Genomic DNA, 72089 nt, shown 5'->3' on the forward strand with positions numbered 1-72089 from the left:
TATCAAATTATCAAGATATATGATGGACTCAGTCACGATTCTGAAGAACTTAATTTCAATATTAATTATAATATCATTAATCATTATCAATGAATATTTGTTTTAAATATATAATATTTGTTTAATTTAGCAAATGTAAGAAGAATCACATGAACACATTTATTTAATATCCGGATACCAAAATCAAAATATCCACTGATAGTTTTTTATTTTTGACAAGGAGGAAATAACGTATAATAGAAAGTAATCGTAATGTAAGATGATATAATTTAAATAAAAATGATGACAGTTGTTGACAGTAATTTAAATAAGTTTATTAATGTCATTAAACAATAGGCTTAATTGGAGCAATGTGGAATTTGGCGACAACAGCAAACAGTATGCTGAGGGTTTCCATTGTCACAAATGTTAGAATCTGGACAGTACAGGTTTTTGGGCAATTTTAATTTGCATGGAGCATCACAATCGTTGTTGGTTACACACTGTGTTTCAGCAAAGATACATGGAGTTTTTTGACCTAATACTGCACGTAAATAACTTGCCAAATTAAACACAATTTAATGCCAAATTAAGAAGGATTAAAAGTGTAATGAAACAACATTAGAACCTGGTGTTGAGATGAAAATAAAAGCCACAACCACAAATGCGCAAAGCTGAGACCTTGTTGCTGCCATCTTGCTTCCAGGTGTTAGGTGTTGTTGCAGAAATACCATATGCCTTTATATAACTTAATGCCTTATTTAAGTCTTAGAATCAAAATCTTTCGTTTCATATCAATATAATATCTTATAGTTAATGTGTTTTATTTTTAACAAATATAATTAATGCTTTCTTTTAAATCAGATCATTTTTCTTAACCTACATCATTGCCTTTGTTGAAAAATCCTCAATTTTGTAATTAATGTATTGTATTTTCAGCATCAAATTATTTAGCCAATAAATATCACTGATGAATTTTAATAATTTCATTTTTAATCTCTTAGTTTTGCATTTCAATCCTACATTCATTTATTAGATTAATGTTTTTGAAAATAAGGATTTCCTATTCTAAAAAGATAACGGGAATATTTTATTTTTATTTTTTTAATTTAAAAAAATTAAATCCAAAGTAAACCATATTTTAAAATTGAGAATGATTAAATTTAGTCATTTGTTTAATACTTTATTTACAAAAATGTAAAAAAAATCATTAAAAATGTAAAAAATTTATACTTTATTTACCGTCAGGATAATGCATTAAAGATGTATAAAAATGCATCTATAATGAATTATTCTGACTGTAAATTTATACTTTATTTATCATTAACTGCATTTTTGTACATCTTTAATGCATTATCTTGACTGTAAATTTATACTTTTTTTTATCATTAGTTGCATTTTTGTATATCTTTCATGCATTATTCTAACTAAAAATTTATACTTTATTTATCATTAGCTGTATTTTTGTACATCTTTAATGCATTATTCTGACTAATAAATTTATATTTTATTTATCATTAGCTGTATTTTTGTACATCTTTAATGCATTATTTTGACTGTAAATTTATACTTTATTTATCATTAGCTGCATTTTTTTACATCTTTAATGCATTATTTTGACTGTAAATTTATACTTTATTTATCATTAGTTGCATTTTTGTACATCTTTAATGCATTATTCTGACTATAAATTTATACTTTATTTATCATTAGCTGCATTTTTGTACATCTTTAATGCATTATTCTGACTGTAAATTTATACTTTATTTATCATTAGCTGCATTTTTGTACATCTTTAATACATTATTCTGACTGTAAATTTATACTTTATTTATCATTAGCTGCATTTTTGTACATCTTTAATACATTATTTTGACTGTAAATTTATACTTTATTTATCATTAGCTGCATTTTTGTACATCTTTAATGCATTATTTTGACTGTAAATTTATACTTTATTTATCATTAGCTGCATTTTTGTACATCTTTAATGCATTATTTTGACTGTAAATTTATACTTTATTTATCATTAGTTGCATTTTTGTACATCTTTAATGCATTATTCTGACTATAAATTTATACTTTACTTATCATTAACTCTCTCATTTAAAAACTATATTAGCTTTTAAGGTGAATATTTAATTATGATTGAAAACTATAAAAGAAAGTATTCAACATTGAATCATTCAATGATAAATATTTCAAAATAATTTTAAATACTCATAAATCAATTAAATTTGAATTTTTAATGAATTTTATATTTCTTCGTTTCTTAATTAATTAGTTTAGTTCAAATTTTATATTAATTTTTTTAAGCAAGTCAAATTAATTTACTTATTACATTAAACTATAATATTATTTAGAGTTAACAACTAAAAAATATATTTATTAACATTTGTTTTATATTTAATTGTATTATATCTATAATTTTGAAAACATGGTAAAAAAATGTAAATATGTATATAGTTTCTAATGGTAAGACTAGTAATTTATCTATCAAATTAAAATTGTAAATATGAAATAATTATAAAAAATACCATGTTTTAATTTTAGATTTTTTTAAAAAAGTAATAATTTGGTGGTTATAAAATTGCTAATTCTAATTTTTAAAATAAATATGAAAACAATATATAATAGATAATACGTTTATGTATTATGATGGACCAAATCATTCTCAATACAATGATTCATCATATATTTTTTACAATTAAGAATTTGTACTTATAATAAATTCGGTACTTAAATATTTTACTACAAATTATAATAAAATTATTATCTATAAAGTGTGAACACAAATTATTAAAACTTACCTTTATAATAAATGTATTTAATATATATATATATATATATATATATATATATTATACCTTATTATATTTGGTAATATACTGAATCATTCATTGTACATGAAGTTATAATTTTACTTATTAGTTTATTAGTGTAAAAATATTAGTATCATAGTCCCTACACTAATATTTTTTCAAAACAAAATATCTGTATTAGAGGTTTTTACTATTTATTTAATTTATTTATTATAGATTATATATTATTAATATATCATAAATACACTATATTATTTTTTTACACTAAAATTCAAAATTATGTATTATATTTTAAATTTTTGATAAAATTGATATTTATTTGTATTTATATTTATTAAAATAACTATAAATTTATATTGTAATATTTTAATTTATTCTTATTTTTAAAATACTATACTAAACTTTATCTTTATTGCAAAAGAAAAAACTATGTAGATAGTTACACATTTCACATAGTATTTATATATATTTTTAAAAATTAATATTTATTTAACTATTATGTTGGTTATATTTAGATAACAATATATTAATAGTATGTTCTTAGAAAATTTATATGTTTTTTTTATGTGTATTCATATATAAACTATAAATTTATTATGGTAATATAAGTGTGTGAATAATAATATTATTTATTTAAATTTTAATATTAAATATAAATATAAATATATATATATATATATATATAAATGATAAAAATGAAAAATATAGCTATAGGACAACACACGTTTATGTTAATAATGATAATAATGATGATGATGATAATAATAATAATAATGATAATAATAAGAAGATGAAAACATTGTTTATCAACCCAAACATTTCTTTCAGAAAAATATGAGTAACCATAAACCTGATTTTTCTACCGTAATTAAGATAAGTATTCTATCGATTACGAAACATCCATGAAACATTAGTCATAGTAAATGTAACACAAATCAAGGCAGAATCACATTCAAGCCAAACATTAGTAAGTTTCATCTTTTGAGCTTCCTCCATAGCATGTATAACTCCATAAAACTCAGCAACCATAGCAGTCTGAACTTCAAGAACCACAAAGAAAACACCAATAAACTCCTTCATACTTCCACGACAAATATCTCCACAAGTAGCAAAACCATGATACACCTAGTAGCCCTATCGGTGTTAATTTTAACCTAACATGGTGAATGAAACTCTCATCTAACAGGAAGAGGACGAATAACTTTACCACTACGAGTATTAATACAAAAAAAATTAATCACGTTGAAATCCAACATATCATTCTTCATTGAATCTTTAGACGAATTTCCCACTAGACAAGTTAAATATTTAATTACTGACATAGCCATAGAAACCTCAATCTTATCCTTAAATCTAACATAATTCCTCATACGTCATATCATCAAAATAGAAAAGATTATCACAGCAAATTTAATCAATTTAACAAAGGACTACCATCACTCTTAATAAAAGAAAGAAGATCATCCTTATTAGAAAAATGAGAAGTAAGAAAAATCTGTCGAACCCAACTCCAAATATGCAAAACATTAGAACATTAAAAAAAATGTTGAATAGATTCCTCATGCTTTTCACAAAGCGTACACATAGAACATATATGCAAACCTTTATTCTGAATATGATGATTGTAGGAAGCCGCCCATGAAAAACTTTCCAGAGTACTAGAGTTTTGGAAGGCAGAATAGATGAAGACCAAATGAATTTACCCCAACCACAGGGAACTCCTGGTTCCAAGAAAAAAAGTCATAGCCAATTTAAGAGTAAAACTACCAGACTCATTTAGAATCCAATTAGGAATATCCTGTTCCTCCCTAACCATGATATGATTAAAAAAATTAGACATATGCTGTAAAGATAAGGGAATATTCCAATCACAACCTGTCCAAAACCGAGAGACTGTATCTGGAATGCTAACGCCATCAGATAACCCTGTAATATTTGCTAAAGAAGTAGTAGAACACCATTTATCATTCCAAAAATTAATAAAAGAATCGGTACCAACAGTCCAAGAAGTATAATAAAGTATAGTAGAATAAGATTACTTAATTCTAGGCCAAAGAGATGGGGATCTATAAACCATTCTGAACTCGTATTTTGATTTAAGAACCCTGGCTTTCAAGAGAAAAGACCAAGGCATGTTGCTATAAACAAAGTTCCAAGCAAGCTTAAGAAGATATGTATTATTTTCATGACGAAGATTAATAATCTTCAAACTTCCATTCTCAAGAAGAGAACAAATCGTATCCCAATTCACGGTGACTATGCCTTTTTTCAGAATATCAACAGTCCAAATAAAATTTCGACACCACTGCTCAACTTGGTTAAGAAGTGAAATAGGCCATTTATACATATTAAAGTTATAAGTTAGAAATTCAATAATCACCGTATTGACCAACTGAATCCGACCCATCATGTTAAGAGATTTACCTTTCCAAGATGCTAGCTTCAATTTGACTTTATCAACCAAAGGTTGAAGAAATCGACACTTTGGAGCACCAACAAAGATATACACTCCTAAATAATTGAAAGGAAAACAACCATGACTACAAGAAAGAATACGTTGAATTTTGGTGACAAATCTTGTAGAATTATCCATGGTGAAAAAACTACTTTTATAGTTATTAACATATTGACCCAAAAAATCACCATATGTTTAAGAAAAATAATCAAATTTCTAAGAGACTTAATATCCCCCTACATAAAACAAATATATCATCAACATATAAAATATAATATGAGAGGGAGTGAGATAACCTCACGAACCAACCATACGTAAAATTTTCTTATCATTCACAAGATTAGAGATACCTCTACTAAGAACTTCCTCTATAAGACAGAAAAGGAAAGGAGACAAAGGATCACCTTGTCTGACACCTCTACTGCAAGGAAAAAAACCCACCAAACTACCATTTATTCTGATAGAAAGTATAACTGAATGAAGAATTGTACTAATCCAACCAACAAACGAGAGGTGAAAACCAAAGCGTGTCAAAACTAATAATAAGAACTTCCAACTCAGAGTATCAAAGGCTTTATGAATATCAACTTTGTAAGTCACGTTACCTCTTATAACCTTTTTAGAAAGCATGTTAATAGCTTCAGAAGCAATACCAATGCAATCTTGAATTTGTCTACCTTGCACAAACCCATATTGATTAGGAGAAATGATTCTAGCAGCCACAAGTGCAAGCCTATCCGCCAGTATCTTGAAAATAATATTAAAATTGAAATTAACAAAAACAGTTGGTTTGTAATCTTTAATGGAGTCAACACCCTGAATCTTAGGAATAAGAGATACCACATTGCAAACAACTGTCCCAGCAAGAATGATAGAAAATACCACCAAATCCATCACTATCAGGAGCATTATTACCATTAAGATTAAAAACAACAATCTTGATTTCCAAAAAATTAGGACATTTAATCAACATCATATTCTCCTCATAGGAAACTAGCTTAGGAATATGTACCGTACGGTCCTCGAGCGTTGACCAAAGTCAACATGGTGGGACCCCGAGAGAGGAAACCATTAGAAAGTACTGCAGGACAAGAAGGAGTTTTCTTTAAGGTCCACAGCCTTGGGCGTCGCCCAACCTCAGCATGATAAAGGCGTTTGGGACGTTTTGGCAGGCTAGGGAAGTGTCCCCTCCTGATACCCACGAGCAAGGACAACCGTGGAGGAGGCAGCATAGTAGGAGGGGGCACGGTAGAGGCGTGGAGGCCTCGGCATCCCAAACAGTAGCAAAAGATAAATAAAGGTGGTTCTCAAACCACACCCCCAGTACCAGAAGGGAAGGACTCGACTCACGAAGGATTTGTGCATGAGGTGTAGGGATGCGGCAGTACGCACCACCGCTGGAAAGCCACTGGGATAGAAACGACCCATGAGGAGGTCACATCCCAGAAGGTGATCTGCATGCATGGCACATGAGGAAGGAAGGGTACTCCCAGGGAGAGTGACTCAGAGAATGGGCGCATGAGTTGACACCCATGCAGTCACCCTCGTGCGAGTTGCACTTCGACAAGGCAATCCTACACACTGAGAAGACCCCAAGATTGGGAACGGTGTTGCTAAGGAGCGCCCATGGAATACGCAAGTCTTAGGCTAACACGTGGATAGGAACACTGGGAAGGTATATAAGGTTTTACGGTAAACAAAACAAGGTACGTTTTCATAGATTCGCATACCAGTTAACTCATTTGAGAGAATTCAATTACACATTTCTCTGGACATTTATCTTACGGTGTCTGCGATGAGAGGTGTTTGGTGTTTCCTGTCCAATAGCTGACTTGATCGTCGGAGTGCAAACGGCCGTGAGGGCGCCATTTGTCTCTCTGTTTCAGGTGCTCACGACGGAGGAAGGAGAACGCTAGAACAAAAGCGAAGGGGCTCCAGAAGTGCAGTTCGTAGATACACACGAAGGTGATCCAAGTCAACCGGCCGGAACAGAATATAAAAACCAATAAAATCCTCCATATTACTTGTATCTGGAACATTAGAAATAGACTCAGCATAAAGATTTTTATAAAAGACCAAAATATGATCCTCAATGAGTTTAGGATCCTCAGTAACCTCATTTCAATTTGTAGACGATGAATTTCTCATTTTGACCACATCATGGAAAAAAACCGTATTTCGATCTCCATCTTTGAACCATAACATCTTAGTCATTTCTTTCCAAAACAAATATTGACAGTGAAGAGCATGATCAAGCTCCTCCTTAACAATCTTTTCTTGACAAAGAAGCTCATCAAAACATAGCAACTTTATTAACAATAGGAGACACAATAGGAGATGTAGCCTTAGTTTTGCATTTGAATTCTATATTCATGTATTAGATTATTGTTTTTAAAAATAAGGATTTCCAATACCAAAAATGATTTTAAGATTTTTTTTTTAATTTAGAAAATAATTAAATCCAAAATAAACAATATTTTACAATTAAGAGTGATTAAATTTATGCATTAGTTTATTATAATTATGAATTTTAATTTTTAAATAATACTATGCAAAAATTATATTTTATTATTTAAAATAAAATATTGTTTGAAAACGTTTTCATAATAGTTTACTATTACATAAAACCGTCAAAACGAGTTTAAATATGTTATTTAACCTAGTTTCAATTTTCGAATTACATATTATATGAATAAAATATTTCAAACTTTCTTATGATAAATGAAGATAGAATTATCATACCTAACACACAATATTTGGTATCATTCATTCATAAAAATACAAAAATTACCTCAAAAAATTATCTTAATATAGGAAGTGAATTTGAGGAAATAAATATATAAATAAATAATATATTTAAAAAATTAAATTTTAATTTATAATATATATTACAAGAAAATCATGAAATAGAAATAAATTTTAGAGACCAAAAATAATTTGGTAGTTAAAACCTTGATTGCTAATAAGATACCAATTTAGAAACTATTTAGAAACCAAATATTTTTTTAGTTTCTAAAATGGTCTCTAATTTAGTTACTATTACAACTAATTATTTTGGTCTCTAAAAATTGATTTCTATTTCATGATTTTCGTGTAGTGATTTAAAGTAAAAGAAGAATTAAAGTATTTTTTAAAATGTTTATAAATAGATTTAAAATAATTCATTAATCACTTATTCTAAATTTATTATTTCAAATATCTAAGTATTCAATTTCTTCTAATATAATTGGTTGACCAATTATCTTAATAAAAAAATTACATAATAATACGATAAATTATATTTTTTGTTTAATAGTAAGTATTTCATTCAACAATTATTTTTTTTAATTATTTTTTTCTCACAAAAATTAGGTGAAAGATGACAAAACTCTATCATTTATATTGAAATTTTAAAATAAGAAAACTTGCTAATAGAAAACTAAGAATTTTGAAAGAAAAACCAAAAGGGAAAGAAGAAGAAGAAAGGTAACAAAGGGGATTATAGGAAGTATGACAAGTTCTAAAATACAAACGAAAAACACTTTTAGAAAATAAATTTTTGAAAAGTTATCAAGAATTCTTAAAGCAATTAATGTGTAAACTTATGCAACTTTAGTCATGCAAGAGAGTCTTAATATTGCGTACATTTCGATAACCTCTAAGAATCCTGAAGATAATTGGTTTGAGCAAGCTTTTGGATCTCAAATGTTATGCATTTTTTTTTTATTTCAAGTTAACATTTTTTAATATATTTTAGCTTAAAGAAAGTTGACACTATAAGAAAATTATTAAATAAAAATTAATCTTGAAAATAAAAAGTAATTAATTACTATTACTACAAGAAATAATGATGATAGAGTCCATAAAAGAGCGATACAAAGAATAAATGAGAGACGTTACAAGGGGTTAGTGAGGGTTTAGCCTCTCAATAGAATTGAAAGTTAATATTTTGGTGGCTATGCATTAGAGATGGCCTCCAATGTGACACAAATTTACAAGATAGTGTTGGTTAAGCCTACATAAAGAAAAATATATTATTTAACTATAACATAGGTTTGGAGAACACTAAAATGGATATAAAATTAAATAATTATTAAGAAATTAACTTTAAGTCTAACTAAACCTCATTAAACACATCACCCTCACGCCGAGGCTATCAAATCGTGTGTGGGACTATATATTGTGGATAGTTCGATAACGGATCGATAGCAGTTGGGCTGATAAGTCAAACAAACAATCGCTAGGATAGACTAGAAATGACTCTAATACTATATTAAGAAGTGGACTATAAGCCTAACTCAACATCATAAAACCAACTTTTAAGGTGAGGTTTGCACCCATTTATATACTATGAAATGTCCTAATCTCTAGTCGATGTGAAATCTCTAACAATAATTAAACTTAGCATCGCCGTTGGGGCGGCGACACTACGTGAGAAAGCAAATGTGTGTAAATTATCGCCATTGGGGACACTACCCAAGAAACAAATATTAGTGTCGCTTAGACCTACGCTAAATGTAATAAAAAAATTAACTTGCATCCACTTTGTGTCCCCATTCTAGACTCAATATTATTTTGTCACTTAATTTATTTCATTGCATCTACTCTGTGTCCCCATTTTAGACGCTAACTTATTATTATTATTTTAATACTTTTTAGTGTGAGTTAAAGGTCTCCATTGTGGACACAATATAGGAACTAATTGAAGGAAATAATAGGAGACAAAATGTTGTAGCAACTGATTGAACGTAATTGCAAAACTGTAAGACTGATTCTTATTCATTTTGATTTACTTCAATAATATATATAATAAAATTACAATTACTGGAAGCTATGAAATAGGAATACTAATAGGTTGTAAAATGACCATTAATGCAATAATAATGGTAAAATAGTTTAAAGGTAATAAAATCAGAATTAATAATAATAAAATCTGAATTAATAACCAACATCATCCTTTAATTCTGATTTGGAACAACCTTCCTGTCCCAACAGATCTCTTAACTTGATGAAAGCATTGATGACTAAGTGAAAATATCTGCGATCTGATCTGCAGTATTCCAATTTGATCATGTTCTTCCCAACTTGGTCTCGCAGGAAGTGATATCGAATATCAATGTGTTTAATTCTTTGATGAAAAACTGGATTCTTTGCAAGATTAATTGCAGAGACATGGTCAACATAAATCTTAATTGGAACATCTAGATTAAAACCAATTTGAGTCATGATATTGTTTTTCTCAATCGCCATCAATTCTTCATTCATAACCTATTGCCATTTAGGGTGTTGAATGACATCTGCAAGTCTCATGGGTTCTGATTCTGCAAGAAAAGCAAAGTGAACTAAATCTCCATCATCAAGATTTACTTCGCAATCTTGAAGGTGTACAGGTTATCGCTGCAGTCTTTTTGGTCGCTCCATCATAGTTGCAATTGGAGCTGCAACTTTAGGTAGAACTGCAGGTGCTTCAAGAGTGACTCCATCTTCCACATCATCGTTCAAAAGCTAAATATATCATTTTTTTCAAATCCATTTCAGTTGTTGCATTCCATTGCCATTCCTTATCTTCGACAAATATAACATCACGACTAACAATCGCCTTCTTTGTCATTGGATTGTACAGTTTGTATCCTCCATGCTTATATCCAATGATGGTCTTCACTGCCTTATCATCCAACTTCGATCTTGCTGTTTTGGGGACATAAGCATAAATAATTGACCCAAATAGCTTCAAGTGTTGCACATTGGGTTTGAATCCGCTCCATGGCTCAATCGGAGTTGTGTTAGCAACACTCCGAGTGGGTGATCTGTTTATCACTCACTCCGAGTGAGTGAGTTAATATTAAATATATATATATATATATATATGAATGATAAAAATAAAAAATATAAATATAAAATAACACACGTTTCTGTTGTTATTATTATTATTATTATTATTATTATTAATGATAATAATAATAATAATAAGAAAACATTGTTTATAACAATATACGTTATTCATAATTTAAAAATAAGGATTTCCTATAAAAAAAAGATAATAGGAATATTTTTTTTAATTTAGAAAATAATTAAATCCAAAACAAACCATATTTTACAATTAAGAGTGATTAAATGTATGCATTAGTTTATTATAATTATGAATTTTAATTTTTAAATAATACTATACAAATAATATGATTTAAAGTAACAGAAGAATTAAAGTATTTTTTAAAATGGTTATAAATAGATTTAAAATAATTCATTAATCACTTATTCTAAATTTTATTATTTCAAATATCTAAGTATTCAATTTTCATCTAATATAATTGGTTGACCGATCATCTTAATAAAAAAAATTACATAATAGTACAATAAATTATAACTTTTGATTTAATTTTTGATTTAATAGTAAGTATTTGATTCAACAATTAATTATCTTAATTCTTTTTTCTCACAAAAGTTAGGTGAAAGATGACAAAATTCTCTCATTTATATTGAAATTTTAAAATAAGAAAACTAGCTAATAGAAAACTAAGAATTTTGAAAGAAAAACCAAAAGGAAAAAAAAAAAAAGGCTAACAAAGGGGATTATAGGAAGTATGACAAGTTCTAAAATACAAAAGAAAAACACTTTTAGAAAATAAATTTTTGAAAAGTTATCAAGAATTCTTAAAGCAATTAATGAGTAAACTTATGCAACTTTAGTCATGCAAGAGAGTCTTAATATTGTGTACATTTCGATAACCTCTAAGAATCCTGAAGATAATTGGTTTGAGCAAGCTTTCTCAAATGTTATGCCATTTGTTTTTTTTTTATTATTTATTTCAATTTAACATTTTTTAATATATTTTAGTTTAAAGAAAGTTGATACTATAAAAAAAATTATTAAATAAAAATTAATCTTAAAAATAAAAATTAATTAATTACTATATTGATTTAGAGACTATTACAAATTAAAACTATTACATATAAAATAATTTATATTATTAATACAAATTTATATTATAATTTAAAATATAAAATAATTTATATTATTAAAAAAATTATATTAGAATTTAAAGTAGTTAATAGATAATTTATATAGAAACAAATTTATAATTTTTTATTAACAATGAAATTATTTTTATATTTAATTTATAAAATAATATTTAACTTAGTTAATATAATAACTAATTATTTTTTCTTTAAAATTAATTTTTATTTATGCAAAACTTATTTTATTCTTTATGTCCTATATTTTGTTTTTATCAAATAACTATTTAAATTATTAAAAATTTATAGTCAATATTACAAGACTTGTTCACTTGTCTTAGTTAGTCAATCAGACGCGTCTTAATTATTTACATACTAATCATCATACAAGTTAAAAATATTCAAAAGATTATTTTAAAAAGAAAATTTATAAAAGAAACATATAACTTAAAAAATTTAATGATAAAGAAACTCAAATTTTTTTATATAAAATTCTATCAAGTAATTAAAATATTGTAGTACAAATTACATATTGTAACTTTTCTTTTAATCAAGAATAACCAATGATTTTGTGATTGAATCTTGATTTAGCGATCGAAGTTCCGATGGAATACTACCCGTGACCTATGTAGCACAAATACGGATTCGGACACCGACACAGATATACGTATAATTTCTAAAATGTAGGATACGGACACACGAATCTATATATTATATAATTTTGAATTATATAAATTGAAAATAAATATTTATGTGCAAAAGTATGTTCCATATTCTTTTGGGAGCAGGAAAATATTTTTCATGACTGGTTCAAAAGAATTTGTTCTTATTTTTATAATCATAATAAAAATTTATACAATAAATTTGAGTTTTTAGAAAGTTATTGTATTTATACCTTTCAAAATTGTGTTAGAACCGTGCTAAAATTTTCAAAAATTCAACAAATATTTTTTTGAATTGAACACTTCACTGATAAGTATCCTACAAATGTCGTACGAGTGTCGACACATATACGTGTGTCCGACACGAATACGTCATTTAAGAAGAAGTGTCCGAGCATCATAGTAATTTGATTTGTATAAATATATTTTTGAAAAGTCTTTGATTAAATCTTGACATGAAGAAGCTTGGTAGTGATTACCAATGTTTAGGAATTGGATTTTACAAAGAGTCATACAAAGTTTTTTTTTTTTTCATTACACTAAATAAGATCCGTAAATTTTTATTTTTCTATATAAATTGGAAAATACGTATGTGGAATAAACTGAAATCTTTTAACTAGATGAGTTATATAAATCTTAAAAATAAAATTTTACCTAAGTCACAAAATATTGTGCTTTGGGACAGGAATTAACTTTTAAAGTAATTTTTCAGGTAAAACAAATTAAACTGGAAGATTTATTCATACATTTATATATAATATATATAAATGAGAAAACTTTAAACTAGAGAAAATATCAATAATAAAAATAACAAAATATAATTAACTGATATAAATAATAGACAACTATCAACCAATAAAAAATCATCTTTACATTTTTTTATGAGTAATTATCATAAAAATAACAGAACATAATTTAAAAACTTATATATACACTAATTATATAAAAAAAATATTCAATAAAAAATTATTTGAGTAATAATTTTATTGAATTTCGTAGAAATTATTTTTAAAAGCATATGAAAGATGTTTTTTTGGTTGAAACAATAACTACACAATATAGAAGCCTATTAAACTAAAATATAATTTAGAAAACTTTATCAAACCTTAATAGTAATACTATAATTAAAAATAGTAATAAATGTTTTTTTATTAAGAAGTAAAGATCTTATTGGTTTTTAAATTTAAATATTTACTCTAAAAAATTTAGGCTATTTATTATTTTATCTTTCATTAGTAGTGAAAATAATTAAATGCTCCTCATTCAATATTTTTATCTGAACATTTGTTATCAAACAGTAAAAAATCTATTTATGGTGGTTGGTAAAATATCATGAATTATGAGAGAATGGTCAAAGAATGATTCATTATTTGTACCGACACAGCTCTATGCATTTAGAAATGTACCGAAAATGAAAGGCAAGTTTTGTATGACATTTTATAGCTTCACAATCCCAAATTGGCTACCTAATTATTAATGTCAAAGTCAACATTTTTATGATGTTAAATGTGTCAAATTAATATTTATATCACATATAGTGTATAGTTTTTTTTTGTGAATGTGTTGGTTTAACCATGGTTATAGTTTTCAAAATATATTTAGATATATATTTTTTTATAAAAAAATTATCATGTTATACATCACTATAAAACTTGACATCTCAGCTAGTTGATATTTCAAATATCAATAATAATGTGTCATTGAAAAAAATATTATTAAAAAAAAATACAAATAAATATAAAAATCTAGGTCAATACTTATATAATAAAACTTAAAAAAAAAGATATTTAGGTAATTTATACTTACTAATAAAGAATTCTAAGAATAGACGAGATAGAAGTCTATTATACTAATGAAATTATAAAACTTAAGTTAACAAATTCGTCAACACAAACATTATCTTAAAAAATAAATAAATTTAATTTCATACAATAATGTCATATTTTCCAAAATATAATGTTATTAAAAGAAGCTAAGGGTCTTTTGGTAGTTCTCTAAAAAAAAGACAGTGATGAAAGTGTAATTTAGTGTTAAAAGTATAACAAACGACTTAACAATTGCTAAAAGATTTGAGTAATGATTCATAAGGGAGAATTATTTACCATCATGGAAGAAAGCAACATGTAACATGTGTAAGAGTGGATGCAATGGCGGCAAATCCAAATCCGCAAGTAAGAGAGTTAGATTTTGATTTTTAAATCTAAATAAATATTTAATTTAAAATTTAGTTAAATGGATTAAATTTAAAATCTAAAAAATAAATTTGAATTTAAATAAAATCAATAATATATATTTGATAATTATAGATTGAATTTAACAATTTGATTTTTTTTCACACACTTAATGCATCAATGCATTACATATTCTATTAACAATTTATCAATTCTTGATATTAGTACCTAATTAAAAATAATAGACAATAAATATAATTTGCATTTAAAAATGTAGAATATTGGTTGAGAAGAGTCAATCTAGGTTCAGGTCGAACAAAATCAACCTCAATCCATGTTGAGTCGAGTCGATTTGGTCGGGGTCAAAGTCGAGTCGAGTCAGTCCGGGTCAAATTCGAGCCGAGTTGGCCCAGACAAAAGTCAAGCAGAGTTGGTCCATGTCAAAGTCAAGCTGAGTAAACCCTGACCCAAGTCGAGCTGAGTGGCCTAAAGCCCAAGTCGAGTTGGCACAGGTCACGCCAAGTAGATTCGGGCCCGTGTTGAGTCGATTCAGTCCAGGCCCATGTCTAGCCAAGTAGACCCGAGCCCATGTTGAGTTGAGTCTGCCCGCGTCCCTATCAATCTGAGTTTGTTCGAGCCAATGTCGAGCCGAGTTGGCCCGGGCCGATGTCAAACCGAGTTTGCCCCGGCTGATGTCGAAACGAGTTTGCCTTAGCCGATGTCAAGCCGAGTCAGTCCAAGTCGACGTCGATCCGAGTCGGTATGGGCCAATGTCGATTTGAGTTGATCCGGGCCGATTTCGAGTCGAGTCAGCCCAAGCCCATGTTGAGCCGGATAGGTTCGGGTCGATGTCAAGTCTAATCGATCCGGGCTGATGTCGAGCTAAGATCAACGACTAGGGATCTTTTCGAGCCGAATCTGGCCGTTGTCGAGCTGAGTCAGTCCTAGTTGATGTAAAGTCGATTCGGTTCAGGCGGAAGTCGAGCCGAGTCGGATCGGGAACATGTCAAACCGAGCTAGTTCAGGCTGATGTCGAGCCGAGTTGGTCCGAGCCGATGTCGAGCTAAGTCGGTCTGTGCCGATGCCGAGCCGAGTCGGTCTAGGTTGATGTCGAGTCAAGTCGGCCTGGGGCCATAGAGAGCTGAGTTGGCCCGGGCCCATGTCGAGCCGAGTCGGCCCCGCCCGATGTCGAGTTGGGTCGGCCCGGGCCCATGTCGAGTCCACTTGGTCAGGTTAGTGTTGAGCCGAGTCGACCTGGGCGCATGTAGAGTCGAGTCAGTCCAGGCCGATGTCGAACTTAGTCAATCCGGGCCCATGTAGAGTTGAGTCGGCTTAAGTCCATGTTGAGCCGAGTCAGTCGGGCCCATGTCGATGTGAGCTGACCTGAACCCATGTCAAGTTGAATCGGCCTAAACCCATGTAGAGCCAAGTTGGTCTAGGCCTATGTCGAGTGGTGTCGGCCTGAGCCCAGGTCGACCCGATTCGACCCAGGTCCAAGTCTAGTCGAGTCAGCTTGGGTCTAGGTCTAGCCGAGTGGTCAAATCCGTCCAGATCCAGGTCGACAGCTTAGACCCAGATTTAGTCAGATTAGTCCGTTCCAAATCGAAATTGATTTAATCTAATTGACAAAATAGATTTAATCTAAATTTAATCCACTTTAAATAGATTTTTTATCTAAATAAATTTAATGTAATTAAAATAGATATAAATTTTAATTCTAATCCATTTATTTTGGATTTGGATTAAATCTTTGATTGGATTTTGAAGAATCCAATGCATTACTCCTAGGTATCAGCATTAAAAAGGATAAAAATTGTATTTATCATATGTTAGGTAAAGCATCAATTGTGGAAAATTGGTCAAACTAAGAATGACTCTGGTTAAGGCATCACCACCACGGCAACACAGTTCAAAGCATTTAGAAAATATGTGAAATGTGGACCATTCAAAAAAGAAAAGAGGTGAGATGTACACGAACATAATGGTTCAAAATTTTACCAAATTGAAAAAGATAGTCACAGTTTTACACTGCGGCAAAATACACGAACCAAAATGCTAGTGAGGTGGATGGAAAACGATTTTCACATTACTTGGTTTGGGTTACCATTGGTATAAATATACATTGTAATGCTTCCTGATTTACCCACCATTCTCCACAACAAATCCAAAACCATTCCCAAGAACTGGTGCACCCATGGCTTCTCAATTTGCCTTCACTCTCAGTCACAGGCTTCCTTCATCATGTGCCACACCTGCAGCTAAATCTTTTAACTCTGTTTGTTCTTACATTCGATCATCATACGGTATTTTCAGGGGTACGTCATGTGTCTATCTTTTCTTTTAATCCTGCGATTTGTTTTAATTTGATTTTCTTCATTTCCACTAGTTAAAGTTCAACTGGTATAACCTCCAAAATTATGCATGGTTCCTAATAGACCACATAATTATTTATACAGAAGTCAACCTTTATAATATGATGTGAAGTTTGTCGAAGTAGGTTTTACACTATATGCATGATGAAGAAACACATGACACTGATCGTTCACTCTCTTTTTTTTTCATTGTGCGTGAAGTCAAAGCTATCTATCACCCAACTTTGGATGAACTAGGCTTGAAAGAGAAGAGCTACAATAAAAATAGTAAATACAAGCTGATGAAAAGAAAATGTGATCAGGAAAAACTAAATTAAGAAAATGGATGAACATTTATTATTTTTTTATTAAATGAGTTTTCTGTGATTCTTATTATAAATTATATTCTGCGATACTGTTGTTAGAGTAGTGAAACAAACCTTTAATTCAAATGCATACTATAGAACATCTCTTTGAATTTCCAATAGGTACTCGTCCTCCCCTCCTATTCACAGAAAGCAAACATACCAAGACTAGTGGAGTTCAACCAATATGCTCTCGGACTCTAGGTGATGTTACCAATATCATCACATAATTATATAATCATTGAGTTGAAATAAGTTGACTTGGTAACTGTTTATTCTATACTGTATAAAAAATTAATAAAGTTATTCTATTTTGCAGAAATTGTTGCTGAAGTGTCTCAGGACAATATCTTGAAGGATGGTAATATAGACAAGGAAGGTCTTAATCTGGTATGTTTCTCCATTTGATTTGCTTCTATCACATTTTTGACATCTGATATTGATTTGTAGCCTTGAATATTTTGGTAACAAAGGAGATACAGAAGAAAATAAATGTGGTAAAATTAATATTGGATTCAAAGGAAGATGGAGCAATTACAATATCAGCATATGACACTGCATGGGTTGCTCTAGTGAAAAATGTTGAGGACACCAATTCTCCTCAGTTCCCTTCCTGTATTGAATGGATTGCAAATAACCAGCTGCACGACGGTTCCTGGGGAGACGCTGAACTATTCATTGCCCATGATCGTATTCTTAACACGTTAGCTTGTGTGCTTGCATTAAGATCATGGAACATGCACCCTCAAAAGTGTGAGAAAGGTAATTTTACATTCATGAACTTAATTATTGCTTTCAAAAAGTTCCTTTCTGCCGACGTTTATTTTCTCATCCTCAATCATGTCTTTTGTATATATCACTTCAAACTATTTCACTTTTAACTTAGAAAGAATAAAAAGGTGAGAGAAATTTGTACAAAAAATGCCAAAGAAATAGTTTAATATATATTCTGATTGCCACATTAATTTAATATATATGGATTCATGTGCAACAGGAATGAAGTTTTTTAAAGAGAATCTGTACAAGCTTCAGGATGAAAATCCCGAACATATGCCAATCGGGTTCGAAATTACTTTCCCTTCTCTTCTGGATTTAGCTAGAAGTTTGGATGTTGAAGTGCCAGATGAGTCTCCTATCTTGAAAAACATCATTGCGATGAGAGACGTGAAGCTTAAGAAGTATAAATGAATTCTTCTGACCTTGGATGCAATATTGATGTTTTCTTGTGCATTTTTTTATTCTAGTTTTGTTTTTAGTGGAATCTAATATTTTAGTTGCATACATGTGTGTGCGTGTGGGATAGAATACCAAGAGAGATTCTGCACAAAGAGCCTACAACACTGCTCCATAGTTTGGAGGGAATGCAAAATTTAGACTGGAAACAGCTACTGAAGTTGCAGTGCCAAGACGGGTCATTCTTATTCTCTCCATCCTCCACAGCTTATGCTCTCATACAAACTAAGGATGAAAGTGCTCACAAATACCTGGATAAAACACTCCAGAAGTTCAATGGGGGAGGTAAAATTTTCTTCTTTAGTGCTAATTTTCTTACACTCTATATACGAATACTGTCAGTCAAAATAATTATGAAAAGAAAATTTATCTAACACAGTATTTTCCAATTGAGTTGGTGTGATGACTTATAACTAAATTGAATTAACTTTAAAGACAAATAAATAATTTATTTCCCTTTTTCACACATGCATGAACACACGGAACACTTGTTTATATATATATAAAACTCAAATCAAATATTTTTTTTTGTTTGGTGTAAATATATATAACCACATTTTTGGAATAATATTATAAATATTATTTAGATGTTTACTTCTTTTTTTCCTCTAAGTAAAAATATCAACAAGAAATATAACAATTCAAAGTTATATTATTTATTAAAAAATAGAGAAATATTTTCATTAAGATATCTTTATTAGTTAGATTGAGAAGAAAAAGAAGAGAAAAATTAGCGAGTTAAATCGAATAATTCTGTTAGATAATATGGATTTGTTTTACATTCAGTTCCTAATGTCTACCCGGTGGATTTGTTTGAACGCACATGGATCTTCGATAGACTTGATCGTCTTGGAATTTCAAGATATTTTCAGTCAGAGATCAAAGACTGCGTCGCATATGTTTCAAGGTATGTGAGATGTTATGAATACAAGTATAAGAAATTAAAATTAAATGGTATTTTTAAATCGTGATATATTAAATATTCTGCTATAGTAATAATATTTAATTACTTATTTTTATTTAGAATAAATAGGATAAATGTGTGAGGGAGAAAAAGGAGCTTGTTTTCTGCAAGTTAATCATAACACAACTTTTCAGATATTGGACTGAGAAGGGTATTTGCTGGGCAAGGAATTCAGAGGTTCAAGATATAGATGACACAGCAATGGGATTCAGACTTCTAAGGTTGCATGGGCACCAAGTTTCAGCCAGTGAGTTATTTGTATATACAAAACCTAACATATCGCTTAGTTCCTTCATGCTTTCCACCTATCTTTCTTATTGCTTAGAGACAGATATTATTTTCCCAACTAAAGTGCTTTAATTTTGATGCAAATTTTGGTAGGTGTGTTTAAGAACTTTGAGAAAAATGGGGAATTTTTCTGCTTTTCTGGGCAGTCAAACCAAGCTGTTACAGGAATGTTCAATCTCTATCGAGCATCTCAAGTGCTATTTCAAGGAGAGAAGATTCTTGAGGATGCCAAGAACTTCTCAGCCAAATTTTTAAGTGAGAAACGTGAAGCAAATGAGCTCCTAGATAAATGGATCATAACAAAAGATTTACCTGGCGAGGTTTGTTCCAATACCATGTAACTTACCTAAACCTTTAAAAAAATGAAAATCTATACTAGGTATTTTATGTGCATGTGTAGATAATACACGGACAAAAACAACACAAATATTTATAAATTTACGTGGTTAGAAGTATTTATTTTATGATCATAATATTGATAAATTTATTAGACATGTGGATTATGTAATTTGACTTTTTTTTCTTACAGGTGGGTTATGCTTTGGACATGCCCTGGTATGCTAGCTTGCCAAGAGTGGAGACAAGATTTTACCTTGAACAATATGGAGGTAGCAGTGACGTTTGGATTGGCAAGACCCTTTATAGGTACCAATAATTAAATATAAAACATGCATAGTTCATCAAAAAATAAATATAACTATCAGTTTTGTTAGATCCTGGTCAAAGTGCAGTTTTCATTTGTCAACAGTAAAGTATTCAGTCCCACTATCACTTTCAACAAATATAATCTTTAAGGGACATGTTCATATATATTCTTATATCTTCAGTTTGAGTATACATGAAAATTATGTAACTAATATTATCTTTTTTTTCTATATATTGTTTATCGTTTCTACTTTTCCATTTCTCTTTTCAGCCTATTTTTTTCACTTATTATAATTTTTTCATATAAATGAAAATTTTCTTACTTTATAACCCAACCTTTTAATATAGACATGGATAGTTTATAATAAAATAATATACTGTCTTTAACAAGTCATCTAGATTTGAGTCCTTGACATTCCTATTTTTTAAAGTCAAAAGTAGAATTGAAACACAATATTAATTCTATGTTTCAAACTGGTGTATTTTTATTGGTATAAAAGTGATAAAATGATTAACGAACACACTTCTTGTTCTTCTTTAACAGGATGCCCTTCGTGAACAATGATGTCTATCTCGAGCTTGCAAAATTGGACTACAGCATCTGTCAAGCAGTGCACTGTGCAGAATGGGAAAAAATCCAAAGGTGAGTGTATAATCAACCAGAAAACACTCCATTACATTGTATTCTACTAATTAATTTGACAAATTGAGACAACAGCCAAATGAATTCCAATATTTTCAATGACATTGTATATTAGGTGGTACTCGGAAGCAGGACTAGAGAGATTTGGATTGAGCAAACAAAGTCTACTATTTGCTTACTTTATAGCAGCAGCTAGCATATTTGAGCCTGAGAGGTCTCGAGAGAGACTTGCATGGGCTAAAACTGCAACATTGCTCGAGACACTTGGGTCCTACATAAAAGATGAACAAACTAGGAGTGGTTTTGTAGATTTGTTCAACAAAAGCATTAACGGACGAAACTTATCCAACAAGTAACTAAACCTCTGAATCGTTGTCTGTCCTATATATTATCCAATTATTGTGCATGCCTATCTGCTATGTGTTTGATTAACTTCGAGTTCCTTATTGCGCAAAACTTTGTGCTTGTTAGAAGATAAACATATGTTAAAATAATAGTACTGACATAACAAAACCTGTGTTGAATGTGTGCTGCAGGAAGTTGAACAAGAACAAGAGAGAGGAAGAACTCCTGGAGATTTTGCTGACAAACCTTGATTACCTTGGGTTCGAAATGCTTCGGAGTCATGGTTGTGAATTGTCCCATTATTTGAATCAAGCAGTGAGTGGAAACCCTTCGGAACTTTCTATGCACTTCTGAGAAACATTCAAAAAGTTTCATTACAAAATGTGTGAAAATAAATTTGTTGGTTTCATTGTTTTTAAACGAATATTAGAAAATGAAAACAAAGTTTAACATCATCATTACTATAATAAAATGGAATATAAAACAGAAAACATTTTTTTAGATTAACAAATTATTTAAAATTTCTTGCTAAAACTTTAAGATGTTTTATGAAATGGTCAGTGGCAGGGTTGGCTATCAAGTTGGCAGAATGAAGGGAACAGCTTGGAAAGAGAAGGTGAGCTGATTGTGCAAATCATAAATGTAATGGCTGGCTATTGGTCAGAAGAACTACTGCTGAATCCACAGTACCAGAGGTTGCTCCAAACCACTAATAGAGTCTGTCATGGACTCCGTAATTATCAAAGCAGCAAGGTTAGTAACAAAAGTTACAAATCACTTTTATATATTTGAATAATCCTATGCTTAGATTAAGTTCCAGATCCGAATTTTCCAACTTCTGTGATCATTGTCAGGCACATGATAGTGGCAGCCACAAGAGGACAACCTACATGACTACCCCTCAAATAGAATCTGACATGCAAGAACTTGTGCAATTGGTGCTCCAAAATTCCTCAGATGGGGTGCACACCAATGTGAAGAATTCATTCCTCACAGTGGCCAAGGGCTTCTACTACCGAGCATACTGTGATCCAGAGACCATAAACTCTCATATTGAAAAAGTTCTCTTTGAAAGAGTGATGTAAATCAGTAAAAATGTATATAACAAGTGTCACGTTCATAATGTAATTTTCCCTTTTAGCTCCGGTAGAATGAGTGTGCTGAAACGGCTATCTTGTTGTTTCTATACCTGAGAATGCAATGAAATCAAAGGGAAAAAGAATCTAATGTGAAAAAATTTACCAGGTGCTGAATTTTCTATTTGATTTTGACACAACAAACGTCATAATTATCTGAACTCTAACAGTAACATCTAACGAATATATGGCTTTAAAAATGTTTGATGAATATAATAAGAGGATTCCATATCCAAAATTCATGTTCAATTTAAAAGAAATAATCAAGAAAATGTTACCAAAAACCGTCCCAGATTCAATACTAAACACTGTCTCAATCAAATTTGATTTTATTTCATTCCACTTTCCCCTTTTTTTTCTTTCTTTCAGGCCATAATGTCCTATTTTCTAAGCAGCTTGATAAAGTCTAGCTACTTGTTTTGACTTTTTATTTGGTGTGATTCTATATAGATATCAGTATATATAAAAATTATTTATTAATAATAAAAACTACTTTATATATTAATAATTTTATTAGTTTTTAAAAATAATTAGTTAATATAATCAGTAATTATTTTTTATATTTTTCTAAAATTAGTTTTTAAATAATGATTTTTTCATATATCACAAGTCTTCTTCTTGAAATTTTTTTATTAAAGAATTAAAAATATTTGACAATTCTCAAATTGGTTTGATTTTTACATTTAACTACGAATTTATATATATCCATTAAAAATGGTCACATGCATTTAAGCATATAGGTTGATCTGAATTACTAATACTTTATTAATAATAATTATATAATTAAAGAAAAACTTAAATTAAAACTAGAATTACATATTTTTTTACTACACGTTTTGTAAAAAATATTTTTAGTTTGTAATCAAATTTTTTAATCATTAAAAAAAATATATTTTCGGGACAACAAAGACATTAATTACAAATAGTGACAAATTATGTGAAGAAAATATAATTTGTAATAAATTTTGTTTTATAAATTATTGCAACAAATTTTTTTACGAGTACATGTCATCTCTAAATACTACATCACATAAAGTCGTCACAAAATTGTATTAGTGGTAAAATTTTGTAATATCAAATGTTTATTTCTAAAATTATTTTATAAACATTGTCATAAAATATGTGAAGAGAATACATGACAATTTTTTTAACGACATAATCAAGTATTGTCATAACGCAACCTAGTTCACACAAGAGAGCATTATGGTTGGCGGTGGCGGTCAGGGTTCTGCAAACGACTCCTCGTCGTTCTTCTTCACGAATATCCCTTAGGGTGCCGGTGAAAAGGACATGATTAAGGTCTTCCAAAAATGGGCAAGGGTGAAGGACTTTTTTATCTCACGAAGACCAAACAAATGGGGAAGGAGGTTCGGGTTTGTGAGCTTTTTTGGAGTACAAGACGAAGGGCGCCTGGAGAGAGAGCTGGACCAGATATACATTGGAAGCAGGAAGTTGTACGTGAATATCCCAAAATATAGGAGACAGCAGTATGGTCGTAGAACGGAGGAACGGAGGGCACCGAGGGAGTTGCCAAGAGAGAGCCAGAAGCCAGAAGGGAAGCGGTATCTAAAGGAAGATGAGAAGGTATGGAAACATGGAGATAAAGGGACCTGGAGGGAGAAGAATGGGAATAGATCCTATGTCGATGTCGCTAAAGGAGAGCCTCAAGAGACGTGGAAGGGCCTAGCTTTTAAAACACAACAACATATTCTACCTTGGATGGGGTTGGGACCCTTGGTGATGGAGTGGACTTTGGTATGCTGGGAGAGGAACTTGTGAAGGGAGGAATGACAATGGTAAAGGCGAGATTCTTGGGTGACAACCTTGTCATGCTTACTCCGCGAGAAGGAGAGGTTATGGAGGACATTCTGGAAGACAATAAAGAATGGTTCGAATCGGTGTTCTCTGAGGTTAAGCCTTGGTCGGTTAGCAGTAGTGCAGACCATAAGCTAGTGTGGGTGAAGTGCTATGGGCTGCCTTTACCGTTCTGGAATAGGGACTGCTTCTCAAAAGTGGTTGGTCATATATCTGCTACGGCTACGATGGTAGCCATTGACAAGTCTACGCTTATATGGGAGGTCCTGGAATATGCACGACTGCTAGTGCGCGTTCAAAATCTTGGCAGCGTTAGAATGATGAGAAGAGTGAAGATTAATAAACATGTTTGCAGTATATACATAGAAGAGGAGGTCAATGGCAGTGTAGGAGGTGGGTGCAATGGCAATCAGTCTACAGATGAGCCCAGTGATAGTGTGTCATCATCGGAAACCTATGTGGAGGACACAGATTGCTCGGCGAAGAGTGGTGAGGAGAAGGTCAGGCGAAGGGCGGGGAAGGACCGTTGGACAGAAGGGGGGGATGGTGGAAAAGAGGATCTGGGAGATACGCAAAAGTCAAATGACCGTTCTAAGGGGTGTCGTTCGAAAAGCGCAGACCAACACGGGAAAGGTGTTTTTTCTTTCACGGAAGAGGAAAGAATGGATCAGAATGTATGTGACATTCTACCTGACCTAGCCTATGAGGGGTGTGACAGCAACCCTAAGCTAGCTGACCTGGCTAAAATGGTGGTTGATATAGAGTGCTTGAGTAACCAAAAGGCTACCTCTCAAGAGTTGGGCCGGGTCAACAAGAGCGGGAATCAGTTGCGAAGTGGTAGGCTCGTTTGCTCAGCCCAGATGGAAGGAAGAATTGAGGACCAGTTAACAGAAAAGGCTTATGAGGAAAGGAGTGTCAATAATAATAGTGGGATGATGTGTAGAAGCCTGCTAGATGGGTCGGATGAGAGTGTCACCAAAGAAACGGACCACGCACCTAGTGTAAGTGAAGGGTCTAAAGAGGCATTTGGAACACGACAAGGCCAAAGCAGGGAGGAAGGTGGGCAGCAAGGAAGAGTCAATATGCTGGACGACAGTGAAGGTTGTGAAGCTGTAGATGTAAAGTCATTGACAATGGACAAAGCCCTTGGAATGGGTGACGGCGGAGGTGCCCAGAGAAGCAGGTCTAGTTCGCCACTGCGTCGTCGGAAGAAGAAAGGCTTAGCAGAATTGGGGGACTTTTGTTCCTACCCAAGGCGGTCGGGAAGGCTCAGAGCAAGATTTTCCCAACCAGGGATATCGGCTCATATGAGACATGAGGTGTCTTTAACCTCTATTTCAGATAGGAATATTTTCAATTGTAATCACCGCATTGCTGAACCCGAAAATGAGGAGGGACCATCCAAGCTTTGGTCAGTGGGCAAGCAAATTGGGATTAGATGTCGCGGGGATGAAGAGGAGGCGGTCAAGGAATATGGGAGCATGGAAGTACGTGATTCAGGGAAAGCGTCGTGCTCTAAGGTGAGTGTTAAGAGTGGTTCTTAATGATAATTTTGAATTTGAATATTAGAGGAGTGGGGGGTGGCACTAAAGCTAGGTACTTGAGACATGTAATAGCTTGTGAGGGGGTGGAATTTGTCTGTTTGCAAGAAACAAAAGCTAAGGTGTTCACGGAAGCAAAATGTTATTCTCTGTGGGGGGACAACAAAGTGGGGTGGATTCACCATGAAGGAGACAACGGCTGTGGAAGTTTGTTATCTATGTGGTATGAAGAGGCGTTTAGTTATGTAAGTCATGTGAAGGGTAAGGGCTTCATTGTTGTATTCGGTAAACATATTAAATCTAATACCAGTTGTGCAGTGGTTAATGTGTATGCTGCATGTAATCTGAACGAGAAGAAGATTCTTTGGAAGGAGTTGACTGAAGTAAGATTATCGTCTCTTGTTTTGGGTTGGTGTATGTGTGGCGATTTTAATGCTATAAGAAGTCAGAATGAAAGGAAATGTGTAAGGGATAGGGTTGATCAATCTTGTGAGATCAATGGGTTTAATAGCTTCATCGATGCCAACTCTCTCTTTGATCTGCCTTTAGTAGGAAAGACTTTTACCTGGTTCAAATCTAATGGGTCGGCAAAAAGCAGATTGGACAGAGTGCTGGTCTCTGAAGAGTGGATGGACATATGGCCTATGTGTAAACAGTACGTGCAACAAAGGGAAGTCTCAGACCATTGTGCAATAGTGGTTAAGTCTGTGGATAAGGATTGGGGGCCAAAGCCCTTTCGCTCTATTGATGCGTGGCTCAAGGAGAAGGATTTTGGTGAATTGGTAAAGGGTAAGTGGTTATCCTATTCTGTGCAGGGGAATGCGCTTACAAAGGTCAAGGAGAAGCTGAAGTGCCTGAAAGGGGATTTGAAAATGTGGAATAAGGATGTGTTCGGCAACATTCAAACCAGCAAGAAGAGGATTTTGCAGGAGCTGGAGGATCTAGATTGCCAAGACTGCTTTGTTGACTTGGGGGACTGTGATAGATTGAAGAGGATGGAGTTGGTAGGCCGCTTGAAGGAAACGGAAAAGAAGTTAGATTCACTAATCTGTTAGAAGGCTAGAGTAAATTGGTTCAGGAATGGGGATTCAAGTACTAAGTTCTTTCACACATCCCTAAGATGGAGAAGACTAAGGAATGAGGTTAAGGGAGTTGAGGTTGGAGGAATCTGGTGTGAGGAACCCACCACTGTACGCAAGGAAGCCAAAAGTCTCTTCGAAAACAGATTTAAAGCTACGAAGGATTTTGGAGTTCGACTAGACAAGGTAGAGTTCAAATCCCTATCCCTAGAGGATAATTTGTACTTAACTGCTGCTTTCTCTGAGGAAGAAATAAGGGAAGCAGTGTGGCTTTGTGATGGGTCTAAGAGTCCAGGACCAGATGGGTTCAACATGAATTTCGTCAAAGGAAATTGGGAGGTTCTCAAGGAAGATATAGTAGCAGCGACGACCATCTTTTATGAGAATGGGGTTATTCCAAGAGGTTGCAACGCCTCTTTTATAGCACTTATACCTAAGATAAGGGACCCCGTTAAACTTGAGGAATACAGGCCTATCTCTTTGGTAGGATCTATGTATAAGATCTTATCAAAAGTGTTGGCGGGGAGGATAAAGAAAGTCCTCACCTCTGTGATTGATGATTGCCAATCAACATTCCTCAAGAATAGAGGGATTCTTGACAGTGTACTAATGGCTAACGAGGTGGTAGAGGACTTAAGGAGGAGGAGTAAGAGTGGTTTGTGCTTAAAGGTAGATTTCGAAAAAGCACACGATTGAATACGATTCAGTAAGGTGGGAGTTTCTTTATGACCTACTTAGAAGGATGGGGTTTGATAGCAGATGGATTATGTGGATACAAGGATGCCTTGAGAGTGCCACAGTGTCTATACTTGTTAATGTCAGTCCTACAGAGGAATTCAAACCGTCGAGAGGGTTAAGGCAGGGCGACCCCTTAGCTCCTTTTCTGTTTCTTGTGGTAGCTGAAGGGCTTGCTGGACTAGTAAGGCAAGCGGAAAAGGCAAATCTCCTATCCGAACTAAAAGTAGGAAGAAAGGAGGTAGAACTTAGCATTCTCCAATTTGCTGATGACACCCTATTCTTATGCCAGGATTCTTTCAGCAATGTCATTACCCTGAAGGCTATTCTTAGGGGGTTTGAGATAGCCTCAGGATTGAAGATTAACTTCCACAAGTCAAAAATAGCAGGTGTAAATGTGTTGGAAAGCAGTTTGGACAGTTATGCAAAAACTTTGAACTGTGGGCAGATGGATGTACCCTTTAGCTACTTGGGCCTAGAAGTGGGGGGCAATCCGAGGAAGAAAAAGTTCTGGGAACCTGTCCTAAACAAATTAAAGTCAAGACTCAGTGTGTGGAAAGGGAGATTCCTCTCAATGGCAGGAAGATTATGTTTAATTAAATTTGTTCTCTCTGCAGTGCCGCTCTACTATCTGTCTCTCTTCAAAGCACCGGACGTGGTCTGTAAAAGTATTATTGGCATCCAAAGGAGGTTCCTATGGGGGTGGGGAAAGGACAAGCCATCGATATCATGGATTAGCTGGAAAGAGCTGTGTAAATCAAAAGAGGAAGGTGGGTTGGGGATTAGAGATATCCGAAAGTTTAACTTGGCACTCTTGGCTAAGTGGAAATGGCGATATATCTCTAACGAGAAAGGAAGGTGGAAGGAAATGCTGGACTCCAAGTATGGGATGAAAGTAAATAATGGGCATGTGCCCGTGAAACATCAGTCTTGGTGGTGGAGAGATTTAACGAGTATTTGTATGGAGGGAGGAGGAGAAGGATGGTTTCAAAGAGAAGTAGGTTGGAAGATAGGGAGTGGGGACAAAATTTGGTTTTGGGAGGATGTGTGGGTAGGGAACTCAAATCTGAAAACCTTGTTCCCGAGACTGTTCTCCTTGTCTCTAAACGAAGGTCATAAGGTGAAAGAAGTAGGAGGGTGGGAAGGCTTGGTGTGGAGGTGGACCTTAAGCTGGAGGCGTGATAGATTTGAGTGGGAAACCGTGATGGAATCTGAGTTGGGTGACATTATCTCCAGAGCTAATGTGATGAGGGATGAGAATGATGCCCTTGAGTGGAATGGGGAAGTTAATGGGGGCTTTACAGTGAGCTCTGCGTATGAGTGCTTAGGTAAGAATGATAGGGGCCCTCAAATTGAAGTGTTCAAGCTGCTCTGGAAAGCGAAGACGTTCCCTAATGTTATGATCACATCCTGGAGGGCGTTGCCGAACAGAATCCCAACCAGGCTGTGTTTGAAGAGGAGAGGAATAGTGCTGGACACTACGGAATGTGCTCTCTGCAAGAACCACGAGGAGTCAAGTCAACACCTGTTCATAGAGTGCAGAGTTGCTTATAGAATATGGACTATGTTCTTTAGATGGATTGGAGTGCTGTTTGTTCAACATAATGAAGTTCGGATTCACTTTGAAAGCTTCCACTTGACCCAAGGAAGTAATAAACAGAATCTGATTTGGAAAGGGGTATGGGCAACTATTGTTAGGTGCTTGTGGGAGCAGAGAAATGAAGTAGTGTTCAACCAAAATGTGGTAGATGAAGAAGAAGTTTTCCAAAAAGCTCAACTTAAATCGTGGTTGTGGTTAAAGCATAAAGGGGCTAAGTTTAATTACTCTCTTTCGGACTGGGTGTTGAACCCAATGGTGTGTTTAAGCAGCTATAAGTAGTAGGTTAAATAAGAAGAAAGGTGGAGCTAGAAAGCAGGCAGGGAGTTCGTGGGTATTCAGCTGGATGGGGTTACCAGAGACTCGGGTGTGGGGCCAATGGGAGGCAGTGATGTAGATGACTTGCTATTGCTGACCCTGGAGTTCTGACAAAAGGAGTACAGTTTCTAGACGAAGATGGCCAATAGTGTGGTGGGTCTCCCAAGCAATCGCATGTGTGTGATTAAAGGCAAGCTGCCAAGGAGCACGTTCGGATGGATGAAGATATGGAGAGGTAATGGAATTATATAGCTGGCTGTTATGCTTCTTTGCTAGCAGCGGGTGAACTCAGTTGGGGCACCGTATAACCTTGCTTGCGGGTGACTTTTGTTAAGTAAGGTTTCCTGAAGTTGTGTGGGTCAAATTCTGTTAAGCATGGATATGTAGAAGCTGGGGAGGGTACTGAGGTTTGAGTAGGGAGCGATGCTGCTGGCTGGCTGGGTGTGTAGGTATATAAGCTTGGTAAGGGGCTGGTAATAGAGGCGTTGTGCTGTTCTTGGATTGATTCTCTTGGACTCTATGTTACGGATATGCATCGCTGAATAATGCTCCCAGGAAGGTGGTCTCGGGTGAACGTTGCCAGGAGGAGAGTTGGGGGGAATGAGATAGTGAGCTGAAACTGGACAGGTGCTTTGGCTGGGCCATCCTTGGAGGGTGAGTGGTTAGAGACAGTTGCAGTGGGTTCGCTGATATTGCCAACAATGCTCTTTAGTATGGTGAATGGAACTAGTGCAATAATGGTTTATGTGTAATTCTGGTTTGTTGGGTTAGCTGGATGGCTGGTTTAGTACTTGCTATGCATACCAGCCTTGTGCAGGTGGTCCCTCTGGCTACGTGATAGAGGGTGGTTATAGTGGAATGAGGTGTAGGATGCCTCTCTATGTTATGTGTGTGTTCTGAGTCGGGTTGTATAAGGGTTGGGACACCCCTGAAGTGTCCCTTTTAATTTCATTTAATTCTTTGCTGATAAAAAAAAAAAAAAAAAGTATTACAACCAATACACCACAAAAGTTGTTATAAAAAATAATTGCTTAAACATGTCAAACTCTACTTAAGCAATAAAGATATTAGTGTTCGCTCAACAAAAAACTATTATCAGTTTAAAGAACACTGCTTAAGCGAGACTGAAGGTGTTTGAAGTAAAAATACCTAGTCAAAAAAATGATTAAGTTATCATTGATTAAACAACCGTAAAGTTTTGTTTAAGCAATAGAAGAGACCTTTGTAGTAAGAGTGTGTTGTCAAAAAAAATTATTAAGTTATCGTTGCTTAAATGAATATTATCTTTTATTTAAATAGAGTCGCTTAAGCAAGATAAAAGATATTTGAAGTGAGGGTATGTTGTAAAAAAATTGTTAAGTTATTGTCCCTTAAACAAATACAAACTTTCGCTTAAACGATGGTATGTTAATTGTTTAAGAGAATAAGTGGTTACTTTATAATTAATTAATTAAATTATCTTTAAAATTTGTGTAATAGTTCATTTTAGAAAATGATAAGTTTTTATAATATATATTTATTGAAATATTGGAAAAGATGCACGCAAGGTTTAAATTTTAAAATTTCATTACTAAAAAATAAATTTACAATAACATATATAAAAAAAACTAAAAAAAAATCATAATAGCCTAATTTGTGTCATTTACAATCTCATCACTGTAATAATCATTTGCAATGTTAGTTTCCTTAGAGCTTGAGGATTCAAGTGCAAGTTGTTCTACAAACCTTGTTAGCCAATCAACACGAGCAACACATTGTTGTTTCATAGGACATGACGGTCTCCTATGGAGAGAGAATCTTTAATGTGTTGTTTCATAGGACATGACGGTCCCCTATGGAGAGAGAATCCTTGTAGTGTGTTGATGACCATGTTAATGCCCTTCTTATTTACAGAAATGACAATGTGATTGACTTAAATTGCAGTCATGACCCATTGATTGTCATATGGTGTTGGAGAGAGTGCTACTTGTGGTGGTGGTACTTGCGAGAGTCGTTGGATGTCTGATGAGCATATGTTTATTCACTCTCAATAGCCTTAATCATATATTATTGGACTATAATAATAAATAAATATATTGTTTTAATTAATATTCGTATAATTGGGTTTATTTGGGTCTTAACTATTATTTTTGTTAATTTTGTCTTTTTAGAGTAAATGATCTAAAGGAAGTGTTTACCTTTGTGAATGGACCAAATATGCAAAAGTCCAAGTTACTTCTTGAATCAAAACAAAAAACAAATTATGAGGAAAAGAAAGAGAAAATAAAATTTGCAATATCTCAAAAGCAGACTTGGAAGCAAATATTCTGCAAAATACAAGAATTATGGAAAGTTGGAAACTGTTAACAAAATCTAAACTACAATATTTTCCCAAGATCCTTGTAGCAGAAAACCCTATAAAAGGACACAAGCATCAAGGAGAAAGGGGACGTTTCATAGGGTTTTCTTAGTTTCTTTTCTTCTTTATAATTTTTTTCTTTTGCCTTCGCATGGAAGGCTAAACCTTTTTGGTTGATTCCTTTGTAATTCTCCATTGAGTTATGAGGTTTTGTTCAATAAAAGTTTATCTTTTTTTAATTCTCTATAGCAGTTGTTTTAATCTATTAGAGAACTGGTTTTTGTGAGAGGTTGTACTTAAACGCATGATTGAGAGTCTTCCTTATCTAAAACTTTGGTTTCTTAGTTAGTTAACATTGATCTAATAAATTTTTTGGGCGCGTGATTCGAGAGAGAGGAGATCAGCATTTCCATGGAGTATACGCATGGAACAAAGTGGGTATTGATTAAACTAGTAGACACATACTTTTCTGGTGAGTTTCATTTGAATAAGATTGACGAATGTTCAATCTGATTTAGCTCTGTTGGAGGATTGAGAAATGATTAATGTTTAGAGAATCTGTGAAGAATTAAATGGTGGAAGAACTTGGGGATCAACTGCTTTTTAATTGCTATTTTAATCTCTTTTATAGTTTATGCACAACTATCTCAACCCCCTTTTATTTTTATTGTTATTGCTAAGTTTTATTGCCTGCAGATAGATTTTGAACACCGATCTACTAATTTCACTATTAGATTCGTTGGGAGACGACTTGGGGTCATCTGGCCACAATTATACTATCATCTCTCTAACATTAGACAGGTATATGCTGGAATCATATTTATTTTGACTGCTAAACGACAGTTATCAATGTCCTCGGCAAGCAGACAATAATGTCAAATAAAGTTCATGTAATCAGTGGATGCAAAGGAGCATAGGATTATGCATATGGTGGATCCACATTAATCGTAAAGGATTTAGACAACCCAAGCTAGAAAGAGTGAGTGTGAGGCTAATAAACTATTTGATTCAACGAGAGATAATGTCATTGACATTTATTGTCATCATGCAATGTGTTGCAAAGATAAACTTTTCAATATCAGTAATGATGTTGGAAGTGTGAAAGGTACAAGTTATGCTGGCAAACTCAAAGCTCATCCTAATCTTTGAAAGTGTATTGAGATATGATATCCGAATACACAATGGAACTACATTCTCTCACTCTCCATACTCAAAGTTGTGTACCCTCAAACATAGTGTGCGATCCAACTCTGAAATTAAACGTGACCTAGTCATCAATATTTGATATGCAACTTGACGAGTACTTGCTTGTCTCCAGATATGCATTGATGGTCAATGCATCATAGGGGACGAAGAATCCACAGACAAAGCTCGCCGAAATATAATTTAGTTTTATTTTTCATTTCATTTACAAATGCAACTGACATGTTTGTTTTAATTTCTAAAACAAAAGTCGAACATCACTCTAACATGTTGGTATCTTTTTTCAAAAGATCCATAAAATGGTTAAAATTGATGCATGGGTGTCCTCATAGACCTACAAAATTGTTATAAGTTGGATAATTGTTTTATCACTTCAAGTTTTTAATACAATATTTATATTAGATTTATACATAATTTATATTGAATTTCACTTTATTTTCTTCAAGATGACTATGAAAAAATTATTGTCGACAAAGATTCATCTCAATACACATCAAAGGATGATGTGTTTAAGGATGATGTGTCTAGTCATCTATTTGATGATGACATATTCTACTATGTTCACTACAAGAAAAATTGGAATTACATACAGTCAAAATCCGTATGTAAGACCCAAAATCCATATATAAAACAGGTTTACATACGGATTACATACGGACAAAAATTCGTATGTAAAACTGTCGTAGGTAAGCGTTACATACGGATGCAGAATCCGTATGTAATGTAAAAAAATTTATTTTTAATTTTTTCATTATTACCAATTATTATTTATACCCATTTATATTTTTTAATAATATTTTTTTTTATTATAATTATTAATATTATAATTAATATTATTATTAATATTATAATTAATATTATAATTAATATTATAATAAATATTATTATTATTATTATTATTAATATTATTAATATTATAATAAATATTATTATTAATATTATTAATAATAATATAATTAATATTATTAATAATAATATAATTAATATTATTAATAATAATATAATTAATATTATTAATAATAATATAATTAATATTATTAATAATAATATAATTAATATTATTAATAATATTATTAATAATATTATAATTAATATTGTTAATATTGTTAATAATAATAAGTATAATAAAAATCATAATAATACAAAAGAATTTGCTTGGTTTAGTGGTTAAAATTATTTTGGCTACTTTTTCGAATCCCATTCACTGTAACTTTTATTTTATGGTGCCAAAATTTACATACGAATTATATCCATATGTAATGTTGACTTTACATACGGATTTTGATCCGTATATAATTCGCGTTTTTCTTGTAGTGGTTTTTGGAGGATTAGACAAAAGAGGACGAATTTATAACTTAGGATGAGCGAGTGGAAAATTTAGACCTAATTCATTTTCTTCAAATTCTTCAAATGTCATTGCATTAGATGAATTTGAATAAATGAGACGTCTTGTATTAATTTTTTTTGAAGAAAATAAGATCATGAGAACACGTTAATCACCGAAAAAGAAGAATCAAGTTTGTTTGAAAAGAAGATGACATAATTTATATTAAATTTTTAAGTATGTTACCCATCTTTATCGGTATCACCTCCTCTAATGAAAATTAAACCTCCTCATTCTACAATAGAACAACATAATCACAATGACAATAATGACTTCAATGTCAACTAGTTTCTTTTCAATTTCATCATTTTTTTCCATTATTTTGATTGTAATATTTATTACTTTAAATTTAATGAGATGCAAAACAATTCATATTTGTTAAACATATTTTATTATCTTAATATGTTATTTTCTTTATATTTGTGTGGTGTGTTTTCTTTAAATTAGAGTTTATTTTAGTCATTCGCTTAAGATAAAATTGTAACTTATTTAAGCCTTGATTTCATTACACATTTAAACTAAAGATTAACAAACTTAAGTGATTAACCAACACTTAAAGTGATTAATCAACACTTAAAGTGATTATAATGCTAGTTTTAATCGATAAATTTCATGAATGTCACTTCAAGTGTTACAAACATATTATAAGTGACATTATTTGATATAGTCACTGAAACTTAAGTGACTAACCAACACTTTAAGTAAACATGATATCACATTTAATTGACAAAACTCATAAACGTCACTTCAAGCATTACACACTCATTACTTATTGTAAATAACAATGTTTGATATAGTTGTTTAAGTGTCATTTGTTAATTCCAAGCAATTAAGCCCATGAATGTCTCTACCAAGTGTTAAACATTTGTTACTTATTACAAATGTGTAGTAACTCACCTTAACCAAAAATACTTTATGTACTTTAATTGAAAAGGTATTAGTATTATCCTGATATGATTGTTTTTTTACATGTTACAATAAATTTTTTGACAATATGGTAAATTAAAAAATAATTTATCAAAAAATATTACATGTGAGATTGATGTCATCATATGACAATTCACTTGACTATCAATAAATTTTTTTCTCAAAAATGATCAGAGAAAAGAAGTATAAGAGTTAAAAATGCTAAAATTGTTGTTTGAGGACCAAAAGAGTTTTGCAAAAGAATAGAGATGAAAAAATATATTTATCCATTGAAATTATTGAAAATTCCATCCAGGTTGGCTAATTCCGTTCGAGTTGTAAATGGTATATTTGATAAAAAAAAAGGAAATAAATAAGAAAAATGAAAATAATTTAATAGAGTAAAAGTATATAAAAAAATAAATTAAAAATCTTTAATTAGAAAAATAAGAAAAGCGATAGAAGAGATAAAAATATATAATAGAATTATCAGTCTCATTAATTTTCAACTTTTTTTTCTCTCTCATTAAACTGTTTATAATATTTTCATTTGCAGTCATCTCTTTATTTTCTGTCAATCTTTTATATTCTTTTATTAAAGATAACCATAATTTCATTTTATAATATTCATACTAAATTAATGGAAACATGTATAAAGAGAGCACGTGTATATGAATTTTTATTATATTAAAATAATAGAGTTTAGAAATATATCAATTTTATAAAAATAGTATTATAATAATAATAATATACATTCTAGTGATTTTTAAAAGAGAAGATTTATTCAATTAATTTTTATTTATTAAATTCATATGTTCATATAAATTAATCTTTTTTTCAATTCTTGATTCATAAAATTTAACTATATTTTACAGGCCAAAATTGTATATTCACTAAAGAGACCAAAAGTGGATTTAAGCCTTTCTTTTATTTAAGAATCCACTCTTATCATAAATTAAGCTGATTTAGGTTAACGAGTGGAGAATTAAGAAAAGTATTGTTACCTTTTTTGTCAAAACCAGTGCTATTTGGAGTGTTTCCTAATTCTTACAAGTTAATGTGTGCACTTATAATAATAAATTGTAATCCTCAAAATTCTGAAATGTCAAATGTCAAAACAGTTGTTATAAATCTAGTTTTATGATTCAGTAAATACGTTCTAAACTAAGCTTACGCCATGACTAGATTCAGGTATAGACTAGAATGTAACATCTAGCCGAATAATAATAGTTTCTCATTACAAAGATGACAAACAATTTCTATTCAAAATGATTAAGTTTTAATATGAATCTCTTGAAGTAGATCTTCCAAATAAATTTCCTATTCAAATAATTAACTTAAAAGCTGAAAAATATTATTAACTAGGGACACAATTTAGTAAAAAACTCAACAAGGGTACATAATCCATGTTTTAAAGATTATTAAGTCTAACATTCTACCTCTAGAGGTAAGAAGCCACGTTGTGCTCAATTTCTTCTTTGGCCTGTTTATCAAATGCTTCTTCACCAAAATATAAATCTAGAATTGACTTACATAGGAGTTTACTCTTGATGCTTCCCACTTCCTGTCCATCAACTACAACAAATAGGATCAAAAATTAGTGTTCCAATGTAAGCAAAATATAGAGCATTTGCATTAATAACACAAAGTGATTAAAACACCTAATGCAAGGTGCTAAGATTTGCTTTGTTTGAAGAACATTTATGCAGCACACTGTTGTACCACTTCCACTTTGAAAGACAACCTCGCCACCGAGGTGCATTGTATGAGATACTATATAATTCAAAGTTTGTATATGAAAATGAAACCTTTACTAGAGCTATTTATACTAGCTATTACAGTGACCGTGATATTACTGTCGGACACCAATGCTAATTTCTCAAAAGATTCATTTCAATTTATAAAATGAGAAATTACCTCATCCATGTTTCAACATAACCTGAATTCTGAGAAACAAAACTCTTTCTCATAATAAAACTTTCAGTTACAGAACATAAAAGAGTAGTAGTTGTTTCATTCCACCCATTTCCTTTTATGGGAAATGTATTAACAAAATATCATCATTTATTTTTTTTCTGTTTAATACATAGGCTTCATGTAGCCAATTTGGTATGGTGTATAATGGGGTACCCCATAAGTTAGATTCAGTTCTAAATTGAAGAAAGTGGTAGAGAGAATAAACATATTCATGAGTTCTCAGTTGATCTTCTGAGTCCAATAAGACCAGATTTTTCCTAGTACAGAACACATGAAGCAGGAAAAATATTGTGCACTATTATAATTCTGAAACTTGAGATAGAAATGCAGACAGAGAAAGATGAATTACTTGAGGTGCGAAGAACGTGGCCCTTGTCTCTTGAGAGATGAATTACAGATCCACGAGGTATTTTGATTTCATCTCTAAACTGAGAAGTGAACCTACACCACAGCATGCCAGTAAAGTATAATGATAATATGCAAAAGAAAATTCTCACCCATTTAGATGGAAAAAGTTACGTTTTATGAACAAAGTTAACATATATCAACAATAATTATAAAATACATTTTAAGTTTAAAGCATGATAGAGAGATATCTTTGAGTTGCATAGTGTTTGGTTGGATAGATATAGAATAGAGCAAAAGGCTTAAAATTGGCTTGTTTGGTTCAAATATTTGGAGAAGATAGGAAGGGGCCAAATTTTCTCCTTTCATTGGTTATCCTCCCCTCCAATATTGGGAGAATTTGGAGGGAAGAGACTGTAATTAAAACTTAGGTTATGTCGGACTAAATTATATTTAACTTGAACATTTGAGTTTAACAGTCTTATTTTCCTTCCTCTCCCCCCTTTGCAAACAGTGTACTAGAGCTAGAGAAGAAAAGGGAAAGAAAAAAGCTTCAAATTTAATATCCAACAAAAGCCAACTGACCCAACGTTAAAAGGAGTTCTGAAGTGTTACAACAATATGCACATACTTACATTTTTGACAAACATTTTGCAAGTTTTAGTGTGTGAAAGGTAGGGTTCAATCATTACAAAAATGCAAGTTCACGACAAGTTCTACAGAAGTAATGCATGTTTGGTTTCATGTTGCATAATAGAAAATTCATATCTGCACCCACGTCAAGTGAAAAGCTATACGTACAAGCTTCTGGTTTTTTCACGTTTTTTTATCCACTACAGCATTCGAACATTAAACCAAACACACATACATGTGATGACTAATTCTAACATACGAAAATAAGATTGCCAGTTGAAGGAACTATTCACCTTTGAAGCAATTCTTTATTGTCGGATCCCCCAAATTTCTGCAGCCTACTTCCTACAGACTCTTCAAATGCACTACGCACAGAACGAATGCTCAATCTCCCGTACACAATTTGAAGCCTAACTGTCATGGATATATCATTGTCCATAAGATCACCAATAAACTCCTTATTGCCTTGCAATTCAGACGCAGAGAACTTCCCGTATTTCTCAGAAAGATGAGTCTTTATGTCATCATCATCAGCATAAACACCTGCAACAAACAACACAAATTTCCAAATTCAATAAAAGGTCGGATTGTCACTTGATCACTGTTCCATATACATTTCAAAACTAACATTTTCTTTTCCCTTTTCCCAGCCCAGATGAAAGTTGTAACAAATTAGTAAAATTAAGTTATAAAAAAATTGCCGATACTGCATCTAAAAGGGATTCTACGTACATTTTTTTTTCATCTGACCAAAGTAAAATCATCCTAAATTGGGAAAAGATCCTTTTTTTATGTTGTTTTTGCATTTAAATTGGTGAGGGTGATGGTTGTGGAGAGAAAGTAAAATGGCATACCAAATGCGTATACATCAATGTTCTTCAATCCCAATACGCTTTTTTTTCGCAACCCAATTCCGCAGAGTTTGTGAGAAGAGGCTAGAACCGAAGGGAAGGAAGTTCCGGTCTTTGATTCAAGCACGGAAACTCCACTGTCGGCCAAACTGAGTGAACCCCAGAGAGGCAACGAGTGGCCAGAAGAGAAGAAGGAATTCAGGGCATTCCGGAGAAAGGGGCGGTCGGAGGATGAGACAGCCACGACGGCGGCGGAGGCTCCGGCGACGGCGGCGACAGCAGCAAATGCGGTGAAGGGGCGAGGAAATTGAGGCGGTTGGGGCTGAGGAAACGAGAAAGGGAAGCGCATGGACGCCATCTTGGCTTCGTTTGTTTCACCGATTCAGAGTACAGACAAGACATCACCACAAGGATTAACTACACGCGCGCCCATAATTATATTATATTGTTAAATTATAACTATTATAATTATATTATTAAATGCTGCTTCACATATTACACGCGTGTAATTTACTGTTTTTTTGGTTACATATTAATAGTGTTTAACATTATTAATTTCATATTTTATAAATACAGAAATAAATATTTTTTAGTTAAATATTCTTTTTACATTATTAAATATATTTATTGCAAACATTTAATTATTAAATTTAATAATCAAAATATGAATTTACTAAATATAACTTTTCATCAAAACATAAACAAATATTTTTATTTTGAAGAATAATAACTTTTTTGTTTATTAGCAATAATATATTCATTAACTTTAATATTAAACTTTAAATTCATTAAACGTATAATTTTTAACAAAAATCTCCATATATAAAATATATTACTAAATGAAAAAATACATATTTTTAATCTCATATATGTATATACTATTATTAATACTATGTATTAAAAAAATAAAAGACGAGAGAGAAAAAATAAATAATAAATATATCACATTAAAAAATACTCACATTAAAATTATTTGAAAATATATTTAGCTAATTATTTATATTATATTTTTATTATTAACGTTGAATACTGTCGATTGTTTTTATCAATGAGGAACGATTTTTTTAATACTAAAATAACATATATTATGATGCTAAAAAGTTAGATATATTTTAAATAAATAATTTTATAAATATGTAATTAATATTAAATAGAAATTATGGTATTTATTTTATTTAATAATTAAGGATTTGTCTTAAAAAAATATTATTTGTGTCTATTTTATTATTTAATGTGAACTAAATTTTACTTTTAAAATACTTTAATTTTTATGTTTATTTTGATATCGTTTAGTTTTAAAAAGGTTCAGTTTAGTGTTTTAAAATTTAAAGGAAAATTATAATTTAACAAGTGGGTATCAAAGTGAAAGAGAAAATTTTAACAAAAAGAAAAATACATGACAATGGATTGTGATTTAAAAGAAAGAATAAGGTATTTTTATTTTTAATTAACATTACAGTGGTCAAATGGTTTTGAGTGTCATAATCTAAATCTAAAGTGGTATAATTTGATTATTTCCATGACAGGAAAAACAAATGTTAAAAGAATCCAATACAGTCATTAAGTATATTATAACTTCATAATTGAGCAACAATTAAAAAATTCAGTTGTCAAATGATTTTGAGTCTCACAATATACCATAATCTAAATTTAAAATGGTTCGGTTTAATTATTCTAATGTTGAAATTCAATTGAATTGTTCACTTAATGACAAATTTTATAAAAAATATAATAGTTGGAGTGAGTTATCACTTTGATTAAGTGTTAAAAAGGTCTAAATTGACAAATTAAGGTTTGTCAATTACTTCTGCTCCAAATTGAATAAATTAGGGTTCTCGTATTTGCTTCCTTTCTCTTTTAAATGGTTATTGATTCAGGTGTGTCCACATGGAGGCATGGGTGAATTCTTCTAAATTTGCAAATCACATTCCTAAATAGAACAAATAGTTTGACACAATTTTACAAATAACTACAACAACCAACATAAGGTGGGTTCTAAGGTTGCAAAGACGTCATATTAATGATTGAATTTTTTTCTTAATAAAAAGTAAGGTTTCCATTATTATTCTTGAGCCATTTTTAATTGTAGAAAGGATCTAAAAAATTTTGTTGTGTTTTTCTATTCGTATTTTGCAAATATTGTTGGGAAAATTATAAGATAAAGAAGAAAGATCATGATATTAAAAAAATTATTATGTTCTTGTAAGAAATGAATAAAGATGTTTATTACTTTTGCTTTATATTGTTAAAGATATATGTAATTTTTAAGTTTATGTTATTCAAATTGTTTATTGTTCAGGGCTTTGTAATTCAAATAATTCAAAATACATTTGAAGTAGAATTAGAAAATATATGAATATTGTAGGGTTGAATGAGTAAGTTTATTACTTGTTAACATATTTAGTTTTTCTGTTTTAAGTTATTGGGTTTTGTTTGCTTGATCCAACTTTCATTTTCTGTTTCAGCTAGGTATTTTCTGTTTCAGCTAGGTATTTTCTGTTTCAGCTAGGTCTTAATCTTTTTCTTATATATACACCATGTATTTTATTCTCATATACACAAGTAAATAAGAATTTATTTTATATTTTCTTTTCTCTCTTTTATGCTTAAGTCATTGTCTCTTTTTCATTTGCAATTAGGGTTTATCAGAACCTCCCTTTTTCCATTGCTATTACGCGCACTCCATTTGATGCACCACATCAGACAAGGAATATTCATCTTCATTGACTGTAATATGGTATCAGAGCTCTTCGAATGAAGAGCTCTGTTGCGCTTCTCTCTGATCTTTATTTCCTCCTTTGTTGTTCTTGGTTTTTTTTTTTTTGTTCTCTTTCAAAATCTTGATTGGGTTTCAAAATCTCTTAAACAATGTCTAATGAAAACCCTAGTCTTCATAGTCTTAATAGTAGTCATACTATTACATGCAATTTCTGCGGTAAATACGGTCATACTGAGGTTGTTTGTTTTCACAAAGTGGGTTTTCGTTATGGTAATGTTAAAACCTCAAAGTTTTCTTCTACTAGAAAAGTCTGCACTTTTTGTAATCGTCTTGGCCACACTGCCGACACCTGTTATGAAAAGCATGGGTTCCCTCCTCGCTACAAATTCACCAATTGGACATCCCAAGTCAATAATATGATTACTACTGAGACTTTTTCTGAGCTTTTTCCTAAAGAACAGGATGAAAAGGGGATTCAACTTACATCACAGCAGTGTCAATTCCTAACTAACATTTTGCGTCAGCAAAACCTTGAGGATCCTGCCCCTCACACTCAAATTAATCAAGTCGGCACCTTCTCTGCCGATGAAATCCCCAACACTAAGCAATCTTCAACAAGTAAGTTTATCTCTTCACTATCTGCTATAAAAGAAGAATCTTGGATTATTGATTCTGGTGTCACAGATCATGTTTGTCACAATTTGAACGTTTTTACTACTTATACTAAAATTAAACCTGTCTTAATTAGTCTTCCAAATGGCCAAACTATTTATGCCACATATTTTGGTTTAGTACATTTTTCTGATAAGTTTTATTTGTCTGATGTGTTATATGTACCTCATTTTCAATTAAACTTAATATTTGTTTCTAAACTCACACACCAACTTAAATGCACTTTAACTCTCACGTCAACCCACTGCATTATACAGGACAATCTCACCCAAGAGAAGATTGGTACAGTTAAAGCCATTGTTGGCTTGTACCTTGTCACTACCTTGCCTGCTTCTAGCCATTCTAAATCGCATGGTTTTGCTCCTTTTATTGATTGTAATATCACGGACAAACACTGTGACATTATAGACTAGGACACCCTTCACTTGAAAGATTACATGTCTTAAACAAACAATACTCTTTTATTACTGTTGATACTCATCATGTATGTGACACTTGTAGTCGTGCAAAACAGAGAAAACTTCCTTTCACTTTAAGTAATATCGTTACCTCTACTATTTTTTATCTTGTACATTTTGATATTTGGGGACCATGTTCCATAATTTCTATGCAAGGTTTTCGTTATTTCTTGACTATTGTTGATGATTACTCGCGTTATACTTGGGTTATTCTCCTGCATAACAAATCTGAAGTGTGTCAGCACATCATTAACTTCACTGCTTTCGTTCAAAATCATTTCAAAACTAATATCAAAACGATTCGTACTGACAATGGTGTTGAGTTTGCTATGTCAAATTTTTATTCTTCAAAGGGAATTATACTTCAAAAATCTTGTGTTGAAACACCACAACAAAATGGCATTGTAGAACGTAAACATCAACACATACTAAATGTAACCCGGGCTTTACTTTTTCAAGCAAATCTCCCCCCTATTTTTTGGGAATTTGCTGTAAATCATGATGTTTTCTTAATAATTGTTATTCCTATTTCTTTACTTAATAACATCACTCCTCATGAAAAGTTGTTTGGAAAACCGTATGACATTTTCTTTTTAAAAGTGTTTGGTTGTCTCTGTTATGCTAGTACCATTACTGCACATTGGAAAAAAATTAGATGATAGATCTATCAAATGTATTTTTCTTGGCTTCCTGCAAAATACAAAAGGTTATATTATCTTAAATTTAAATTTTCATAGCATAGAGATATCAAGACATGTAATCTTTCATGAAAACCACTTTCCATATAAATTGGATAGTGGTTTGCCTCGGGACCCTAACACTTTATCTCTCCCTATTTCTAACGCATATAATTTTGCTTTTGATTTTTTTTTCTGATACTGCACCTCCTGTCGAGTCATGTGCCTCTACTCCTACACCCAATATTGTCCCTCCACCAACCTCATTATCCTCTGATCTTCTAACAAATAATTCCTCTGCTCCTGCATCCCATATTGCACCTCCACCAGAATTATCACCGCCTGCACCTCCAAGAAGCACCTCACCCCAATTTTCAAGAAGATAAGTTCGTCCTCACCGACAACCTGCCTATCTTGCGGATTTCCACACTGCAACCAACACTGTAAGTAGTAGATATCCCATTCATAATTACTTGTCTTACAATTCCTTATCTTCTAATTTTAGAAATATTATTTCCTCTATCAATTCTCATCACGAACCTCGGACATATAACGAAGCCTCTAAACATGCTTCTTGGCAATCTGCCATGCAAGATGAGCTTCAAGCTCTTGCTACTAATAATATTTGGCAATTTACCCCTCTCCCTCCAGGAAAGAAAACTATTGGTTGTAAATGGGTATATAAAATCAAATACCATTCTGATGGCACTGTCGAGCGCTACAAAGCTAAAGTTGTTGCCAAAGGGTTCACCCAACTTGAAGGCCTTGATTTCTTAGACATTTTTGCACCTGTTGTTAAACTCACTACCCTCCGCCTTCTCCTTGTTATTGCCACTACCAAAAATTGGATTTTAAAACATCTTGATATCAATAATGCCTTTCTTCGTGGTGATCTCCATGAAGAGGTATACATGACCCCCCCACCTGGCCTCTCTCTTCCTTCTCCCCAGCATGTTTGCAAGCTTCAACGGTCTTTGTATGACCTTCGTCAAGCTGGTCGCCAAACTTTCTACTTTCCTTTTATCAAATAATTACTCTATTTATGTTGCTGATCACTCTCTTTTTCTTAAATATAATAACGATAAACTCACTGTTATTTTTGTTTATGTTGATGATTTGGTCTTAACTAGTGATGACACGGAGGAAATCAATACAATTACTGCATCCCTTCACCATCACTTCAAGATAAAAAATTTAGGTCATCTCACTTACTTTTTGGGACTGGAAATTGCTCGCAACAGTTCTGGTCTTCAGTTAAGTCAACGCAAGTATACTCCTAATCTTCTTCACGAAACTGGCATGCTTGACTCTGCACCTGTGGCCACTCCTATGACTCACACTACCCGTCTCTCTCCCGACCAAGGCTCCCCTCTTGATGTTGATGCAACTTCCCAATACAGAAGACTCCTTGGACGTCTAATCTACTTAACCAACACGCGACCAGACATCGCTTTTGCTGTCCACAATTTAAGCCAATTCATATCTGCACCCACAACTCATCATCAACAAGTTGTCTCACGTCTTTTGCATTACCTCAAGGGCACCCCTGGTGAAGGACTATATTTTTCTCATACTAGCTCACTTCACCTTTGTGGTTTTAGTGACTCTGACTGGGCAACATGTCCTACCACACACAAATTTGTCACTGGATATTCCATCTACTTAGGAGACTCCCTAATATCATGGAAATCAAAGAAGCAACCAATTATCTCTCGCAGCTCCTCCGAAGCCGAGTATAGAGCCCTTGCCACCACCACATATGAGCTACAATGGTTGTCTTACCTCCTTCAGGATTTACATATTCCTCTCTCCAAGCCTGCAACCCTGTACTGTTACAACAAATATGCCCTTCAAATAGCATCCAATCAAGTCTTTCATGAACGCACCAAGCACATCGAAATTGATTGTCACCTAGTTCGTGAAAAACTTAACTCTGGTCTCCTCAAATTGCTGCCCATTACTTTTTCCATGCAAGTTGCTAACATATTCACCAAGCCCCTTACTTCCTCACAGTTCTCTACTCTCAAATCGAAGTTGGGCCTGACGAATATTTATTCCCCAGCTTGAGGGGGGTGTTAACATATTTAGTTTTTCTGATTTAAGTTATTGGGCTTTGTTTGTTTAACCCAACTTTCCTTTTCTGTTTCAGCTAGGTCTTAATCTTTTTCTTATATATACACCATGTATTTTATTCTCATATACACAAGTAAATAAGAATTTCTTTTATATTTTCTTTTCTCTCTTTTATGCTTAAGTCATTGTCTCTTTTTCATTTGCAATTAGGGTTTATTAGAACCTTCCTTTTTCCATTGCTATTACGCGCGCTCCATTTGATGCACCACATCAGACAAGGAATATTCATCTTCATTGACTGTAATATTACTATTAAAGATTAATTCAGTAAAATCTTATTGTCATGTTGTATAAAATTTTATGATTGTCTTGTTGTATAAAGTTTTGTGATGGTGCATATGCATATACTTTTCATAAATTGTTTGGTGAAAACGTTTCATTATAGAGTTCATTTACTAATAAAGAGTGTCTCGTCAAATGAAACATGTCTTGAATTCAACTAATGGGAGAACATCTTGTGCAACCAGTTGGATCCACTACTATATATAGTATCCAATGTGTTTTTGTGTCTTAGGTGAAACATGAAATTTTGTTATGTAATACACATTGTTATTCATGGGAGTTAACTACTACTTAGTTGTATAAATAGGCACCTCGTTTGAAGCATGATGTAACCAATAACTAATAACTTAGAGTTGTTGAGCGAGTGTTCACTTTTTTGAAAGAGTAATATTGGAGTTGTAATATCTATTAAGTTCTTTCTATAACTTGTGTCAGGAAGAAAAACTCGTTCCTAGTCAAGTTTTCTTGTTGATGTAAATTAAAGTTTATTAACACTTTAATTAAATTATTTTAATTCTTATGTGTTTGATTTTCTTCCTAATTAATCTTTTATTGTTGTTCTTATTGTTTTTTAGTGTTTGTGTTGTAGACATTCTTATATTTTGTGGTGAAGTCCAACACAAATTGATGTGTTAAACATGAAATTATTCAACCATCATGACTTTTACTAAGTATGAGACTGAGAAGTTCACTAGAGTTAATGACTTCGATTGTGACGGTTGAAGATAAGTATACTTTTAGTTCAACAAGGCATTCTACAAGGTTTGGAATATGAAGTTAAGCTTGATATTGTCATGATTGAGAAGAATAAGAAAACACTCCTAAAGAAGCTCATAGTGCAATTTTCCCACATAATCGTAAAAAGAAATTGAAATCAATCAACCAACACGATATTTCATTCTTTTCAAATCTTATATTAGAGGCCACTTTATGCCATTCTCAACACATTTATGAAAAAGTTGAAGAGCATGTCATGAATTGTAAATAGTTCATTATAGAGTGAATCACATTGTTGCATATGAAATCACACATGTATATGTTTTTTTAAGTATGAAATTATGATCAAATTTTGCAGTCAATTTTTTGTGATCATAACTTTTTATATTTTGCAATTGGCATATGGACAATTTCCACGTACCTAGCAATTCTAGGACAACCGAGGAATATTCAATTATAAGAGATATGGTGAATGATTTCAGCTTCGAGGAGGAAGATGAAAATCTCATGGAGCAGGCGGATGATTGCCCAACATCCTTGATACATCCATATTAGTTTAATAGTATAGTGGCACTGAATGCATGTGCTTCAATTCAAAAAAGTCTACTTTGGATGCGATAAAGCAATTCCACATTGAGTAGAGCTACAAACTTTTTATTGTTGAATCAAAGACAAACATATATATAGTAAGATTCATATAGTGTGACAATGGTTTTCAATGATGACTTTGAGCATCTTATAGCAAAATTCAATATCAATGGGAGATAAAAAAAAAGAAGGTGAAATGTCTCACACGTGTTTGTCAATCGTGCTTTCCCCAAGATAACATAAATTTGGATTCAAACAAAATTACTTCCATTATGGTCAATTTCAGTGAAGACAATCCTTCCATCTTGATTAAGAGTTTAATTGCAAAAGTAAAAAATCATCATGGTTATTATATCACATACAGAAAAACCTAGACTGCAAAATAAAAGGATCGTACAATGGAATTTGAGGACGGGAAGGACTCATATAACCATCTACAAAAATGGTTGAAAGTTGTACAACCAAGTGTTCTAGGCACAATTGTGCAGTATGTTACTCATTTGATTGTTCTTGACAGTGTCCAAGACAAATCGTGTTTCATCTTAAAGCAAGTGTTTTGATTTTTCAAACTTTGCATTGACGAGTTTAACCATTACAAGTCCATAATGCAAGTTGATAGAGCATCTTTGGCTGGAAGATATCATGGAACTTTGTTGACTACAATTGGTCAAGATGGAAACCGCAACATATCTTTTTTGGCTTTTGCAATTGTTGAAGGAGAAACAAAGGAAACCATGATATGGTTCTTTCAATAATTGTGTTCATATGTCACACCCAACTAAATGTATGCATGATAAATAACAGAGGAACGACCATATTGTCAGCATTACAATCTCCAAAGGTTGGTTGGGAAGCAGATGACCTGCAATCAATGCTTTGCATCTGTCATATAGCATTGAACATCAACAAGAAGTTCAAAACTACAGAGTTGAAGAGACAACTAATAAACATGGGTATTTATATTTCTTAACTTCCATTATACACAAATTGTCTAATTTAAATGATTTTCTTTAATTTGATTTATAAACTTGTACTAGGTTATGAAATGAAACACGTCACTCTTTAGGCCATGTTATCCGCTATGCACTGAATTCCAATAAACAACTTTCTGGATAAATTAAAATACCACTTGAAAAGTGGATCCAGGCATATGATGGTGGCAAAAGATATGAGCATATGATAACTAATTTAATTGAATGCATGAATTTTATTTTGAAGGAAGCATGATCCTTATCCATTTATGCTCTTGTTAAGATAATCTACGAAAGAAAAAAATTTATGATTTGTTGAATGAGGGATCAAGGCAACGTGCATTTACATGCAAGTCATCATTTTCCTAGGATATTGTTGTTTTACTAAGAAAAAATTAGTAACAATTTTTCATGTGTCATGTCTATAGATACAATCAAGATAATTTAAAATTTGATGCTCAGAAGATAGTCACTCTCCCCATCTTATGTCGTTCATAATGAAATTAAATTAATGGTATACTGATAAGCTGTGATGACAACATAAAAAAAATTAATGGTAATGTGATTGTGGAGAGTTTCAAGCTCTTCCCCTGCCTTTTCATCATGTCATCATTGCTTGTTCCTATTATCATTTGCAATTAATGATGTTTGTTGATCCAATTTACATTCTCCACAATATTTACAAGACCTATTGATAAGTGTCTAATTTCAGTAATATTTCATATTAAAATATAGGCAGTTATGAGTATAAATTGCTAAAATACATTTAACATAATCCCTAATTTATGAATTTATACCTTTTTACATTTTTTATGATCTTTATTTGAATAAGAGCATTTTATTCCCAAATTTGGTGTTAATTTCAAGTTTCTATAGAAATAGAGATTTGGACTAAAGAGGAATTATACTCTAAAAATCTCCTGAAATTGATAAGAGAAATTATTGCCCCCAAAGGATTTGTGTGCTTTAATTATTTAGCCAATGAATTTTTGTGTATGAAGGATGCGATTTCATGGTTGGTGGGGGCGTTCCTGGTGTTAGTACCGTGATGGTGTTGTTGTTGCGTTTGTTATGTTCAATGATGTGTTACATCCTACAGTTTTTGGGATTTCATTGACAAATTTGTTAGGACGTTTTTGGAATTTGATTAGATTTATGGGACGATTTTGAATTTGATTAGTAGATTTATTGAGACGATTGACTTTTAAATAGTCAATCAGAACATATATAAATAAACAAACGCATGTAATAAAGGCATACGAAAAATATTCATATCTAATTTTCCCTTTTATCTTTGTTCTTTCTCGCACTCCTCTCTCTAGTGTGCGTCTTCTCCTTGGTGTAATTGGAGTCCATTTAGGATTCACTTTTCTTGGTGCTAGTGCTCTTTGGAATCTCTCACAAGTGATCCTAGATGTTTGGTGACTATTAAATGATATTTCTCTGCTATATGATCATTGTTATTGGATTAAAAACTCACGTTAAACACTTGCATTAAACACGTAATCCTGTTGCGTAGACGTTATCGACTAACTCTCTTCTTCTTCTTTGCAATAGATATTTGTGATAAACGCTCCCTCTTATCAGGATGTGTATATTGCTAATAAAGTTATTCAAAATTTTCATAACAAGAAAAGGAGAATTGGAAAGTTCTTTTTTTGTTATGGAGTTACGGTTTCTACAAAATCAGTGGAAGATTGAAAGGGGATGTTGTGGATTTATTTATATTTTTTATTAAAAACAAAATGAAAATTTCACCACTCCTGGGTGGTGGGTGCAGGAAGAAATTATGGGAAAAAAAATCTCCTGAAATTGATAAGAGAGAGAAATTTCCATAAGAGGGCCCACATTTAAGTCCAATTGAATTTCAGCCTTTGAAATTTCTTACTTTTTGGTGCAGTATTGAATTTGGAAGCAAGAAATTGAAAGCAATTGCTGAAACTTGTTGATGGACTATGTAGATATTCATGCAATGATGAATTGAAATGCTTCTAAACAATTGAAAGACTTTTTCTTCCTGTAACTCCATACCTTCTTCTCTCACCTCCATAAATTCTTGAATTTTCAAAAATGCCCTTTATAATATTTCAGATTATGTAATCTGGAAGTCATTTTTAAAATTGTTAATTAACTTTCGGATTACATAATCCAAAACCTTTTTTCCAAATGTATGATTACTTTTTGAATTACATAATCCATAAGTCTTATTTAGTTTTCGAATTATAATTCGAAATTTGGAAATCATTTTTCAAATGAGTTTCCATATTACATAATCTGGAAACTATTTTATGGAGGTGACATAATAAGAATAAAAATGTATTTTCATGTATGTAGGTGGAAGAAGAAGATATGAAGGTGTAAGAAGAAACAGTCCAATTGAAATCTGATTGCTAGAAATTGGTTCTTCAAATGGTACTTACGTGTTTTTGTTCTAAATATTTTTCTTTGATTCACGTGTGTATTAGTTCTCTTAGTTTCCTTCTTCACAATTATGATTTATGATATTTTCTTTTATCTATTTGACATCGATTCTTTAATATAATTATTTAGTTTACACTTCTTTATTATACTAAAGAGTATATATATATATGATCACTTACATCATTTCATATATAGTGTTTATTGATTATGCATATATTATAATATGATAAAAAAATATTATTTTATATTAAATAAATTTTAGATTTTTAATGATTACACACATCATCTCGTATTTAATATAGTTAATTATTTAAAAATAAAATAATTATATAAATAAAAATAATTATTTGTTTATTGTACTATTTGTAATGATATCAAATATAATCGTCTGCATTATTTTATATTCTACATCATTTTATATTATAACAGTGTGAACTATCAAAAAATGGAAAATCATAAAAATATTAAAATTAAAAAATTAAAAATATTTTTACAACAAATTATTTTAAAAAAAAACTACGTAATTTCTGATTTTTCATTATTAATGAAAATACGTAAGAACAAGGTAAATACTTGTCAAACTCACAAAAAATTTTATTAGAAAAATCTTTCTTCAACAAACAATTACGTAAACTTTGATTTTCCATTGTGAATGATAATATGTAAAAGCAATATCAATCCTTATCGAGCCAAATAAAAAAATTTCAAAATATTTTCTTTGTTATTATGTGTATTCATTTTTGGTTCATCTTTTGGAAAAAAGAATATACATTTTAAAACTACTGTCATTTTGTACATTTAATTAAAATAATTGTCTTATGACAAATGTCGTAGGATACTACATTCCTTGCGCGTAAGTAGCTCTCAGATTCAAATCATATGTTTGAGGTCGTTTTCTTTTAAAGGTTTTTCTGTATTTTTCTTTGATAAATTATGATGTTGACTCCTCTATTTTTTAAAGTTTTTTTATTGTCATGTCATACTCCAATCACAACAACAAGTTATTTCATTGTTTGGATTTAATCTAGTTAATTGGTGATTGAACTTGTTAAAAGTTGGTTCAGTATATGTATCTATTTTTCATGGGTTGTCTAGTGAAAGAGTCTCATATAGCTGAGTAAAGTCCATTTAATCAAGAACTTCTGATAGAGTTTCATCTTCTAATAATGAGTGTCTCATATGATGAAGCTCATCTAAAGGACTTGGTTGATAGAAGAGTGTCATGTACAACGTTTATGTAAATGTAGAGTGTCCAATGTGTTTTGTGTGTTGGCGAAATCATTAAATAGCAATCAAATTGAGAGATAAAAAATAATTAATCAATATATTGACTAAGTTAGATATTATTTTAGAGACTAGAACATTATTGATATCTAAAGTGGTTTCAATTATTAATAAAAAGTTATAAAATGGTTTCTAAATTGGTATCTAGATTAATCACCAAGGTTTTAGCTACTAATATTTTCAATTTTAAATTAGTCTCTAAAAGACTAATAGGTACTAATTTAGAATATAAAGTACTAAGTAGATAAAATATTGGTAGCTAATGTTAGATACCAATTTAAAAATTATTTTATAAATTTTTATTAATAATATAAACTATTTTAAATATCAATAAATTTTTAAGTTTATAAAATAGTATGTAATTTAGTCAATAGTAACTAATTATTTTTATATTTAAAAATATTTTTTATTTAATAATTTTCTTGTATAATATATATTAAAATTAGAAGATGATTGTAAAATTTAAATGTATTGTATTTTAAAACAAGTTAATGCATAATGTTGTCATGGTCAAACATAATAAATCTAATGTACCTTATATATTTAGTATAAAATATAAATAAGAACAACATATGTTTTTGGTTATTTAATTTTAAGGAGATGTTTGTTTGAAGTACTTTTGAATAATTTTAATTCCTAAAATTTTATTTATAGTGTTTTTATTCTTTATCATTAAAGATCATCGTTAAGTGATAAAAACAACACGTAAATTATGAATATAATATAATAATTATATATAATTTTTTGGATGTATCTTTTTATCCCTTATCTTTTTACCAAAAAAAATAATTTTATTCTCTCAAAATTTTGTTTAGTGATTTTAATCCTTCAACATTTTTTTTGACTAATTTTGATCCATTACTTTTGTATGCTATTATGTTTAGTTTTTTCTACCAAACTCAACTTTGGTTTAATGTGAGAATCAGGTGATTAAATATTATCAAATAAAAATATATTCTGTGGTTCCAAGACACTACACAACTTCTCATATTTTTAGAGAAATGAAAAAAAAAGCTAAAATAAGAAGAAATGTATTTTCCATTACAACCCTTTCCAACTCTCTAATATTGAACCATTCAAAACCCAATTTACATTCAACTAAAAAAAAAGGCAATTTCTTACTCCACGTTTCTTCCTCCACTTCAAAAAATTTTCAATTTCAAAAGTACTCTTGAGTAAAAGACTCAAGATTTTTTTATTTATTTTCGAATTGAATAATTTGCAGACTTTTTAAACTCTAAAATTTGTAATACAAGTTGTATTCTTATGAATTTTAGGATTTGAAAGTTTTTTTTTTCAAAAATATATTCTCAACTCGGAATACAAATTTTATAGTTTAGAAGGTATTTATTGGATTTGAAAATGCATTCTAAATTCTAGTTATTCGAATACAAAATTTTATTTCGCATTTTTTAGTTAATAATGTATTTTGAAATCAAAAAATATATTTTGAATTCTAAAATTCAAAATACATTTTTGTGTTCTAAGTTCTAGAATTTAGAATATATGAATTCAAAGAAAAAAAAAGGTGCGAATAAAAAAATAAATAAAATGGTAAAATTATCATTTCACGTGTTTTAAGGAGGTCTAGAAAGAAATTGCCCTAAAAAAATTGGTCGCCCATCCTAAATTGAAAGGTTAATGGACTCACTCATCTAAAATTAAAAAAATATTTGAAAAAAAATATGTTATGAAAATGTAAAGTGGCATCAATTCATGTGAGGCAGTTTCTTCCTGCACCCCTACATTTTTCTTCCTGCATCCCAATGTTATGCAAAGACTAAATTGTTCTTATTATTCTTTAAAAACCCTAAAAATGCACTTGAACTATATTTACTTTTTGCATTATAGATTATGGAATCCAGAAAATTTTCGGATTGACACTTCCGGTAAAATTTTGGATCCACCAATCCATAATTCAAAATATGCATCATTCAAAAAAAGCATTCTGGATCCACCAATCCGTAACAGAAATATACATTCTGGATTCAAAAATCCGTAATTTTAAAAAAAAAGGCATTCCAGATCCATGAATCCATAATAGAATTAGACTTCCGGATTCAGCAATCCGAAAATCAATAATTTATGCAAAAATTGCTTCCAAAACACCCCCTCATTCGGAAAAAAAAATGTTCAGTTCCGGATTGCTGAATCCGTAGCACACTCCCAGATTCCTATTTCCGGTAACCACGGTTTCCTTTTTCAAATAAAATATTAAAGCCAATTTCGGGATTTAGAAAATTGTGGGGGTGCAGGAAGAAAAATGTAGGGTGCAGGAAGAAGAAGCCTTCATGTGAATGGGTTGTGTCAGACTATTGGTAATATGAGTTAGGTAGATTCTTCCTACACCATATCATTTCACATTGTCACCCAACATGTCCATGTGATATTATTATTGTACCATTAATAAAGTAGAAACTAGGTTAAATTTAAGATGCATCCAACACCCAACAACCAACACTGTGTGCATTCATTCGTCCATACCATTGAGACAAGGGACGAAACTCATATCTGGAATTCCTACACACACTTAGCCAGCGTTCTTGAAGCACGGTGACGGCGACAGAGAACAGCGGTGTAACGAGAAGGAGGTGTCATTGACAGAGGAGAACCAGTATGCACCGGAGAAGGAGACGTAGTGCAGAACGATAAGTTTTCGTGAATTTTTTGGCTTTTGGATATGTATATCCGTAATTGTGTTATTGTGTTCCAGACGTGTATATCCGGGTCAGTTCCGGATGGTTAGTCTGGAAGAATGTTTTGCTTTATTGGTTCTGGATATGAATATTTGTATGGGTCCTGAATGAGAAAATCTAGAATGTAGTGTTTTGGAGTGGTTCCGGATGTGGAAATTCATAAGTCAATTTATGTGTGTTTTTTTTTTCTGCCCCTTATCGTCAAAGATATTCCCACTGCCTCTGCCCTCAAAATTGACCTTATTTTATGTCAAAACTTCTTTCTTTTGTTTCTCGATGAGTTGCTTTTCTAATTTCCTTTTAGGTTAAAGTCCATAACTTTATTTTATCATTTTAATTTAACTTGAAAGATAAATTTCACACTGAATCAGGACTATTTTGTTATTGATTTATAATATTAGTGATTAATTTAAATTTGTTACACATTCAAGACTAAATCAAAATTTTCATTCTTTACCAAATTAGTCATTAGTTTTAGCAATGTAGTTTTGGTTTAGTGCACTTAGCTATTTGTGACTAAAAAAGTGTTTTATTTGGTCTTCAGTTTCGAACGATTAGTTCCTCAAATTACCCTTAATAACATGTCTGTTTTTTGGGGACTAATTTTGTTTTTGATTTAATGGTATTTTATGATTAGTAACATTGTGAGGACTAGAGGAGGATCTTCTAAGCTTAATTGAGTCCATATGACATGTACTGATTTAAAAGGTATGCAACCCACACCAAATGAAGTCAAATGACATGAATGAGTGTAAAAATGTATGGCTTTAAACTAGAGGGGGGGGGGGGTGAATGGTTTAAAGAGGGTTTTCGCAAACTTTTAAGTCAAGAATGAAATTACTTCGAGAAACAATTGATAAGGAAATCAATTTGCCAAAACACAAAGCAAAAAACTCAGCACCAGAAAAACAATCGGTTGTTTATACCAGTTCACAAATATTAAAACATAATTTAAAGAGATTAATGATAGAGAGAATGCACACAGAGGTTTATACTGGTTCACTCTAAACCTAGAGTTACATCCAGTCTTCCCAGAAACTACTGGGGAATCCACTAAGCAATCAACTCTAGATTACTTATAACACAACCAAAGTAGTGACCTTGATCCCCTCAAGATACACACTCCCTTTGGTCCAGCACAACAATACTAAGAATGCTGATCTTGAACCCCTCAAGAACACACAACACTTCTCAGCAAAACACACAAAGTTCCTTTCAACAGATACAAAGGATTACACTTGTTACAGAACAAATCTGAAATCAATACAAGATGAAAAATCCTATCTCACACTCTTTGATCAATGCAATCTCTAAGCAATTCTCAACTTTTTCAAAATCTCAATCTCTTGAAAAACTCAAATCTGTTTTTTTGTATATATTCAAAGTTGTTGTTTGTTAACAAATCTTAACAAACTATTCATTGCATGTAAAGATTGATCAAAGCATTAAAAACTGGAGCGTAAACAGTTAGAAAATCATTTAATGCTCAGTCAAAGCACAAAACAGTTTTCTGTTATGGTACCAAAACAAACAATCGGTTGTTTCCATGATTCAATCGGTTGTTTTGGTTTTGACAGCAAGTCAACCATTGAAAACAATTTTCAACCTTTCTAAAAACACCTAAGTATAAAACAATCGGTTGTTTCGACAAAACAACAGGTTATTTTTCACTTAGTTTGAAAAACACTTTTCTTTTAAAAGGATTAAGAATGCTTATGCTTTGGATTCAATCAAGAGTGGATTATACATAAAATCTACCCCAGATCCTAACTAAAAGACAACTCAGCAACAACAAACACATCCAGCCTTTCATCAACCTTCAAAGGGTTTGGATTCTTCAAAGCTTGAACACACTTGGTTCAACAAGTACATGTAAGAGTACACTCACCACATCTATTTTTATCAAACCCCACAGATTTAACTTTATCAAGCTATTCGACAATAAGGTTCAAAGCATATTTAGACACAAAATCTAACAATTTTTTATATGTTGTAACCTTAAATCAATGTCTAACTACATGCAGACTCTTTTGGAATGAAGCTTTGATTGCATTATGTTGTAAAATTATCATCTTGTAAAATGATCATCTTGTTGACCGAATCCCAACAGAAACATAAATTTCCCATGAAATTTTGAAGAGTTCTCTTTAGGCTCCAGTGTGCCACCTCAACCCTAATACTTGTTGTTTTTCCTAAGTCATCACCTTATATGTCCATGCCTTCACAATTTTTTCTTTATGTGGATGTAACCATGTACCAATCACATAATCAACAAATATAGGTTATGAAGAACAAACAACTTGAAAAGCATTGACACGGTCTTCAAAGGCCTCAACAATATCACAATCCACAACGGATCTCCAAGCCTGCATTACTTGATACCATGTCTCTCTTAGATGCACCAACATTTTACATTTTGCTTTCACATTTTTTATCAATGTGAAATCGACAGAGCAAATTATAAGTATCAGGAAACACAATTCTGATTGCACTCATTAAGGCAATATCTCTATCACATACCACCACCCTAGGGTATGAATCAACTCTAAAAAATAACCATTTAAGTTTGTCAAGGCCCACACAAAATTATTTTCCTTTTCAGTTGCTAGTAAACAAAATGCAACGAAAAATGCCAAACCAGTTGATGTAATCCCAACAACCTCAAGTAACGACATCTTATGCTTGTTCGTTTTGTACGTACTATCAATCAATATGACAATGTTGAACGAGTTTACTAGCTTTACTGAATCTGGGTGTGTCCAAAATATATCTTGCACGACATTTGACACCTCTTCACACCTACAGCAATGCACATACATGTCTTGCTCCATTAACAACATGAATTGTTGCATTTTTGTTCGATGATCTCGTTGTGATCTTCGGTGAACACTCATTACATTATAAACTTGTTTTATCGTTGTTACATTCTTCTCATTTCTCTCTTTCATGGTTAGTAAAATATTTATTGGTTTCACTGAAGTCTTAGTCATATCCTCAACCATAGTCTTTTCCTCAACACTTAACCTTCCAGCATACAAATGACCCACCACTGTCTCTGCCAAATCATGATTGTGAGAACCACAAATTAATTCAACCATCCACCCTTGACCACCTTTGACTAGTTTGCCTCGCAATCTAAAAGGACAATCACACTTCCTACTTCCAGTTCCACTAATATCTACATCTTTTTTTATACTATTTGTATTGACCTCCTCTCTCACAACATACGTCATTCTTCCTCGTTGCCCGTCCATGTATCTGACCTTGATATAACAATAACAAATCAATAACTATTCGCAACACTTCTCACCCACTCTAACAACTCATCTCGATTACGAAATACCTACAATAACATATGCCAAATTTTTAAATCATTCATAAACTACAATTCACAAGCCTAACATTTATCTTACCTCATTTGTGGTAAACGTCTCACTACACTCATGTGGCTTATGTTTATTATCTAACGCATTATAAGTTATTGACTTCTCCATATCAACATCATCTAATCCATCTCACACATCAATCTCCCATAAAATTTCCATGTATGAATCTGTTATATCCATTGTAATGCTAAAAAAAACCACATATCAATTGACTTCTTTATATTAATATCCATAAGCTTCATAAAAACCTTCCAAATATAGCAATCCAAAATTCAAAAAATCATTTTGGATATTCACATCGGATAAACATAATTATTTAGATTAAAACTGTTAAGATGTGTAAGAGTAATAAAAAGAACATTTTGATTAAATACTTAAATAGTGGGAAGAAGTAAAAAAAAAAATAATATATATATATATATATAATTATTTATAACATCGTCCCATAAAGAGAATATATCATTTAATAATTTTTTTAATGTTATTTTTAATTAATTAATTTTACTATTTAAATGATAAAAAATAATTTATTTATTTATTTTATATTTTTATATAAAAGAGACACATCATTTGATAAATTTATTTGGTGTCATTTTAATTAATAAAAAAATAATTTATTTATTTAATAAAAAAACAATTTATTTATTTAATAAAATAAATATTTGAGTAAATTTTATTATTTAAAATAATTAAATATTTTATTTAAATAAAAATTATATAATTTTTTTAATATTATTTTGACAAAATTAAATATATATATATACATTAAATTGTATTATTTTTAATTAATTATTCATAAAAATAATAATAAAAATATAAATACATTTGCACAAGATGACATGTAATTTCTCTAATTTTTCCTAAAGGAAAAAAAGTTCAAGAACCATATGATATTTAGATACTTTTATATTTACTTTGAATGAACCAATTAAATATTAAGCTAATAATAATAATAATCTTTTTTTCCCCAAAAATATAGTAATAATTGTAAATAAAGTTATTTCAAATTTATGAGTAAATTTTAGCATTAGAGTTTTTCAAAAAAATAAAAAAATTTAGTAAGTATTTTCTCGAAGACTAAAAGAATTTTTTTTTTAAAAAAAATCGATTTCCCCTTAACAAAGTAACAAAATTTCAAAAAGGAAATGCAATATTAAAAAGCTTAATTGCAAAAAAAAAATATCACATCTTAATAATAAAGACGTACTTAAGTGAAAAATAACAATATAAAAGAAAAATATGTGAAAAAAATCTGGAGAGCAAAGTTCATAAACTCATACATTTACTCTTGAAGAAAGTACAACAAATAATTATAAAAGTACACCTTCTTACCTTCTTCCTCCTGCACTTCCATGATTTCTTCCGGCACCTCCATAAAGTTTTAAAATACTAAAATTGTCCTTCACTAAAAAAGATAAAAATGAAAATGCTAGTTTGTCTGCAAGTGAAAAAAAGAAGTTACTTCATGTGGTGGTGGGGTGCAACGCTCGAGTGGTGGTGGTCCTTAAAATGGTGATGGAGGTGGTGTTTGAGAAGGTGGTGCACGATGGTAGTTGGTAGCAGCGGTAGTAACGATCGTGGTGGTGCTGGCATTGTCACTGTTGGTGAGCTCGTCATTCTCATTCCTGGGTAAGCTCTTATGCCTTAAATAATTATTTCTAAATTAGTTAATCTGGTGGATCAACGGATCACACAATCTAGTGCCTAACTAAAGCGTTCTGGATCAGATAACTCGTATGTATACCAAATCCAGAACCTACCAAAGTCACACTTCTGGATTGTGTAATCCGATACCAAATGAACTATGGATTACGCAATCTGGAAGTGATTTTAGAACTTTAAATATGCCTTATGGATTATGTAATCCGGTACTCATTTTGCTATATAAATTTCACTTACGCATTACGCAATCCGAAAGTCATTTTGGAACATCAAACATGACTTACTGATTACACAATCCATAAGTCATTTTGCTGTGAAAATTTTGACTTACGGATTACACAATCCGGAAGTCATTTTAAAGTTCTAAAATGATTTACGGATTACATAATCTGGAATTCATTGTTGTTAAAATTTGACTTACAGATTATACAATCTGGAAGTCATTTTTAAGTTGTCAATTACAAAATCCTCGAAAGTGAATGTTATTTTTGTTTTGCATACTTGTGTGAATTTATGAAAATTATAATAAAATGAAAATTTATGTTTTATGAATGAAGGTGTAAGTATGGAAGAATTAATGAATTCTGTGCATCAACATGGATTGTTTGAAGGAGACTATGGTATCCATTTTACAACAGATGAGGTGAATAAAATTTCATTTCATTCATGTTTATTGCATTATAATTTGAAGAAGTGATTTTGTAATATTGTTAGAATAACTTTGTGTAGGTGTTTCCTTCGCGAGAAGACTTACTTGAATGGGTCCGTAGGGTTGGTTATGGACTTGGTTTTATTAGTCATTATTAGGTCTGACATAGGAAATGGAAAGCAAGGGAGAAAAACATATGTCTTGTTAGGTTGTGATGGGAGGGGGGGGGGGGGGGGGGCTAGTTACAGAAAGTACAAGGATGGTTTGGAGGTTAGTGTAACTGGTACTCAAGGCTTGGGAAGTTGTAATGGATTTATGGAAGACTATCATTAACTGTACAAAGATTGCTAAATTTGATGAGTTTGTGAAAATTTTTGAAACTATTTGTTCACCATGACCATTACTTGTTGAATATGTGAAGAACACATGGATTATTCTACACAAAGAAAAGTTTGTCAAGTGTTGGACAAATTTGTTGCAGCTCCGTTGTACTCTAAGGGCACATATGTTGGGAATTGACCCAAAATGGGGAGGTGTAAAGAGATGACACATCATCAAGTGTGATGGTCATCTCACCTACGGGAAGGTGGAAGGAGTTTATCTCCCGATGCCACCTTTCGACAAAGACTGAAATCAATCCCTTATCCCCCACTTCATAACTTATATTGCACAAACTAAACAATCCGGAATTTTGTACAAGTAGCTCAATATTAGCTTGAGGCATCCCAAATTTACGTAATTTTCTACCGTGGGATACCAATTTAAGTTCTCCCCAATCCTAATATAAAATTGGTATATATTAAATATAATTAAATACATTTAAACAATAATTAACAAAGACAATTTAATTGAAGGTTTTTTCGTTCTTACCTCGCCCTCTAAGAGCTTAACAACAACACGGTCAACAAAATTTATCAGTAAAGACATATCAGAAGGTCCTCCAGGAAACCCTTCTCCCTGGTCTACTTGGTCATCATCTTGTAATCCTTGTTCATTACCCAAGTGGGTTGAAAACTCAATACATAACAAAAACGCAAAAAGACAAAAATTGCAACTTCATGATTACAACTTAATTGGAGAACACTACCAGATTACATAATCCATAACACTAACTAGACAATGTCCATACCGGATTATGTAATTCAGAACATGTTGTAAGCCTAGACCGGATTAGGTAATCCGAAATTAATTAAATACCTAAACCGGATTACGTAATCTGGAATTACCTAAATACCTAAACCGGATTACGTAATCTGGAATTACTTAAATACCTAAACTGGATTACGTAATCCAAAATTACTATAAGTTCTGAACTATACTAGATTACATAATCTGGTGCCTATTACGAAAGAACAGCACAAATGCAAAGAAAGAGTACCGGATTACATCAGACCAACAACACAAACGCAGGTTTCAAATACTTAAGCAATAATGCAAAATCAGTAAAAGTTAAACTTACTAATCTATCAATGAAGAGGACACTTGTGAATGTGTGAGTGACGAAGAAGGTGAGGATGAGAAATTTGAGAGATGAAGAGAATGAAAAACCTTGGAAGGAGGTGGGAGGGGGTGGTGCGGCGCTGGAAGGGAAAGAGAAGAGGCACGGTAAAATTGAAGTTAAAATAGATTAAAATATTATTAAAAATTTTAAAATTTTTACTGAAGGGTATAATAGTATATGTGCTTTTTAGTATTGGGGAGAAGAAGTCATAGAGGTGTAGGAAGAAGCTCTCTTACAAAAGTAAGATTGATTGGGACAACTCAAATGATTGGATGATAGGGTTGATATGCAGTGGGCTATTTTTTTGAAGTCTTGAACTCCAAACGCAGATAATACTTGGGATTTCTATTTATAACCTTATACTTTCCTTTTGTATATCACAAATATGAAAATTTTCACTTTAGTTTTAAGTTTTCTGTGATCTTTTAATCTAAAAGTCAAAAGTGTCTTCTCTAGGATAGTCATTTTTGCCTAAATTTTGTTTAGATGGTGTAATATGCATAATAAAAGCTTTCATATTTGTACAATATAAAACTCTCTTTTTTTATGAAAAAAACTTACAAATTATATAATTTAAAAGTTATTTTTTTTATAAAAATAATTAAATTATGTAATTTATGAGTATCTTTTGGATTGGAAAGTTCAAAAACCATTTCTTAAAAAAAAAATTCATAATTGTAGAATCCAAAAGTTACTGTTAAGATCCAAAGAACTTCAATCATAAAGTGATATGTTGCCTTCTGAGTAGAGAAAGTGGGAACTATAAAATGTAAAATCAGGAGAAGATATGACCAAAAGGTGACAGAAAAGAACATGAAAGGACTAACATTTATGTAAAAAAAATAGTAGAAACTAACGACATTTTTATATTTTTTAGAAACTATAAGGAGGTACAGAAAGAAATCATGAAATATAGAGAGAAAAAACTAACTAATATTCCCCTCCTTGAACTAATCCTATATTGGTCCAACATGTTGTAGTGTTAAGATAATCCATTTTGGACAATTCTTCCTGCACCCCCAACGTCTTCTTGTTGCACCTTCGTACAAAATGATTATTTTACCCTCTTTTCATCTTTTTCAATAAGCACTCCTATTTCCCCTCTCTGCCATAACTCTCACCTCCAATGTTATCGTTGGAGTAGTCCCCACCTGCGGTCCCTAACCTTTGTCATCTAAGCAAAAGATATTGTATTTTAAATTATATAATAGAAATGTATTTTTATTTTATTTTTCACTGTTATTTTAAATTGTATAATTCAAAAGATTTTTAATATTTTGGATTACAACAAATTAATAGATATAATGTAAATTTTTAAATACAAAATTTTACATTTCAGATATATAATTCAGACGTTCCAGGTATGGAAGAAAGAAGAATCTGCCTCCAATTCTTATTTAAATATGAAAAAAAAATTGTTGAGCTTTTGTGGATTAACCGTGAACTCTAGTTACATTTTTATTTTATTAAATTATATATCTATTGTTATATATATATATATATTTATATTGTTAGCTTGTTATTCAAGACTATTATATGTTTATATCTAGTTAATTTATTATTTTCAAATTAATGGAATGATGTCAAGGTTTATAAGAAAACTATGGTTTTGTATATTTTAATAAAAACCCTTGTAATTCTTTTTTGTCGGAGTAAATTTAAGTAATATTGTAACATACTATAAATATGTATTAAAATATTAACTTCTATATTTTTTTAAAGATAGATGTGAAAAATATTTATATTTTTACATGTAAATAAATTATTATAATATAAAATAAATGAGATTTTTTTATAAAATGAATTAATTTTTTATTAACTTTTATAACGTAAGAAATAAAGTATATCTATATATAAACTCATTTTATATCTGACTAGCAATATCCTTTAAAAACGAAATATAAAACTGATAACTACATTGATTATTACATTTTTTTATTGTTAAAAAATAATAACTGATTTTAGTTTTTTTTTCCTACATTTAGAACAGCTTGGTACTAAAACAAATGTACCCAAAAATCATAAATTCTGCAAATTATATATATTGATAGTAATTTAAAAAAATTTCATCAATAATATATTTATCATTAATAAAAATTAATTCAGATATTAATAATTTTTTAATCTTTAAAATAATATCTAATTTAGTTAATATAATAACTAATTATATTTTATCTCTAAAATTATTTTTTATTTAATAATTTTTGTTAGTATTTGTTAAAACTTTTGAAAAAAACTCATTACAGAAAAACATTATTTCCTATTTTTCATGAGGTAAATAAAAATATTTATACTAGAATTTCTCTTCTATATGAAAAAATTATATAAAAAAAGTATCAATACAAAATAAAATATTTTATTCTTTTATATATATATATATATATTTACTATAATTCTAATTTTTTTAATTTTGATGAAAAATTGTTATTTATATAATTATAAAAATGGTTTTATAATTTTGTTATGTACAGAATTATTTTATAAACTTTTAAAAAATTATTTAATTTTATTATGATAATTAATTTTGTATTATAGTTTTTTCTTTTCATTTGGTACCTTTATTTTCACTGCTAATTATAAAATATTTAAAAATAATATACAAGAAAAGTTTAACCTAAATTAAAAGAAACATACACTTCATAGAAATATATTTACTATAAAACTGTATTTATGATTTTGGTATAGGAAAAGAAGGTAAAGGATAAGTACTGATATGTATGTTGTGAAACTCTAAACTTTTTGCAGAATCCAATGCTACTTGCTTTATGATGAACCAATCTAGAGACTCTGTTGTTGTGGATGAAGCAACCACTTATATTGCTTTCTAGGTTAGAGCAAAGGTTTGAACTTCAAAAAAATAACAGCAGATTAATTTGTGTGACAGGCTGGGTCTGTAATTATGATGGTCCCTTCAACTTGTTCTGTGTTCTGGTTTCCCAAACAGACATCTCATAGTGACATACCAAGTCAACTTGTCTATTAACTTTTTAATTCTTCTGTTACCAAGGTTAACTACCACCCTTTGAGTTGAAATTTCAGTAACAATGGCACAAGCAAGTAAATGATCCTCATGTGATTCCAATGGCATGCACTCATACACCAATAACATTTTATCTTGATCAGCACAATATTCAAATGAATTCATTAGATTTTGATGGTTCAAGAGACTCAACATTGAAAGTTGAACAAAAGATTGTTAGACTGTTCATTCATTTACAACCTCCGTTCTAGCAAAGCTTAAAAGAGTTAAAGAGATACAGATCTTATAGTCTGAATCACATTGAATAAGATATTTGAATGCATTAATTTCATGGGATTGGGAGTTGGTGTTACATTACAGACCTTTTGCTTAGTTTAAGGGACAAATTTACTGTTAAAATTACATATATAATTGTCCAACTTCATCTCAAGTTAATAGAGAATTCTCTTAGAAATTATTCATATTTTTAGTTTAAATTTATCAAGTTATAAACTAGATTTTAAAATCAATTGAAAATAAATATAAACATTATTATTATTATTATAAGAATTGAGATAGAATCTTTTTCACATTTCATTTATATCTATGTGCAGAGAGTGTTCCCAGAATGTGTGGTCCTGCATTTTTTCATAAAATCCCATCTAATGCATGCAAAATAGAAAGTTAAAGGAGCACAAAGAACTAACCAATTAAACTTAGCTCACATTAAAGACAACTCTGGGGATTCAGAGAGTGAGGAGGCACATCTAAGTTTAGGGGTTTGACTATCTCATCATCTTTTAAGTTTTTAGATTTGTTTAGAGTATGATATTTTTAATTTCAGATAATTATTATTTTTTATAAAATGATTGTTTATTTATTTATTATAGTTTTCTTATAAAAACAATAGTATGTTTCTTTTATAGTTTTCCTTGTTGAAGTATTCTATTTTCCATTTCGTCTTTAAACAAAATTTAGTATCACCAGTGTTTTGTTTTGTTTATTGGTCGCTATCAATATTATATTGATTTAGAGAGTATAAATAATGGAATTATTAATTTTTTTTATATTGATTTGTTATAGTGATAAGCAAATTAAAGATGAATTTAATAATTTTTTAAAAGAGTACAAATTTATTAATGTCTTTAATTTTGAAATATATACTAATAAATATTAATAGATGTGCATACATAATTTTTTTCTTCTCTTATTTATTTGCTATTACTAATAATAAATATAAATAACATAAAAAAATATTCCTAGTTACCCTGTCTCTAAAATGTGATTATGGTTGGTTCTGACAATAAACAGGTCTGAGTCTGGTGTGGGAACATCTCGGCTTTATTGTTGGTTTATGTGAATGCATGCAATTGGTCTTGAAATCATCACCTCATCCTCACCTATCAATAGATTACATTGCTGAGTATTATTTGAATGCATTATGCATGCAAGAGATTTGTCTAAATGTGTATGGATTCTGCTGAGGTGATGGGAAAACACCACAACAAGTTGTTCTCACTTAAAAACAGATCTTTTTTCATACCAAAAAGGAATTTCACCAACCACAAAGATTATACATGACATTATCATAAAACTGATTAAACTGAAACTTAAAATACTTAAGAATAAGATAAAATACCAATTCTCATATATCCTTTTCATAACATTTAGCACTAGTTTTACATATTAGAGGGATTCATTGCACAAATGCAGCTTATTTTAGATGTGTATTGTTCACCATAATCTTGTCATCTTAAAAGGTAATTAACATGTTAAAATCAAGTACTGTTTAGTGGGTACTTTGTTTCCGCATTATGGAACTTATTCAACGTAAGGGTATAAAACTTTTCTCTGAATAGAGAAGCAATTGCGGTTGTCAAGGAATAAGATAAGACTAGAAACTTTTCAAATTCAGAGCATTAAAAAATCAGTTTAGACTGTCTTTTCAATGAAAAAATCAGAAGGTGGACTGAGAATAATAGTTTAAAAGATTGTATTGTTCAATGTTTCAACTTGAATATAGAGTTATATGCATGTACTGGTTTCATACACAGTTTATGAAATCTAACGTAATAATTACTTTGTTACCTTTAGCCTATAAAATCAAAGAAAATCTTAGGTAGATGTTTTAGCATTTTAATAGAGGTTGGGATTATAATTTGAAGCTTGAGTGATGAATGGGACCCTGACACTCTTGCGCGATTGGATTTAACACCTAACGCAGGCCCAAGTTAATTGATAGCCATCCAAGAAGACGATCTACGCCGACAAGAGGGAACTAAGTGTGTTCCTTAGTGAAAGTTTGACACTATCCACAAACTTGGGTTGTTTTGGTTCTTCCATAGTGTTTTCCTCTGTTATTTGGACCTTGTCGGCATCTCCTTTGGTTTTCATGGTGGACCAAAAAAATCTCCTTAACGTATCCATTTTGTTCAACTTTTGAAGGTAATTTTGAATCATCTTATTACCATCTAATCAAAGAAAGTATTGGATTCATCAAAAGGAATTCACTTATGAAGATGAATTCACTTATGATGATGAATTCACTTATGAAGATGAATGCATGAAAAGATTGGGGAAATGATGGGCACTTTGACAGGGTTAATCCCCTGCATCCATGACTAATCAACAACAGACAATTTAACCTTTTCTTGATGGGACTAGAGAAAGGAGAGTTCTAATTTTAGGCCAACTAACTTTAGGATGGTCATTGTTAATTTCAAAAAACACACTCTAAACTTTATTCAATTTTGTTTTATTTATAAATAGACATTTTATTTTTATTTCATTCTTTAATTTTTTTTCTCTCATTTATCAGTGAATACTATCAACTTTAATTTTATTTTATTGATAACTAAACTTTATATTTTATTCATTGAACTTTATATTGAAAATTTATCCTAAAATAGTTCTTTGTAGGAATATCAAATTAGAGTTTAATTAACCGTGTTAAATGTAAATTATATACTAACTTTTTTCTTACTCTTTCGTTACCATTCATTTTTCATGTGCTAAAACAAATAAAAACGTCTTTGTTTGCTTTTCTAATTGTAAAATTTTTATTGTGTTGGATTGTGTCAATGAGAGATTTAAAAATAAATAAAACATATTGATAGAGATTTAAAATAATAAATTATTAAAGTTTGGTCTTCCTTTCCCTATTTGTTTGACTCGAAGTTAATATAATTGATTATTTATAGAAAAACGTGAGTTTTAAGAATTAATTGATATAGAAATTAAATTTTAAGAATTAATAAGTAATCATACATTTTTAGATATAAATATTATTTATACATAATTTGTGAACACGAGTATATATATAAAAGGAGGATATTTGGAAGTATTGTGACCTATTCTGGTTATATTATTAAATACAATAACTGGTTAAAGAAATAATATATTTTAGTTTTATTAATAATTTAAGTTATAAAGATTAAAATAGCATGTGGTGAGGAAACCTAAAAAAATTAATGTATCAAGTTTTATGAAATAGATAATACCTAAACAACCCTAACACGAGAAGTGTGATACATTTTTTTTATCATGGAATATGTATATTCGAAACATATTTGATGTAAATTTTTCAATAAAGATTAAGTATGACAAATTACTCCAATATAATAAGAAATACAATTGGGAATTAATTGTAATCTTTAATTATAAACCAAGTTTTGATTGTGATATTGAGTTTGAGAATGATAGTAGTTATGGATTATTATTATTATTATAATAATAAGAGAATGTGTGGACTATGAATATGTGTGAGTTATTATATATATTGGAAGGTAAGATTGGTTTAAAAAAGGATTTGTTTGCTCTTGTTTTGTGCTCTGATCATAATAGACACTCCTATACTAATATTTCAAGTAGACATAGAAATTTCATATATTAAACATGATAATAGTGATTTTTTTTTAAAATTATTACTTTATATGTATTTTGGGAACATTTAATTAAAAAAAGTATATTTTATTAGTTTATATATATTTATTATATTATATTATATTATATTATATTGTATATATTAATTTGAGTAAAATAATCTATTAATCTTTTTCGCATTCCGCCACTCAATACTTAATACTTGGCTTGTTGGATGTGCTTTTTTGTCTTGAAAAAGAAAAACCTGGTCATATCTCTCTGCACGAAGTTCACATGCTTTGATAGCACTTCATCTTTTGATAAATTATTTATTTTAGGTTATAATAGTTTAGATAATCTTACATTCATCGAACATATCAAATACTAATAAACACTAAACCTATTTAAAGGTATGGAAAACAGAGTTTAAATAATAAATATTATAAAATGATTTTTGCAGCTTTTACCATTTAATAGTATCAACTTTCAACACAAATGGTTTCAGTTTTCAATACAGTCAAACATTTCTGTTTTAAATTTCCAACACCAATAATATTGCCTTTTTCCAAGGATTACGTTGTGAAAAAATTGCAAAACATTAGAATTCATTCAACATATCAAATACTAATAAACACTAAACCATAAACAAACTTACTTAAAGGTATGGAAAACAGTTTAAATAATAAAGAATGTCAAAAATAAAAAATATTATAAAATGATTTTTGCAGCTTATACCATTTAATATATCAACTTTCCGCACATGTGGTTTCAGTTTTCAATACAGTCAAATATTTCTCTTTATATTTCCAACACCATTCATATTTGCCTTTTTTCCAAGGATTAGGTTGTCAACAATTGTTAAGTTCACTAGAATTATAATAAGAACTTGTCTAAAACGTTTTCTTTTTAATATATATATATATATATATATATTAAAAAGTGTATTGACAAACATAAATTTAAGTACATTTTAAAAATATTACAATTATATTATTAAAGAATACTGTGATAAATATTTGTGGATGTCTTGATTCTTTTTTCTTTTTAATAACTCATAGAAAGAGAGAAAAATATAGTATTATAATAAGAGTTGATTTAATTAATTTGAGTTGTTAATCTAAAATAAAATAAGAAGTTTAGATTAAGAGTAATGATTTGAGAATTTAAAAATCTTTTTAATGTCACTTTCATTCTTTATCGTTGGCATCTTCCATATATATTAAAGAGTCACATCACATGAGAGTGAAGTAAAAATTGAAACAATTTCATTAATATATATTACATAAAGATATAAATAGATGAATTAGTTTTATTTAAAGTTAGTCTAATCTGAAGTGAAGTGTATAAGAATTGTTTAGAATAATAAAAAGAAAAGTTTGAATGTATGAAGAATTTGATATGAATATCCATGAGCACTAGTGAGCAAGTGAGTGAGGGAGTAGGGGTATTTTATTGAGGAAGTATAAGGACAGCATATAAAGCAATAAGATTCTGATGGTGATGAAGTTATGATATTGAGAAGCCGACAGTGAACATTCCGGCTTCTAGTGCTGCTCTATAACCGGGAATATTTACCCCAGCAACAGATTTGATGCTTCTCTTATCTCACCAACAAAACTTTTCTACGTACTTCCCCAACTCTAATAAACAATTAACTTTTCTCTTAGTCCTTCCTGTACCATTTTCTGCCATAATAATGCATATGCACCTCCCAGATTAGACACCTTCCATGCCTTATTTCTGTCACAAGTACTATACCAATCATATGTGCTTACATATCTCCTCTCTCATCAATTTTTATTTTAGCCTTTCTCATTTCTCATTTTTTTGGCTACGAGTAATTGTTAAAAAAAAATCAAATTATTAAAAAAAAATTATCAATTAGTTTTATAAAATTAAATTAAATTTTAAAACTAGTGAATTAGTTACTTTAGGAAATGTGTTAACAATAAAAGTAGTCTGTCACCTCATTCCTATTTTAAGATAATAAATTAATTTTATTGATGATTAAAACTTCTTTAATAGTGGTTGAAAAATTATTATTGGTGGAGTTCTCATTGAAAATTAAAAGCTTTTGATGATGATTGTGACCGTTATTGTATATTAACAAATGTGTTTTTGTTTTTATTGCAAATAATACAAACTTATATGAAGTAGAAGTACTACGAATAATACAACTTATATGACTAATGATGACACAGAGTACAAATGATGATATACCACGCAAAAGACTACAGAAAAGAAAATAAGCATAATAGTAAACACAGAGAAGAATGAAAAACAACAAAAATGTTAAATATATATATATATATATATATATATGAAAAAAATGTCAGAAAAAAGTGTATAAATATATAATAACATTTTAAAAAATAATTGTAATTATAAGTACATGCAACAACAGTTATTAATATAATCATCATTAAAAGACACATATGATAATAATTTCTTAATTATTATTAAAAATTTAAGTTAATTTTATAAATGTAAATGTAAATATTATACCATCATCCTTATGAATTAGTTTGCACGGTATTGAAGACACAAAAGTCTATTGTAAAAGGTATATTGAAGAACAGTAATATTGTAAAATTAATATCAAATCATATTTTTATGTGTTTATACATGATTATTGGGCCTTTAAGAAAAATAATATTAAGAAGAGAGAAAATATAAACAGTAGTTTGATAGGATATTATAACTAAACATATTACACAACATTAAAAATAGATATTAAAC

General features: G+C 30.8%; 3 protein-coding genes across 3 annotated transcripts; 1 reads left to right on the forward strand and 2 right to left on the reverse strand.

Moving 5' to 3' along the window:
- The first annotated feature begins 17216 nt into the window (after positions 1 to 17216).
- On the forward strand, positions 17217 to 23049 carry LOC137816035 (ent-copalyl diphosphate synthase, chloroplastic-like). Its single transcript, XM_068619137.1, has 14 exons — positions 17217 to 17325; positions 18058 to 18117; positions 18189 to 18500; positions 18733 to 18916; positions 19042 to 19256; positions 19758 to 19878; positions 20070 to 20182; positions 20317 to 20543; positions 20753 to 20868; positions 21413 to 21511; positions 21627 to 21863; positions 22048 to 22171; positions 22418 to 22609; positions 22711 to 23049. Exons 1-14 carry the CDS (start codon positions 17217 to 17219, stop codon positions 22939 to 22941), a joined length of 2340 nt encoding a protein of 779 aa, XP_068475238.1. The 3' UTR covers positions 22942 to 23049.
- A 14089-nt stretch (positions 23050 to 37138) lies between these two features.
- LOC137814220 (fatty-acid-binding protein 1) lies at positions 37139 to 40128 on the reverse strand. Its single transcript, XM_068616819.1, has 4 exons — positions 39718 to 40128; positions 39157 to 39406; positions 38235 to 38326; positions 37139 to 37483 (listed from the first exon to the last, which is right to left on the reverse strand). The coding sequence occupies exons 1-4, from the start codon at positions 40070 to 40072 to the stop codon at positions 37350 to 37352; spliced, it is 831 nt and encodes a 276-aa protein (XP_068472920.1). The 5' UTR covers positions 40073 to 40128; the 3' UTR covers positions 37139 to 37349.
- A 17699-nt stretch (positions 40129 to 57827) lies between these two features.
- LOC137816036 (putative protein FAR1-RELATED SEQUENCE 10) lies at positions 57828 to 58565 on the reverse strand. Its single transcript, XM_068619138.1, has one exon. It carries the CDS (start codon positions 58563 to 58565, stop codon positions 57828 to 57830), a length of 738 nt encoding a protein of 245 aa, XP_068475239.1.
- Between the last annotated feature and the right edge of the window lie 13524 nt (positions 58566 to 72089).

The sequence above is a fragment of the Phaseolus vulgaris genome, chromosome 1 (genome assembly GCF_000499845.2).
Source record: "Phaseolus vulgaris cultivar G19833 chromosome 1, P. vulgaris v2.0, whole genome shotgun sequence".
NCBI lineage: Eukaryota > Viridiplantae > Streptophyta > Magnoliopsida > Fabales > Fabaceae > Phaseolus > Phaseolus vulgaris.

Coding starts and splice junctions, on each gene's coding strand:
- LOC137816035 (XM_068619137.1), top strand. CDS start 17,217: ATGGCTTCTCAATTTGCCTTCACTCTCAGTCACAGGCTTCCTTCATCA. Junction 20,183..20,316: donor TGGGCACCAAGTTTCAGCCA/GTGAGTTATTTG, acceptor AAATTTTGGTAG/GTGTGTTTAAGAACTTTGAG. Junction 21,864..22,047: donor GGACGAAACTTATCCAACAA/GTAACTAAACCT, acceptor TGTGTGCTGCAG/GAAGTTGAACAAGAACAAGA.
- LOC137816036 (XM_068619138.1), bottom strand. CDS start 58,565: ATGACGTATGTTGTGAGAGAGGAGGTCAATACAAATAGTATAAAAAAA.
- LOC137814220 (XM_068616819.1), bottom strand. CDS start 40,072: ATGGCGTCCATGCGCTTCCCTTTCTCGTTTCCTCAGCCCCAACCGCCT. Junction 39,407..39,717: donor CATTGATGTATACGCATTTG/GTATGCCATTTT, acceptor TGTTTGTTGCAG/GTGTTTATGCTGATGATGAT. Junction 38,327..39,156: donor AATAAAGAATTGCTTCAAAG/GTGAATAGTTCC, acceptor GCTGTGGTGTAG/GTTCACTTCTCAGTTTAGAG.